The sequence below is a fragment of the Bombina bombina genome, chromosome 6 (genome assembly GCF_027579735.1).
Source record: "Bombina bombina isolate aBomBom1 chromosome 6, aBomBom1.pri, whole genome shotgun sequence".
NCBI classification, from domain to species: Eukaryota; Metazoa; Chordata; class Amphibia; order Anura; family Bombinatoridae; genus Bombina; species Bombina bombina.
This window is the reverse complement of record NC_069504.1, coordinates 1,129,187,893-1,129,259,981: the sequence shown is the minus strand read 5'-3', so window position 1 is coordinate 1,129,259,981 and position 72,089 is coordinate 1,129,187,893. Positions and strand designations below refer to the sequence as shown.

General features: G+C 31.8%; 1 protein-coding gene across 1 annotated transcript; it reads right to left on the bottom strand.

The window, feature by feature from the left end:
* Window positions 1-20,389: 20,389 nt before the first annotated feature.
* Window positions 20,390-55,875, bottom strand: LOC128664920 (sulfotransferase 6B1-like). Its single transcript, XM_053719711.1, has 6 exons — window positions 55,719-55,875; window positions 55,378-55,562; window positions 51,519-51,645; window positions 23,224-23,318; window positions 22,049-22,235; window positions 20,390-20,520 (listed from the first exon to the last, which is right to left on the bottom strand). The coding sequence occupies exons 1-6, from the start codon at window positions 55,873-55,875 to the stop codon at window positions 20,390-20,392; spliced, it is 882 nt and encodes a 293-aa protein (XP_053575686.1).
* Between the last annotated feature and the right edge of the window lie 16,214 nt (window positions 55,876-72,089).

The following is a 72,089-nucleotide window of genomic DNA, read 5'->3' as shown; positions in this document are numbered from 1 at the left end:
TTTCTTTACTCACTTTACTTGTTTGATAAACAGATTTCTGTCCTTTTATGTATATGTATTATTTCCTGTGACACTCACCAGAGTTTGACAGCTTAGATCACCCTTTACTATCTGTCCTGGCTATACCTCCTTGGTAATTTCTTGGGGGTCCAGGTCTCAGATGGGGTGTAGCTGGTCTCAGCTGTGTCTCACGAGTTTAAGTTATATATCCCTAGCTTTTTCACACTCTCTACTACCGATCCAAGTGTTGTCAGTGACCGGTCACTTGTTTCTTGAGTACATAATTTATGTTTTGTTATGATATTCTTTGTGTATTATGATTTATGCACAAATGTCTGCACTTTTTGTTTGAAAGTGGGTCTGTTACCCTTTTTTTAGGTGTTGCAGTGTTCTGACTCCACATGGTGTTAACCTAATACCAATACTCACCTTAATATAACATATTTTAAAAGAGTGCTGTAGTCCCTGTCTTTTTGTGATACGGGTAATTAAAATATTTGATATCAGCATTCCAAGACTCTCATGACTACAAAATGAATCAGTTGACACATGAAAGGCTGTTAATAGATTTACCTAACACAGTACATTTCTAAATCATAAAAAAACAAATCTTTTACATAATGGTGCCTAAGACTGATGATAAGCATTTATGGTGTAAAATTAATCAGTCTTAGGCACCACTATGTGATAGCTTTGTTTTTTTAAGATTAGAAATGTTCTGTGTTAGGTAAATTTATGAGTCGCCTTTCATGTGTCAAACGATTAGTTTTATAGTCATAGAATAATTATTTAAAATATTTAAAATATTGTATTATTTATTTGGTAAAAAAGTTCTAAGCTGAATCAAACAGCACTGGACACAGGGCTAGTAGCGAGATTCCTGTCTGCTGACGGTACGTGAGGACTGACTGAGTGTTTGTTTTATGCTAACCAAAGTTTTTATCCAGTGAGTGATTTTAACTGGTGTCTTAACTCATTAAATAATCTGCTACCTTGAATTGAGGTGCGCTTGTGCCCTGTTTTTAACATATTACATATGCAGTGTAAATTGTAATTTTAAGGGACATGACACCCAAATGTTGAAGCAATTGAAAGTAATGCAGTGTACCTGTAAAAAGCTGACAATAAAATATTACCTGAACATCTCTATGTAAATAAGGAAGATATTTACTTCAAAATTTTACACCCTATTGTAAAGAACTTTAAGCAACCAATCAGGATACTAGTCCCAGGACTTGCCAGGGAGTGTGCATCTAACACGTGCAAGTACAGTCATGTTATTTCTCTATTCAGTTTACTATAAGAACAAAGCAAAGTGTAGCATGACCTCAGCACTGCTTATGCTGATTGGACAGTAGCTGGAGTATAACTGTTACCAGAGCAATTACTATTGTGAGCTGAGGAAATTGTGAGGTAGACATGTGCAATTCGTTTCGGCCGAATATCATTTTTGGACGAATATTAGCCGATTTGGATGAATCTGAATTTCCGAATCTGCACCATAAAGAAAATTCCGAAAACGAATAAATCAGTTTCCGAATTTTCAGATTCATCCTTTATTCATATTCGGAATTTTTCATTGTACTAATCTAAACCGCCGTTCCCCGACATCGCTGACACTAACTAAAACACTAAATAAAGCTATTTACCTCTAAACCGCAGTTCCCCGACATCGCTGACACTAACTAAAACACTAAATAAAGCTATTAACCCTTAAACTGCAGTTCCCAAGCATCAGCAACACTAACTACACCTATTTACCCCTAAAACGCAGTTCACTGACACTAACTAAACCTATTAACCCCTAAACTGCCCCCCCCCCCACCTTCGCCGACACTAACTAAACATTACAGAAAAATTAAAACTACAGTTACAAAAAATAATAAACACTAAAATTACAAAAAAATAAAAAAATACCATTACAAAAAATAACAATTGAAATTATTTAAAATAATAAAAATCATTCCTATTCTAATACCCCGTTTAAAAAACAAAAAAACACCCCAAAATAAAAAAACCTAAACTACCAATAGCCCTTAAAAGGGCCTTTTGTAGGGCATTGTCCTAAAGGTAACAGCTATTTTGCAAAAAAATTAAAACAAACACCCCCTAACATTAGTGATGTCGTGAACCTAAAATTTTGCGTTCGCAAACCGCGAACACAAAGTTCCGCAAATGTTCGCGAACCGGCGAACCGGGCGAACCGCCATTGACTTTAATGGACAGGCGAATTTTAAAACCCACAGGGAATCTTTCTGGCCACAATATTGATGGAAAAGTTGTTTCAAGGGGACTAACACCTGGACTGTGACATGCTGGAGGGGGGTCCATGGCAAAACTCCCATGGAAAATTACATAGTTGAGTCTGGTTTTAAGCCATAAAGGGCATAAATCACCTAACATTCCTAAATTGTTTGGAATAACGTGCTTTAAAACATCAGCTATGATGTTGTATCGATCAGGTAGTGTAAGGGTTACGCCCGCTTCACAGTGACAGACCAAACTCCCCGTTTAACGCACCGCAAACAACCGCAAACAGTCCATTTGCACAACCACGAGATCGATAGATTTGATAGATACATAGATTACATAGATCAATAGATGCAATATACATTTGAGTGGTGGCACTGAGGATGGAAGTAGGCACAGTATATGCTGGGAGCCTGACACACAGGCTGGCACTAGTGGCAGGCTGGCCTGTCAACTACAATTAAATAACACTAGCAGACTGATGTAAAAAAAATTTTTTACAAAATTTACACTAATGTTACAACAGATATGAGTGGTGGCACTGAGGCTGGCAGTGGCAGGCTGGCCTGGCAACTGCAATTAGATTACACTAGCAGACTGATGTAAAAGTTTTTTTATAAAAAAATTTACACTAATGTTACACCAGATATGAGTGGTGGAAAACAGAGCAATTAATCACAGTATATGCTGTGGGTGAGCCTGGCACACAGGACTGATGAAAAATGAAATTAGATTACACTAGCAAACTGATGTAAAAGTTTTTTTTTTTTTAAATTTACACTAATGTTACACCAGATATGAGTGGTGGCACAGAGGCATTAATCACAGTATATGCTGTGAGCCTCACACACAGGCTGACAGGCAGGCAAATGCAATTAGATTTAAAAATAAAAATAAAAAAAATTAGATTACACTAGCAAACTGATGTAAAAAAAATTAAAAAATTTTTTACACTAATGTTACACCAGATATCAGTGGTGGCACAGAGCAATTAATCACAGTATATGATGTGGGCCTGACACACAGGCCTGATGAAAAATGAAATTAGATTACAGTAGCAGACTGATGTAAAAGTTTTTTATAAAAAATTTACACTAATGTTACACCAGATATGAGTGGTGGCACAGAGCAATTAATCACAGTATATGTGTCAGGACTGCTCTCCAAGTTCACATCTCTGCCACTCTTACACCTGTGCCTTTAAGAATTACCTGTTTCATTTAACTCCACCCTATTTATAGCACACCCAGGCCCTATCTACTTTGCTTAGTATTGATGCATTACAGTCTCTAGATACCTAGCCGTTAGCACTCTCTGAACGCTGTTCTCTACCTAGTGCTAAGTTTTGTTTTCCGGACTGAGTATCCTGTTTATTTCCTCCTTGCTACCTACACGTAGCTTTGTCTTCCTATCAACCAACTCCGCTCATCTCAGTGCCTTAGGATCTCCCTGTCTACCTCCACGCTTCTCACCTTTCAGCTTGAGCTGCAGCTTTTTCTCACACTGCAGCTGAGTTACACTGAAGCCGGGCGCCCCTCCGCCGGAGCGGTGACGTCATCCGCCTGCTGCTCACTCCTCCAGTACACAGCGCTGCAACTTAAAGGGCCACTAAACCCAAAATCTTTCTTTCATGATTCAGATAGAACATACAAATTTAAACAACATTACAATTTACTTCTATTATTTATTTTGCTTCATTTTTTAGATATCCTTATTTGAAGAAAAAGCAATGCACATGGGTGAGCCAATCACACGAGGCTTCTATGTGCAGCAACCAATCAGCAGCTACTGAGCACATCTAGATATGCTTTTCAGCAATGAATATCAAGTGAATAAAACATATTAGATAATAGAAGTAAATTAGAAAGATGTTTAAAAATGCATTCTCTTTCTAAATCATGAAAGAAAAAATGTGGGTATCATGGCCCTTTAACCCCTTAATGACCACAGCACTTTTCCATTTTCTGTCCGTTTCGGACCAAGGCTATTTTTACATTTTTGTGGTGTTTGTGTTTAGCTGTAATTTTCCTCTTACTCATTTACTGTACCCACACATATTATATACTGTTTTTCTCGCCATTAAATGGACTTTCAAAATATATCATTATTTTCATCATATCTTATAATTTACTATAAAAAATATTATAAAATATGAGGAAAAAATGGAAAAAAACACACTTTTTCTAACTTTGACCCCCAAAATCTGTTACACATCTACAACCACCAAAACACACCCATGCTAAATAGTTTCTAAATTTTGTCCTGAGTTTAGAAATACCCAATGTTTACATGTTTTTTGCTTTTTTTGCAAGTTATAGGGCCATAAATACAAGTAGCACTTTGCCATTTCCAAACCACTTTTTTTCAAAATTAGCGCTAGTTACATTGGGACACTAATATCTTTCAGGAATCTCTGAATATCCATTGACATGTATATATTTTTTTTTAGAAGACATCCCAAAGTATTGATCTAGGCCCATTTTGGTATATTTCATGCCACCATTTCACCGCCGAATGCGATCAAATAAAAAAATTATTTTACTTTTTCACAAATTTTTTCACAAACTTTAGGTTTCTCACTGAAATTATTTACAAACAACTCATGAAATTATGGAATAAATGGTTGTAAATGCTTCTCTGGGATCCCCTTTGTTCATAAATAGCAGACATATATGGCTTTGGCTTTGCTTTTTGGTAATTAGAAGGCTGCTAAATGCCACTGCGCACCAACGGTGTATTATGCCCAGCAGTGAATGGGTTAATTAGGGAGCATGTAGGGAGCTTCTAGGGTTAATTTTAGCTCTAGTGTAGTGTAGTAGACAACCCCAAGTATTGATCTAGGCCCATTTTGGTATATTTCATGCCACCATTTCACCGCCAAAAGCAATCAAATAAAAAAAAAATTGTTCACTTTTTTAAACTTTAGGTTTTTCACTAAAATTATTTACAAACAGCTTGTGCAATTATGGCACAAATGGTTTTAAATGCTTCTCTGGGATCCCCTTTGTTCATAAATAGCAGATATATATGGCTTTGGCGTTGCTTTTTGGTAATTATAAGGCCGCTAAATGCTGCTGTGCATCACATGTGTATTATGGCCAGCAGTGAAGGGGTTAATTAGGTAGTTTGTAGGGAGCTTGCAGGGTTAATTTTAGCTTTAGTGTAGAGATCAGACTCCCACCTGACACATCCCACCCCCTGATCCCTCCCAAACAGCACTCTTCCCTCCCCCACCCCACAATTGTCCCCGCCATCTTAAGTACTGGCAGAAAGTCTGCCAGTACTAAAATAAAAGGTATAAAAAAAAAAAAAAAAAAAAAATTTAATTAGGGAGCATGTAGGGAGCTTCTAGGGTTAATTTTAGCTCTAGTGTAGTGTAGTAGACAACCCCAAGTATTGATCTAGGCCCATTTTGGTATATTTCATGCCACCATTTCACCGCCAAAAGCAATCAAATAAAAAAAAAATTGTTCACTTTTTTAAACTTTAGGTTTTTCACTAAAATTATTTACAAACAGCTTGTGCAATTATGGCACAAATGGTTTTAAATGCTTCTCTGGGATCCCCTTTGTTCATAAATAGCAGACATATATGGCTTTGGCGTTGCTTTTTGGTAATTATAAGGCCGCTAAATGCTGCTGTGCATCACATGTGTATTATGGCCAGCAGTGAAGGGGTTAATTAGGTAGTTTGTAGGGAGCTTGCAGGGTTAATTTTAGCTTTAGTGTAGAGATCAGACTCCCACCTGACACATCCCACCCCCTGATCCCTCCCAAACAGCACTCTTCCCTCCCCCACCCCACAATTGTCCCCGCCATCTTAAGTACTGGCAGAAAGTCTGCCAGTACTAAAATAAAAGGTATAAAAAAAAAAAAAAAAAAAAATTTTTAAGCATATTTACATATGCTGCTATGTAGGGTCCCCCCTTAGCCCCCAACCTCCCTGATCCCCCCAAAATAGCTCCCTAACCCTCCCCCTCTGCCTTATTGGGGCCATATTGGGTACTGGCAGCTGTCTGCCAGTACCCAGTTTGCAAATAAAAATGTTTTTTTTTAATGTTTTACTATTTGTTTCTGTAGTGTAGCTTCCCCCCCACAGTCCAATACCCCACCAGCCAAACCGATCACCAAAATAAACATATTAACCCCTTTGATCCCCACTTCTAACAAAAACATTTTCTGTAGCGTAGTGGTTCCCACCCGCTCCCTCCCCGTGCACGCGCCCGCCCGGCCTCCCCGTGCACGCGCGCGCGTCCGTGCGCGTCCCCCCGGTCGTCCCCGCCCCCGATCCCGCCCCCCTCCGCATCACAAAGGCCATCGATGGCCGCCACCCACCTCCCACACCGGCTCCCACCCACCAACGAACGTAGCCGTTAATGTCCGGTGCAGAGAGGGCCACAGAGTGGCTCTCTCTGCACCGGATGGCTACAAATGGTTATTGCAGGATGCCTTGATATCGAGGCATCACTGCAATAACCGGAAAGCAGCTGGAAGCGAGCAGGATCGCTTCCAGCTGCTTTCCAAACCGAGGACGTGCAGGGTACGTTCTCAGGCATTAACTGCCTTTTTTTTGAGGACGTACCCTGCACGTCCTCGGTCATTAAGGGGTTAAGCCGGCTCCAGTCTCTCACACCGCATGTAAGTGCCAAACTACCAGACCTAAGCTACCCTGCATGAATCTTACCGCAGGTACTTTAACCAAGTTATAATTTTTGCTTTATTCTCACATGCAATTACGCTGACTCTCCCTAAATGCAAAAATCTCGAATATATTTAATACATTTTCATATCTCTGTACTTTAAGTTTGGCTATCAGTTTATCTCCTCAAGTGGTTTTACTTAGGTCTGAGCTTTCTTATGCTCATACTACTGTATTGGATCCAAATTGCACGTAAAGTTTATAATTTGTTATTTTTAACTTGCATATTCTGCACTGGGATTAACTGGCATTACTTTTCCCTCCTGCATATATTTGGTGCTCAAACAAAGCACAGGTGGCAGACATAGGGTTAAGTAGCCTTAAATCCTTCAACAGTAATTTACAGCTTGGTGATACACGGCTGCTGCTGCTTTCCCTGGTAGCACTGTGCAGTACTCAGTATCTTTTTGCTACACTCAAACATCTATTAGTTGATCTCAGCAAATTGTGGTCCTAACCCTGATTAGTTCTTGTCTATGTTTATAGATATCAGACTAAGGACTCTGACAGAATACTAAGCCCCTGAACCATGGACCCAGCAGAGATCAACGCAAATATGCAAGCTTTAAAGCAAAGGCTTGATTTAGTAACAGGTGGCCTTAATACCTTAAAATTAGAGAACGACACCCTCAAAGCTTATATTACGGATGTAGTGGATAAAAGGGTCCCCGTGGTAGAACCCCAGGTTAGCCCTCCCGAGAAGTTTTATGGTGACAGGTCAGTCTACAGGGAGTTTAAAAATGCATGCCTATTATTGTTTGCACTTAAACCACATACTTACCCCAATGATAGGGTCAGAGTTCTCACCACCATTTCCTATTTAAGGGGTGAACCCCGTAACTGGGCAAACTCATTTTTTGAGAACAATGATGATGTTTTGAATTCTTTAGAAAACTTCTTTGCAGCTATGGGTCAGCTCTATGAAGAACCATATAAACAGCTTACAGCTGAGAATGCAATGCGCAGTCTCAGACAAAGGAAAAGGGTTGTAGAGGACTACATTACCGAGTTCAAAAAATGGGCAAAAGACTCCCAATGGAACGACTTGTCCCTCAGGAATCAGTTCAGGTTAGGGCTCTCTGATGGGATTAAGGATGAGCTATCACGGTCAGATCTGCCTCCTACCCTAGAAGAGCTTATGACTTTGACCATTACCATAGATAGACGCCTTAGAGAAAGGCATCAGGAAAGATCCGCACTTGACCAATACCAAAAGAAACCTGTAACCACTACTCACAGTATTACTTCTTCAAAGGTTTCTATTGAACCCATGGATATTGGTTTTATAAAAGGCCCACTAACCCCTCAGGAAAAGCTCAGAAGACGCTCTAACAACCTGTGTCTCTACTGCGCATGTGAGGACCATACTGTGAAAGATTGTCCATCCCTTCTGAAGCAAAACAAGGGTAAGACCTTTTATAATTATTACTGCTGTACAACACAGGATACCAATGCCTTGTATCTAAAACTACCCCTTCTTTTACAGTGGGATCAATCACGTCTCCCCGCTTCCGCGATAATTGATTCCGGTGCTACCACTTCCTATATAGACATAGGTTTCACCGAAGTAAATAAAATACCCTTAATGCAAAAAAGGTCTCCTGTCTTTTTGAGAGGTATAGATGGCAAAACTATAAACACAGGACCAGTGAAATATCATACCATCCCTCTACTCGTAACAACACATGATCACCACAGGGAATACATCTCATTTGACGTTATTTCTTCACCTCTCTCTCCTGTAATACTTGGTGTTCAATGGTTACACACTCATAACCCACACATTAATTGGTTTACTTCCTCAGTCTTATTTAACTCTGATTACTGTGTCAAAACATGTTTTCCAACTCCCCTTTTACATACTTCTGAACTTCCTCCTGACTTTACCTTACCAGAAGTGTACCAAGACTTTGCAGACGTATTTAGTAAAAAAGAAGCAGACAGCCTACCTCCTCATAGGAAATATGACTGCCCCATTGAAATCTACCCAGGTTCCCAGGTTCCTTGTGGGCACATATTCCCCCTTTCTAATCCAGAACTCTCACACCTAAAGACTTATCTTGACGAAAACATCAAGAAGGGTTTTATTCGACCCTCAACTTCCCCAGCAGCGGCAGGTATATTTTTTGTTAAAAATAAAGACGGGTCTCTCAGACCTATAGTTGATTACCGTCAATTAAATAAGATCACTGTCAAGAATAGCTACCCACTACCCCTAATCCCTGAACTGATAGAGAGACTAGAGGGAGCTAAATACTTTACAAAACTTGACCTTAGGGGTGCATATAACCTCGTCCGAATTAGAGCTGGGGACGAATGGCTGACGGCGTTTTCGGACTCGCTATGGCTTGTTCGAGTACGTCGTCATGCCATTCGGGTTATGCAATGCCCCCGCAACTTTCCAGCACCTCATCAATGATATATTCCGAGACATCCTAGACATATTCATTGTTGTATACTTGGATGACATTTTGATTTATTCCAAAACCTTTGAACAACATGTCTCCCATGTTAGACAAGTTCTGGCTAGGCTCAGAAATAATTTCTTGTATGCCAAAGGAGAGAAGTGTATATTCAACTCTGAATCAATCTCATTTCTAGGATATGAAATATCCCCCTCAGGTATACGCATGGAGAACAACAAGATAAATGCTGTTCTAGATTGGCCTATTCCAAAAACACGACGTCAGGTACAGTCCTTCATGGGATTTGCTAACTTTTATAGAAAATTTATAAAAGACTTCTCTAAGTTAGCAATCCCATTGACCAGACTCACAAAAGCCAATATACCTTTTAAATGGACAGAAGAGGCACAGAAAGCATTCGATTTGTTCAAACAAAAATTCACTAGTGCACCCATATTGCGCTTTCCAGACCCAAAACTCCAATATGTCCTAGAAGTTGATGCTTCCAATTATGCAGTTGGTGCAGTACTATCCCAGAGACTTGATATAAAAAAACCTTTACACCCAGTAGCTTTCTTTTCACGAACCCTAAATCCGGCTCAGCAAAATTATCCCATCGGGGATAAGGAACTGCTCGCTATAAAACTTTCATTGGAACATTGGCGTCATCTCCTAGAAGGCACTACAATCCCCTTATTAGTTTATACTGATCATTGCAATCTTCAATACCTCAAATCTACTAGAACACTCTCTGCAAGACAGGTGAGATGGAACTTATTCTTTTCTCGTTTCAATTTTCTTATAGCCTATCGACCCTCTGGAAAAAAACACAAAGCTGATGCTCTTTCCCGCCTACCTCTGGACATTCCGTCACCACTCCATCATCAATCCCTGCTACCTTCAAGTAATTTCATCTGTTTCGCTTACGATTCTATTCCTCTTGTACGTGAAGAACAACAAAGAGACCAATCAAAACCTCTACATCTCCTACAACTCCAACCAGATGGATGTTATTATCACAACAACCGGCTCTACATTCCGCCTCTGCTACGACCATCTTTATTACATTCTGTCCATGACTCCTTGCTTGCTGGACACCCTGGTATTGCCAAAACACAGGAATTAACCAAGAGAAATTATTGGTGGTCAAATATGACCTCTGATATTGTAGAACATGTATCATCCTGTATCACATGTACCACATCCAAAAGGAAGAAACAACCTCCATATGGCTTGTTACTACCGTTACCAACTCCAAAAAAGCCTTGGACAGAAATAGCTCTAGATTTTATAGTGGACTTACCATTATCTTCAAAAAATAACACCATCCTAGTTGTTGTGGATCTATTCTCCAAGATGTGTCACTTCATCCCTTTCAGGAAATTACCTACTTCCCTGGAAACAGTTCACCTCTTGATTTCAAATGTTGTTAAACTTCATGGCCTACCCAAAACGATCCTTAGCGACAGGGGCACGCAATTTTCCAGTAAACTTTGGAACGAGTTCTGTAAACTATTCAACATAGACAGACGATTGACAACCGCTTATCATCCCCAGTCCAACGGACAAACTGAGCGTTGTAACCAGTGGCTCAAGCAATTCCTAAGATCTTTCTGCTCCTCTCAACAGCATCTTTGGGCTGACCATCTACCCTTCGCAGAATTCTGCTATAATAACACGATACATTCTACAACAAATCAAACTCCATTCTTTTCCAACTACGGATTCCATCCCAGTTTTCAGCTACTGCCTACTCAAGACTCCCTATCCCCCTCTATCTCTGAATTGTCTGATACAATCTCTTCCAACTTCAGAATTATCGAATCCTCTATCGAGAATGCTAAGAAGACGTATAAAAAGTATTACGACAGACACAGGACCCCTGCTCCGCCATACGCTGTCGGAGATTTGGTCTGGCTCTCTACAAAAAATCTCAGGATGAACACCCCTTCGAAAAAACTCTCTCCTTTGTACATAGGACCATTCCCGATTGAAACTGTTGTTAATGTGAACGCCATTCGGCTTAAATTACCGGACACCCTAAAAATCCATCCGACATTCCATGTCTCCCTGTTAAAGCCATACCGTGTTGTCAGACACTCCTCACCGCATCTTGTTCACCCGCCTGTCCTTATCGATCCTCAACTGGAATATGAGGTTCGAGACATTCTCGATTCCCGTGTGTTTCGTGGTGCCTTATAATATCTCGTGAGTTGGAAGGGCTACTCACCGGATGATGACTCTTGGGAGCCAGCTTCCAACATATCTGCCCCTAGATTGGTCACCCGTTTCCACCAGAGGAATCCCGATTCACCTGGTCCTTGATCACCGGAGGTGCTCCTTGAAGGGGGGATCCTGTCAGGACTGCTCTCCAAGTTCACATCTCTGCCACTCTTACACCTGTGCCTTTAAGAATTACCTGTTTCATTTAACTCCACCCTATTTATAGCACACCCAGGCCCTATCTACTTTGCTTAGTATTGATGCATTACAGTCTCTAGATACCTAGCCGTTAGCACTCTCTGAACGCTGTTCTCTACCTAGTGCTAAGTTTTGTTTTCCGGACTGAGTATCCTGTTTATTTCCTCCTTGCTACCTACACGTAGCTTTGTCTTCCTATCAACCAACTCCGCTCATCTCAGTGCCTTAGGATCTCCCTGTCTACCTCCACGCTTCTCACCTTTCAGCTTGAGCTGCAGCTTTTTCTCACACTGCAGCTGAGTTACACTGAAGCCGGGCGCCCCTCCGCCGGAGCGGTGACGTCATCCGCCTGCTGCTCACTCCTCCAGTACACAGCGCTGCAACTTAAGCCGGCTCCAGTCTCTCACACCGCATGTAAGTGCCAAACTACCAGACCTAAGCTACCCTGCATGAATCTTACCGCAGGTACTTTAACCAAGTTATAATTTTTGCTTTATTCTCACATGCAATTACGCTGACTCTCCCTAAATGCAAAAATCTCGAATATATTTAATACATTTTCATTTCTCTGTACTTTAAGTTTGGCTATCAGTTTATCTCCTCAAGTGGTTTTACTTAGGTCTGAGCTTTCTTATGCTCATACTACTGTATTGGATCCAAATTGCACGTAAAGTTTATAATTTGTTATTTTTAACTTGCATATTCTTCACTGGGATTAACTGGCATTACTTTTCCCTCCTGCATATATTTGGTGCTCAAACAAAGCACAGGTGGCAGACATAGGGTTAAGTAGCCTTAAATCCTTCAACAGTAATTTACAGCTTGGTGATACACGGCTGCTGCTGCTTTCCCTGGTAGCACTGTGCAGTACTCAGTATCTTTTTGCTACACTCAAACATCTATTAGTTGATCTCAGCAAATTGTGGTCCTAATCCTGATTAGTTCTTGTCTATGTTTATAGATATCAGACTAAGGACTCTGACAATATGCTGTGGGCCTGACACACAGGCCTGATTGAAAATGAAATTAGATTACACTAGCAAACTGATGTAAAAGTTTTTTTTAAAAATTTACACTAATGTTACACCAGATATGAGTGGTGGCACAGAGCAATTAATCACAGTATATGCTGTGAGCCTCACACACAGGCTGACAGGCAGGCAAATGCAATTAGATTTAAAAAAAAAAAAAAGACTGAAGTTCTAGCCCTAAAAAGGGCTTTTTGGGGTGCTGTCCTTACAGCAGAGATTAGATTAGTCCTTCAGGACTGTAGTGGACACTGAATACACTAGCCTAGCTATCAATTTCCCTATAAAATCACCAGCAGCAGCACTAACCCTCCTCTCACTAAGAATGCAGGATCGTAATGAATCTAAAATGGCTGCTGCCCAGGAGCTGGGAGGGTCTGGGAGGGAGTGTCTGCTGCTGATTGGCTGAAATGTGTCTGCAGACTGTGAGATACAGGGTCAAAGTTTCCTCAATGATGACGAATAGGGGGTGGATCGAACATCGCATATGTTCGACCGCCGCTGCGAACGCGAACAAGCTAAGATCGCCGGGAACTGTTCTCTGGCAAACTGTTCGCGACATCACTACCTAACATTACAAACCCCCCCCCCCCAAACCCACAAAATAAAAAAAGAAACCTAACTAAAAAAAATTATCTACTAGGGTTGCACTGATACTAGTATCGGTATCGGTGCCGATACCAAGTATTTGCACGAGTACTTGTACTCATGCAAATGCACCGATACTTATACCGATACCTCCACTTCCTACCCATACGCTATCTTGTGGAGTTTTTTCAAACTGCAAGTTCCCATTTAATTTTAAGCTGTAGTGGAGACTCAACTAAAAATTGTTCACTTCTGTTCGGCCAATACAAATTGCTGTTGTATTGTATTATTGTAAGAGAGATCACTGTACCTCGTTCAGACAAAGCCCTGAAGTACTGGGCAGATAATAAACTGAGATTTCCAGCTCTGGCTAAAATGGCCCAAAATTATCTTTTTGCCCCATGCAGTAGTGCTGAAAGTGAAAGGCTGTTCAGCTTAGCATCAAACAACATTACTGATAGCAGAAACAGACCTATAGCTGAACATATAGAGATGCTTCTGTTCCTTAAAAAGAACTTGCCACTAACTTTTGAAAAAATATTATAATTGCTAGATTGCCTGTTATACTGCTAGTTCTTATCTTGCACAATTATGCTCAAAACATACTGTACTCTGAGGAACATCCTTAGCGTATATAATTGCAGGAAGAGTGTTCATAGGAAAAATTAAGTTAATTCCTATGAACACACATCTTACAATAATAGGACTAGATTTAGATTACATTTGATATATAAGCTTTACCAATGCTCTGTTCACATTTCCAACTCAATAGACTTTAATGGAGTTGGACATGCAATGAGAGCATTGGTAAAGCTTACCAGTCAAATGTAAGCTAGCCCATAGTGTTCCCCATGTTTAAACAGTGCACTGGTATAATTTTTACTGTATTGCACTTTTGGTTGGTTGTGATATTACATTTGTTATTTATTGTTGTTATTATGAATATATTTTAATGTAATATTTTTATTTATAAACATGTTCTGTGAAATTTCTATGAGTTTTTACAACTTTGTGACAACAAGCAAATAAAACTGTTTTATTATTTCATAATGACTTTTGAGTTACAGTTCTTCATAATTATAAAGAGGCTATCTTAACTCATTAGTCGGTATTGTGCTTGGGACACTGTCACATGACTTAAAAAAGTATCGGTAATTGGTATCGGCGAGTATTTAAAAAAAAGTATCGGTACTTGTACTCAGTCTTAAAAAAATGGTATCGGTGCAACACTATTATCTACCCATTGCCCCGAAAAGGGTATTTGTATGGGTATTGCCCTTAAAAGGGAATTCAGCTCTTTTTAAGCCCATTAAAAATAAAAAAGCCCTAATCTAAAATAAAAAAACACCACCAAAAAAAACCTAACACTAACACCAAAATTGGTACTCGCAGTTGTTGAAGTTCGACGAAAGATCTTCATCCCAGCGGCAAAGCATCTTCATCCAGGCGGCTTCATCTATATCCATCGCGGGACCGGCATCTTCTATCTTCTTCTTCCCTGTGGAGGCGGAGGTCCATCGGTCCGATGTGGAGGTCCTCTTCATGCGATCGTCCGCCGCACACTGAGGTTTCAATGCAATGTACCCCTTTTATATTGGGGTACTGTTGCATTCCTATTTAAGCAGCTCTCATTCCTATTGGCTGATTTGAATCAGCCAATAGGAATGAGCGCAGCTTAAATCCTAATGGCTGATTTGAACAGCCAATAGGATTTAAGGAGCTCTCATTCCTATTGGCTGATTTGAATTTTTCAGCTAATAGGAATGCAACGGTACCCCAATATAAAAGGGGTACATTGCATTGAATCCTCAGTGTGTGGCTGTTGATCGCATGAAGAGGACCTCCACATCAGACAGATGGACCTCCACGCATCCACCGACTGATCCGCCTCCGCAGGGATGAAGAAGATAGAAGATGCCAGTCCCGGGATGGATGAAGATGGAGCCGCTGGGATGAAGATCTTTTGCCAGACTTCAGCAACTGTGAGTACTGATTTTGGGATTAGTGTTAGGGTTTGTTTTTTTTTTTGGGGGGGGTGGCTTTTTTATTTTTAATGGGCTGAAAAAGAGCTGAATGCCCTTTTAAGGGCAATGCCCAAACAAATGCCCTTTTCAGGGCAATGGGTAGATTAGGATTTTTTTATGTTAGTATTTTTTATTTTGAGGGTTTGTGGGGGTGGTTTGTATATTAGGGAGTGTTTTGTTTGTTTTTTTGGGGTTTTTTTTGCAAAAGAGCTGTTAACTTTAGGGCAATAGGATTAGAATAGGAATAATTTTTATTATTTTGGATAATTTCATTTGTTATTTTTTGTAATGGTAGTTTTTTTAAATTTTTTGTAATTGTGGTGTTTATTATTTTTTGTAATTGTAGTTTTAATTTTTATGTAATGTTAGGTTTTTTTATTTTTAGTAATGTTAGGTTTTTTTTCAGTTTAACCTTAGGTTTTATTTTTATTTCACAGGTAATTTTGTATTTATTTTTAAATAGGTAGTTAGTTAATAATTGTATCTTTACTTTAGGTGTATTTTAATTATGTTAAAGTTAGGGGGTGTTTGGTTTAGGGGTTAATATAGTTTAATTTAGGTAGTTGCGATGTGGGGGGGTGGCAGTTTAGGAGTTAATAGATTTATTTAGTGTTGGCGATGTGGGGGGGCGATGGTTTAGGGGTTAATAGATTTAGTTAGTGTTGGTGATGTGAGGGGGCAGCAGTTTAGGGGTTAATAGCTTTATTTAGTGTTGGGAAACGGTGGTTTAGAGGTTAATAGGTTTAGTTAGTGTTGGTGATGTGGGGGGGTGGTGGTTTAGGGGTTAATAGCTTTTTTTAGTATCTTCAATGTCAGGGAACGGCGGTTTAGAGGTTAATAGGTTTAGTTAGTGTTGGTGATGTGGGTGTGTGTGGCAGTTTAGGGGTTAATAGGTTTAGTTAGTGTTGGCGATGTTGGGGGGACGGCGGTTTAGGGGTTAACAGCTTTATTTAGTGTCGGCGATGTGGGTGACAGCGTTTTTTTTAAATAATTTTGTTTCAGGAATCGGCATATTCCTCTATGTTAAGTAAAATCGTTTTTCGGATCCATTCTTTATTCATATTCATTATTCTATTGTAAACTTCAGAATAGAATAATGAATATGAATAACGAACGGATCCGAAAAACAAACGGATCCGGAAAACGATTTAACTTAACAAAACTAATTTGCCAAAAGATTTTTTTTTAATTTAAACTCAACTTAATTAATTTCCGGAAACGAAATTATTTTAACTAATGAAAAAGAAACTAAACAAATTTCTACGCGTTGCACATTTGTGAGGTAAAATGTCTTCCTTTTTTACACAGAGATGTTTAGATCATAATTTCTTGTCAGCTTTTTACAGGATCACTTTCTAGTGATTTAGCATATGAGTATTATGACCCTTTAAGTAAACTGGATGTGCAAAAAACAAGTGTAATTGTTTTATCATACAATTGGCTTTCCATGGCGTATATGACATTTTCTCACTGTTTTTTTTCTCTCAAATAATAAAGTGGTGAGCCTTTGTCAAAAAACTCAAAATACTTATATCCCTAATAGAAAAACACATACATAAGAAAATATAGGTTACTAAGATGCTATACGCAGAAAGCAGCATAATGTGGTTTATATTGGCTGCAGGATTTCATTTTTAAAGAGCGCCCCCTGCACACTGCTAACTTCGCCATACACGGTAAAGTTTCCCTTTCCATTGAGCACCATTAACTTCAATAGGAGACGTCTCTACGCTCGCAGGGACTGCCCCCTTTTTAAGATAATTTCACCAAGGCAGCCCCTGCAAAGGGTCACTGAGAAAAACCACGTCTGATCTGTCAAGGAGTAGATAATCAACCCCTTAGTCCTCCTTTTCCTACCCATTTCATACAGCTCTCATATACACATTGGAACAAATGCACTTTATCTGTTCTCTTGAAGGGACAATCTAGTCAAAAATAAACTTTCATGATTCAGATAGGGCATGTCATTTTAAACAACTTTCCACTTTACTTTTATCATCAATTTTTCTTTGTTTTTTTGGTATTTTTAGTTGAAAACTAAACCTAAGTAGTAATATATGCTCATTTCTTAGGCCTTGAAGGCCGCCTCTTATCTAAATGCATCTTGACATTTTTCACCACTAGAGGGTGTTAGTTCATGTGTGCCATATAGATACCATTGTTCTTATGCCCGTGGAGTTACCAAGGAGTCAACACTGATTGGCGAAAATGCAAGTCTGTCAAAAGAACTGACATAAGTGAGCAGTCTGCAAAGGCTTAGAAACAAGGTAATCACAGAGGTAAAAAGTGTATTAATATAACTGTGTTGGTTATGCAAAACTGGGGAATGGGTAATAAAGGGATTATCTATCTTTTTAAACAATAGAAATTCTGGTCCCTTTAATCTTTAGTTAATCTTTAGAGGATTTTTGATGGCCCTCTCAACGGTTGCCATCTGCTACATCTGGTTAACCAACTGGACAATATATACTGGAGAAATATATTTTTTTTACTTACAGCTAAGAAGAAAAAAATGACTGCAATGTAACAATAGAACAGTTTATTTTAAATGGTTGTTTATAGTAAGCAATACATTTTATAAAAGTAGTTGTGAATACACCATACATTAGATACATGGGTTTTGAGAAAAACATTTGGATTTCAGTTTTTGAAAGGTGTTTATAAGGTGTCACCTGGTACACCCAGCGTACACCAGAACCTTTACACAAAGCAGCACTTTTATATATTACAATATTTAGCAAATGTAAAACCAACATTAGAATCAACCTCTTTATTCTTGTATTTACAGGATTTTTTTTTATTATAAGAGGTAATAGTTTTAGAAATGGCCCTACATATTTATATACAAGCTGACAGCTTGTTCCTCAGAGCTCATAGTCTTTATAGGGAGACAAAAAAAATCAAAGGAAAAAGGGGAAAAATGATCCAGTTTGCAGCTAAACTGCTGTATTAAGATAGCAACTTTGTATCATTGAGAAGTGTAAGCATCTAACTGGCGCAGAAGTTTTGTAAATATACATTGACCTTAGGAGTTTAGTGACAGGTTTCCATAAGGTGAGTATTGGTTTAGTGTTAGAATCTTGTTTTTCAGAGTCCCCCAGGACATAAGTAGCTCAGTTGAAGTCATGTGAGCTATGGGAGGGGTGACCACAGACGGGTGGAGCACAGGATATCACGTGAGCTATGGGAGAGTTGATCACAGGGGGGGGTGTAGCACTGTATAAGTTATGTGAGCTATGGGAGAGGTGACCATAGAAGTGCGGAGCTCATTATAAGTCATGTGAGCTATGGGAGGGGTGACCACTTAGGGGTGGAGCTTAGTATAAGTCATATGAGCTATGGGAGGGGCGACCACAGAGGGGTGCAGCTCAGTATAAGTCATATGCGCTATGGGAGGGACGACCACAGAGGGGTGGAGCTCAATATAAGTCATATGAGCTATGGGAGAGATGACCACAGAGGGGTTGAGCTCAGTATAGGTCATATGAGCTATCCAAGGGGTGACCACAGAGGTGTATAGCTCAGTATATCATGGGAGCTATAGGAAGGGGCAACCACAGAGGGGTGGAGCTCAGGATATCACGTGAGCTATGGGAGAGTTGACCACAGAGGGGTGTAGCTCTGTATAGGTCATGTGAGCTATGGGAGGGTAGATCACAGAGGGGTGGAGCTCAGGATATCATGTGAGCTATGGGAGGGGTTACCACAGAGGGGTGGAGCTCAGGATATCATGTGAGCTATGGGAGGGGTGACCACAGAGGGGTGTAGCTTAGTACAAGTCATGTGAGCTATGGGAGAGGAGACCACAGAGGGGTGTAGCTCAGGATATTATGTGAGGGGTGACCACAGAGGAGAGGAGCTCAGTATAAGTCATGTGAGGGGTGACCACAGAGGGGTGGAGCTCAGTATAGGTCATGTGAGCTATGGAAGGGGAGGCCAGAGAAGGTTGGAGCTGAGGATATTGTGTGAGCTATGGGAGGGGACACCACAGAGGGGTGGAGCTCAGTATAATTCATGTGAGCTATGGGAGAGGTGACCACAGAGGGGTGGAGCTAAGGATATCATGTGAGGGGTGACCACAGAGGGGTGGAGCTCAGTATAAGTCATGTGAGCTATGGGAGGGGTGACCACAGAGGGGTGGAGCTCAGTATAAGTCATGTGAGCTATGGGAGGGGTGACCACAGAGGGGTGGAGCTCAGTATAAGTCATGTGAGCTATGGGAGGGGAGACCACAGAGGGATGGAGCTGTACAATATTGGGTGAAGAGAGTTTGGGGGAATATTTTAATACATTCACATTAAGGCTTTTTATATTAGTAACAGGACTTTTAAAAATGAATCTAGAGTACATTATATGGGGAGCCAAAATAAATATTAATAGATATACTCCTGATTTATTTTCAAATCCTGGTTCCTGATCTTGCTCACTTATCTTTCCTTATCTGATGCCGGCATTTAATTTGTTTGAGTTTATATTTTGTCTCTAGTTAAAACAAAAACTACACAGAATTGATCTCAACAATTTCCTATGCCACTTTTGGAAAACAGAAACTACCTTAATAGAATATATATAGGTGTTTTTAATGTATATTTAGAGGTAAATACAATTTGTTATGTTGTTAAATTAATTAGAATTGTTGACTTTATATACACTTTGGCTACAGTCTCAACTTGTGTAACTTGTGAGTACAGTCTACTGTTAGTATGATGTATATTTGGGGAGAATGTACAAAGCTTATGAGCACCGTCAAATGCACAATTCCTGCTTACAGAGCGTTGGTATATGATTGGGCCCTGATACACCGCATGTGTCTCATACTGATGTATCAAGGGCTAAAGGTCACAGGAACATCCAGGATTTTTATTTTTATAAATAGTCATTTACCAAATCACATCTTCACAGGGCCACATGTAACATCTGTTTCTAACAAACATTTATATACGCTGATTTGTTCCACAACACATTTGGGAGAAGATTAAACCACATTTTCAGTCTCGTATTGTATTTGTTTCGCCAAATAGCTAGAATTCATCTTTGAGTTGTAGAGTTCATCAAACAGTCTATTCTGCTTTGGTGTGAAGTAGAACTTCCAGTCGCCCACTGTGCCTAAAATATAAAAATAAATTGTCCTCAATATAATGACATTTTTAAGCAGCCTTATAATGGGTAATATGGTGGGATATCTTTTTCTGTATACAGATCTATAGTACTAATTTACTAAAATCATGTGCAGATTTTCAGCTTCAAATGTTATGGTATTCGATTTAAAAAATACATTAAACTCAAAATGTATGTCTCAAAAATATTTAATTATATACATTTATTTATTTTGTTTGCTATTGAGCAATATCTGTGAAATGAATGCTAGCCTCGCACACCCTAGAGAGACTGAACTCAAACTCTGTAACCTAAGTATGCTTTATATTGCCTGCCCTACATACTACCCAGTGACTGCTTAGAACAATGCATACGCTTATATACGGCTAGCCCGTAGTGGCTACAATAAATAGAGATAACAGACATATTGACCAAGTTTTTTTAGTAATTTATTTTTCATTTGTAAAATCTGCTAACAAAGTGACCAATGCTTTAGAATAATGTATTTATTTTATTTTGCAAGCTGATACTTAATTTATATACTATGCATACAGTATATATATATCCTGTAAAGCACAGACCAGCACTTCCAACTTAGTATCAGCTCCCAGGGTGCTCTTTAACTTCCAACACACATTCATTTCCATAGAAAGTCACTCACTGGCGTTAGTGCAATACACTTCTTTATTCGTGACGTTTCGGGGAGTTTAACCCCATGATGAAGGTCTGATAAAGGGGTTAAACTCCCCGAAACATCACGAATAAAGAAGTGTATTGCATTAACGCCAGTGAGTGCCTTTCTATGGAAATTAATGTATATATTTGTTTGGGTTATGTCTAATAAGCATTTTTTCAAATAAAGTCATTAAAGTATTTATTTTAGATATGCATACGAAACTAATTTCTGCATTGCAAAATATCTGCAAACAGAATAAATATTTTAAAAGACAAAACTGTAATTTATTTTTAGCAACCCCTGAGTGTTGCTTAGTTTTTTAAGTACAGATAAAATTGAGTTCCTGAACTTCCTGCACATATTAAGCAATCACAGAGCAGTATGTAGAATGGTCAAGGTTCTGAATTCCATAGAATGGAAAACTTAATTAAATATTTTATGGAGCATTACATAATTAGTTTTTAGTCATTTTAAAAGGACAGGAAACCCAAGTTTATCTTTTATGATTCAGATAGTGTATAGTTTTAAAACATTTCTGTTATCAGATTTTTAGTTCTGTTGGTATTCTTTGTTGAAGAGCAGGTAGGTAGGCTCAGGAGTGAGAAATTTGTCTGAAGAATGAGTTTAACAATATAATACATTGTGCAAACACTGCTGTCTTCTAGTGCTTAATAGTAAATAAAATTTTTTTTACAAAACTGCTGCCATATAGTGTCCCATACATGCACACTACCTACCTAATTTTGTTAAATTGTTTGCTCTGTGTGAATCATGAAACTAAAATGTTGGATTGTGAATACCTGTTCTCAGCACTAGGTGAGCATGTCCTAGACACTGTAAGTGTTATCAGAGAGAACTTACCTTTCCTGAATATCAGCTTCTTGTTGGATGTCAGAGAACACACCGTGTGTTTGGGATCCGTGTTCTCTTTCTCCACGTTGGTTTTCATTTCGCTGAAAGACGTCTTATTACAGATCTCATTAATTTCATCGTCATTTACATTTATCCCCAGGAATGTACTTATTTTTCTTATTGATTTTGGCAAATCCTAAATAGAGAGATCATATTTAAATTAGTTTAAAAAAAAAAAAGTATGTCTTTTTTAAGTCGCCTTTATGATTAATCTATTTATTTTTAGCTAATATCATATTTCCTTCATTAATAACTTCAAAAATGACTACTGGTTATAATGTTAATAATAATAATAATACAATATACAATAATAATACAATATAACAATATAACTTCTAATAATTATAAAATTTAGCAATAGTATTACAATTAGTAATTTAGTAATGATTATAATAGCAATATTTATTTAATAATGAAATTGCATAACTTATAATAATAATAAATGATAGCAATAATCCTACAGGTAGTAATAAAGTAATTATAATAGCAATTTTTATTGAGTAAATTCCATAAATTATAATACAATATAGCAATAGTACCTCAAGTATCAATAATGTAATTGTTATAATAGCAGTATGTATTTAATTGGTAAATTCCATAATATATAATAAAAATATTATAGTAAAATAATAATAATAATTATTATTAATAATAACATAAAATTAGTAATAAAGAAATTATTATAATAGTAATATGTATTTCATTGGTAAATTCCATAACGTATAATAATATTAATATAATAATTATTATTATTAATAATAGTCCCTCAAGTATCAATAAAGTAATTGTTATAATAGCAGTATATATTTTATTGGTAAATTCCATAAAGTATAATAATAATATTACAGTAATATAATAATTATTAATAAAATAGCAATATTTACAGTTGTAGAAATAAAATCAAAACAGTAGTAACAAAATTAGAAAACATTACGGTATTAAAACTACAAATATTAGTAATGATTTAAATGTTAATATAATATATAATAAATTAATAAGAAATAGCTACAGTAATATTACTAATTATAACAATAAAATAAAAAATATTAGTAGTGACTATAATGACAACACAAGTGATATAAATGTAATTAATATTAGGAATATGAATATAAACACAACCTCACCTTCTTCATCGCCTCATAATAAAGGAAAAGGGTTGGCATTTCATTTCTGTGCTCCTCCCATCCCAAGATGTGATCAAACCAGGGTCCGCACACAACTGAAATGTCAGATAATTGTATTACAAATACTGCTAAACCTTAAGCACAATGTTATTAATCATGCAAATGACGTGAGAGAGCAAGGGGTAAATCTTTACATACAGCAACTTAACAACACTTTTTTCATGTGCACGCCTGAGACAGGGTACCTGCATACACCCCACAGAAATCCAATGTAAAGATGCACTTCCCACAGCACAATAATGTAAAGATGCACTTCCCACAGCACAATAATGTAAAGATGCACTTCCCACAGCACAATAATGTAAAGATGCACTTCCCACAGCACAATAATGTAAAGATGCACTTCCCACAGCACAATAATGTAAAGATGCACTTCCCACAGCACAATAATGTAAAGATGCACTTCCCACAGCATAATAATGTAAAGATGCACTTCCCACAGCACAATAATGTAAAGATGCACTTCCCACAGCACAATAATGTAAAGATGCACTTCCCACAGCACAATAATGTAAAGATGCACTTCCCACAGAACAATAATGTAAAGATGCACTTCCCACAGCACAATAATGCAAAGATGCACTTCCCACAGCACAATAATGTAAAGATGCACTTCCCACAGCATAATAATGTAAAGATGCACTTCCCACAGCACAATAATGTAAAGATGCACTTCCCACAGCACAATAATGTAAAGATGCACTTCCCACAGCACAATAATGTAAAGATGCACTTCCCACAGCATAATAATGTAAAGATGCACTTCCCACAGCACAATAATGTAAAGATGCACTTCCCACAGCACAATAATGTAAAGATGCACTTCCCACAGCACAATAATGCAAAGATGCACTTCCCACAGCACAATAATGTAAAGATGCACTTCCCACAGCACAATAATGTAAAGATGCACTTCCCACAGCACAATAATGTAAAGATGCACTTCCCACAGCACAATAATGCAAAGATGCACTTCCCACAGCACAATAATGTAAAGATGCACTTCCCACAGCACAATAATGTAAAGATGCACTTCCCACAGCACAATAATGCAAAGATGCACTTCCCACAGCACAATAATGTAAAGATGCACTTCCCACAGCACAATAATGTAAAGATGCACTTCCCACAGCATAATAATGTAAAGATGCACTTCCCACAGCACAATAATGTAAAGATGCACTTCCCACAGCATAATAATGTAAAGATGCACTTCCCACAGCATAATAATGTAAAGATGCACTTCCCACAGCACAATAATGTAAAGATGCACTTCCCACAGCACAATAATGTAAAGATGCACTTCCCACAGCATAATAATGTAAAGATGCACTTCCCACAGCATAATAATGTAAAGATGCACTTCCCACAGCATAATAATGTAAAGATGCACTTCCCACAGCACAATAATGTAAAGATGCACTTCCCACAGCACAATAATGTAAAGATGCACTTCCCACAGCATAATAATGTAAAGATGCACTTCCCACAGCACAATAATGTAAAGATGCACTTCCCACAGCATAATAATGTAAAGATGCACTTCCCACAGCACAATAATGTAAAGATGCACTTCCCACAGCATAATAATGTAAAGATGCACTTCCCACAGCATAATAATGTAAAGATGCACTTCCCACAGCACAATAATGTAAAGATGTACTTCCCACAGCACAATAATGTAAAGATGCACTTCCCACAGCACAATAATGTAAAGATGCACTTCCCACAGCACAATAATGTAAAGATGCACTTCCCACAGCATAATAATGTAAAGATGCACTTCCCACAGCACAATAATGTAAAGATGCACTTCCCACAACATAATAATGTAAAGATGCACTTCCCACAGCACAATAATGTAAAGATGCACTTCCCACAGCATAATAATGTAAAGATGTACTTCCCACAGCATAATAATGTAAAGATGCACTTCCCACAGCACAATAATGTAAAGATGTACTTCCCACAGCACAATAATGTAAAGATGCACTTCCCACAGCACAATAATGTAAAGATGCACTTCCCACAGCACAATAATGTAAAGATGCACTTCCCACAGCATAATAATGTAAAGATGCACTTCCCACAGCACAATAATGTAAAGATGCACTTCCCACAGCACAATAATGTAAAGATGCACTTCCCACAGCACAATAATGTAAAGATGCACTTCCCACAGCACAATAATGTAAAGATGCACTTCCCACAGCACAATAATGTAAAGATGCACTTCCCACAGCATAATAATGTAAAGATGCACTTCCCACAGCACAGTAATGTAAAGATGCACTTCCCACAGCATAATAATGTAAAGATGCACTTCCCACAGCACAATAATGTAAAGATCCACTTCCCACAGCACAATAATGTAAAGATGCACTTCCCACAGCATAATAATGTAAAGATGCACTTCCCACAGCATAATAATGTAAAGATGTACTTCCCACAGCACAATAATGTAAAGATCCACTTCCCACAGCACAATGACGTTTTCAAAGCTTTATTGGAACATACAGGTCAAGGCCATCACAGCTTTATGCCATGATTGGGTGATTGAACCTGAAATGTTGCCTGAGATAGACTAGACCTGTATGTTCCAATACAGCTTTGTGCTGTGGGAGTGAATCTTTATATTAAATCTTTGTTCTAGCCAGCTGGACATATTCATCTTTTTTCTCCTTTTTTATTAAATAAATATTCTTGCTTACTAAAATGTGAACAAGTGACATTTGACCATAAGTGCTTAGCCAAGGCTGATAATAAGCTGATGTCACAGAGGGTTGGTGATTTTATGGCTACACAATGGCTGATGTAATGATATAGATACTATTTATTTCTTAGCTTTCTACACTAACAGTCCTTGTGTGAAAGTAGTTGTACAACTGTAACAAATAAAATCATTAGATAGTGATGAACGCTGCCAGCAGACTGCAGTATCTCATACATCTGCAGCTACAAATGACAGCAATTAGCACTGGCTCAAAGCCTTAGTTATTCCATATTCTTTATCACAGTAGCCTTGCTTTAACTCTTTTACTGCAATATATTTATTCTAGCAGTCATGTTCACTTAGGTCCACATAATACTGAGATACTATAAACTGCTGATAGAAGGACACATATTTATTTATATACTCATATGCAGTGGCAACTCCAGGGGTGGTTAGAGGCTGCCTCCCTGTGTGCCCCCCAACCCAATCAATAAGCATTTCTCTCATTATAGTTATGTCTATATATTACACCTTTAAAGAGACAGACAGAGGTGACCATAGCTACTAAAGTATTATATGAGAGCAAAGGTAATCCCAGAAACCATGTATGCAGGGTCCACAGTCATAAACTTAGGTGGCACTTATAACTGCCAGTGCCAAATAACTATTAATGAAATAACAAATCACTGACCTCTATATGTATCTATTTCTATACACACAAATATTCTGTAAAGAGAGTTACCCACAAACAGGTAAATGATTTGTTATTTAATTGTTAGGTCTTTGGCAGCAACTATATAAGTAACCCCCTACTGTTGAATGTGCCCCTCTGCCCTATATATGGGTTCAGGATATACCTCTGTTCATATATAATACTCTAGTGTCTATACTCCCCCCTTATTTCACTTTAAAGGCAATGAGAGTCATGATGAAAGTCCAAGACTGCATTGCCATAGATTAGAATCAGTACAAGACCTTAAGACCTTTGGGCAGTATTATGTTCTAGTGTCCACTATCTGTTTACTTTATTTGCCATTAATATTTGTGTGACTGTAATTAACTAGATAACACATTGCACCTAGAACGCATCTTCTGAGAGTTTTTTTATCCGCCTTGCCAGACGTTCTGTTTCATTGTGATAACATATCTTTATTATTATTTTTATTATTAATAATATATTTTTAAAGTAAGAACATGATTAATTATTAACAATCTCTGTGCACCTTCTTCCTGCCAATAATTCGTTGCGAGGGGTAGGAACAAGAAGACATGTAGACTACTATATCTTTAGTTGTGTTAGTTTAGAATTATTTATATATACAGTATATAGATATAGATATATAGATAGATAGATAGATAGATAGATAGACATAAAGCATCATTTACATATAAACTGTAACATTACCTTCTGAAACGGACACAATTTATTGTTTGTTCTTGACAAACAGAAGTCTTTTAGAATATGAGAAAAAGCAAAACACGTTTGCGAAACTTAATTTTTGAATGGTTAAAGCTAATGTGAAAAACCATTTGCCCATTCCCTACCAATCCTGGATGGTGGTGACAATCTAAATTTTTTATATAATTTTAAAGGGACACGAAACCCATTTTTTTTCTTTCATGATTCAGAAAGAGCAGCAATTTAAACAACTTTATAATTTACTTCTATCTAATTTGCTTCATTCTCTTGATATCCTTTGTTTAAAAGCATATCTAAATAGGCCCAGGAGTTGCCGATTGGTGGATGCACATAGATTCCTTGTGTGACTGGCTCACCCATGTTCATTGCGTTTTTTTAAAAAAAGGATACCTAAAGAATAAAGCAAACTAGATAGTAGTAAATTGTTAGTGTTAAAAATTGTATTCTCTGAATCATGAAAGCAAAATTTTGGGGTTCATGTCCCTTTAAGATTTAAAATATTTCTTATAAAATTGTGTAATGATAATAAGCACCCTATTGCTAACAGAGTTATTTTTACACAAGCAAATCATTTTAATATCAGTTATGACTATACTTCTATAACAAATATAATTAATTTCCCTAATAAGAACAAGATATTTTGGAGTGGAGCATTATTTAACGCTCCTGTTTGAGCGTTAATAGCACTAGAAGTAAGCTTTTTGCACGTGTCGAGTTGTGCTCATATTTTGAGTTGAAAGTAAATAGTTTTCGCTCGTGCGCTAACCTGACAAGTGCAAAAAGCCAAACTTAAAATATTGGGTGCAATAACCTATTCCCCCATAGAACTCAATTGAGCAAAAAAAGTGGAAAAAACATCCAATACGCCTGCAAACCCGATCCCATAATCTCATGTGTGCTAACCCGACATGATATTTTAAATTCCAATGTACTTCACATAGCAGAATATGTTCTATTTATTCATAAGTACATATTTCTATATATATGTGATTTTTTTTGGTAATATATATATATGTATAAGACTTTATATAGGTATACATTTATACAGATATACCTCTATTTATTCATAAGTACATATTTCTATATATATGTGATTTTTTTTGGTAATATATATATATATATATATATATATATATATATGACTATATATAGGTATACATTTATACAGATATACCTCTATTTATTCATAAGTACATATTTCTATATATATCTGATTTGTTTTGGTACTATATATATATGTATAAGACTATATATAGGTATACATTTATACAGATATATATGTATATGACTATATATAGGTATACATATATACAGATATATTTATTTATAAATACATAAAACATATTCTGCTATGTGCAGAACACTGGGATGGTAAATATTTACAGTAAATACATAATTAAAACCTTTATAAAAAATGAATATTGCATAAATATGTTTGTAAATGTTTTCATGGTTTATGCAATTTGTTTTTTAATAATTTTCATCCGATTGTGTTTATATGATTGTAACTGTTGTAATGTATTTTATTTGTGTTTATATGATTGTAACTGTTGTTGTAATGTATTTTATTTGTGTTTATATGATTGTAACTGTTGTTCTAATGTATTTTATTTGTGTTTATATGATTGTAACTGTTGTAATGTATTTTATTTGTGTTTATATGATTGTAACTGTTGTAATGTATTTTATTTGTGTTTATATGATTGTAACTGTTGTTGTAATGTATTTTATTTGTGTTTATATGATTGTAACTGTTGTAATGTATTTTATTTGTGTTTATATGATTGTAACTGTTGTAATGTATTTTATTTGTGTTTATATGATTGTAACTGTTGTAATGTATTTTATTTGTGTTTATATGATTGTAACCGTTGTAATGTATTTTATTTGTGTTTATATGATTGTAACTGTTGTAATGTATTTTATTTGTGTTTATATGATTGTAACTGTTGTAATGTATTTTATTTGTGTTTATATGATTGTAACTGTTGTAATGTATTTTATTTGTGTTTATATGATTGTAACTGTTGTAATGTATTTTATTTGTGTTTATATGATTGTAACTGTTGTAATGTATTTTATTTGTGTTTATATGATTGTAACTGTTGTTGTAATGCATTTTATTTGTGTTTATATGATTGTAACTGTTGTTGTAATGTATTTTATTTGTGTTTATATGATTGTAACCGTTGTAATGTATTTTATTTGTGTTTATATGATTGTAACTGTTGTAATGTATTTTATTTGTGTTTATATGATTGTAACTGTTGTTGTAATGTATTTTATTTGTGTTTATATGATTGTAACTGTTGTTGTAATGTATTTTATTTGTGTTTATATGATTGTAACTGTTGTTGTAATGCATTTTATTTGTGTTTATATGATTGTAACTGTTGTAATGTATTTTATTTGTGTTTATATGATTGTAACTGTTGTAATGTATTTTATTTGTGTTTATATGATTGTAACTGTTGTAATGTATTTTATTTGTGTTTATATGATTGTAACTGTTGTTGTAATGTATTTTATTTGTGTTTATATGATTGTAACTGTTGTTGTAATGTATTTTATTTGTGTTTATATGATTGTAACTGTTGTTGTAATGTATTTTATTTGTGTTTATATGATTGTAACTGTTGTAATGTATTTTATTTGTGTTTATATGATTGTAACTGTTGTAATGTATTTTATTTGTGTTTATATGATTGTAACTGTTGTTGTAATGCATTTTATTTGTGTTTATATGATTGTAACTGTTGTAATGTATTTTATTTGTGTTTATATGATTGTAACTGTTGTAATGTATTTTATTTGTGTTTATATGATTGTAACTGTTGTAATGTATTTTATTTGTGTTTATATGATTGTAACTGTTGTAATGTATTTTATTTGTGTTTATATGATTGTAACCGTTGTAATGTATTTTATTTGTGTTTATATGATTGTAACTGTTGTAATGTATTTTATTTGTGTTTATATGATTGTAACTGTTGTAATGTATTTTATTTGTGTTTATATGATTGTAACTGTTGTAATGTATTTTATTTGTGTTTATATGATTGTAACTGTTGTAATGTATTTTATTTGTGTTTATATGATTGTAACCGTTGTAATGTATTTTATTTGTGTTTATATGATTGTAACTGTTGTAATGTATTTTATTTGTGTTTATATGATTGTAACTGTTGTAATGTATTTTATTTGTGTTTATATGATTGTAACTGTTGTTGTAATGTATTTCATTTGTGTTTATATGATTGTAACCGTTGTAATGTATTTTATTTGTGTTTATATGATTGTAACTGTTGTTGTAATGTATTTTATTTGTGTTTATATGATTGTAACTGTTGTTGTAATGTATTTTATTTGTGTTTATATGATTGTAACTGTTGTTGTAATGTATTTTATTTGTGTTTATATGATTGTAACCATTGTAATGTATTTTATTTGTGTTTATATGATTGTAACTGTTGTTGTAATGTATTTTATTTGTGTTTATATGATTGTAACTGTTGTAATGTATTTTATTTGTGTTTATATGATTGTAACTGTTGTAATGTATTTTATTTGTGTTTATATGATTGTAACTGTTGTAATGTATTTTATTTGTGTTTATATGATTGTAACTGTTGTAATGTATTTTATTTGTGTTTATATGATTGTAACTGTTGTTGTAATGTATTTTATTTGTGTTTATATGATTGTAACTGTTGTAATGTATTTTATTTGTGTTTATATGATTGTAACTGTTGTAATGTATTTTATTTGTGTTTATATGATTGTAACTGTTGTAATGTATTTTATTTGTGTTTATATGATTGTAACTGTTGTAATGTATTTTATTTGTGTTTATATGATTGTAACTGCTGTAATGTATTTTATTTGTGTTTATATGATTGTAACTGTTGTAATGTATTTTATTTGTGTTTATATGATTGTAACTGTTGTAATGTATTTTATTTGTGTTTATATGATTGTAACCGTTGTAATGTATTTTATTTGTGTTTATATGATTGTAACTGTTGTAATGTATTTTATTTGTGTTTATATGATTGTAACTGTTGTAATGTATTTTATTTGTGTTTATATGATTGTAACTGTTGTAATGTATTTTATTTGTGTTTATATGATTGTAACTGTTGTAATGTATTTTATTTGTGTTTATATGATTGTAACTGTTGTAATGTATTTTATTTGTGTTTATATGATTGTAACTGTTGTTGTAATGTATTTTATTTGTGTTTATATGATTGTAACTGTTGTTGTAATGTATTTTATTTGTGTTTATATGATTGTAACTGTTGATGTAATGTATTTTATTTGTGTTTATATGATTGTAACTGTTGTTGTAATGTATTTTATTTGTGTTTATATGATTGTAACTGTTGTTGTAATGTATTTTATTTGTGTTTATATGATTGTAACTGTTGTTGTAATGTATTTTATTTGTGTTTATATGATTGTAACTGTTGTAATGGATTTTATTTGTGTTTATATGATTGTAACTGTTGTAATGTATTTTATTTGTGTTTATATGATTGTAACCGTTGTAATGTATTTTATTTGTGTTTATATGATTGTAACTGTTGTAATGTATTTTATTTGTGTTTATATGATTGTAACTGTTGTTGTAATGCATTTTATTTGTGTTTATATGATTGTAACTGTTGTAATGTATTTTATTTGTGTTTATATGATTGTAACTGCTGTAATGTATTTTATTTGTGTTTATATGATTGTAACTGTTGTTGTAATGTATTTTATTTGTGTTTATATGATTGTAACTGTTGTAATGTATTTTATTTGTGTTTATATGATTGTAACTGTTGTAATGTATTTTATTTGTGTTTATATGATTGTAACTGTTGTTGTAATGTATTTTATTTGTGTTTATATGATTGTAACTGTTGTTGTAATGTATTTTATTTGTGTTTATATGATTGTAACTGTTGTAATGTATTTTATTTGTGTTTATATGATTGTAACTGTTGTTGTAATGTATTTTATTTGTGTTTATATGATTGTAACTGTTGTAATGTATTTTATTTGTGTTTATATGATTGTAACTGTTGTAATGTATTTTATTTGTGTTTATATGATTGTAACTGTTGTTGTAATGTATTTTATTTGTGTTTATATGATTGTAACTGTTGTAATGTATTTTATTTGTGTTTATATGATTGTAACTGTTGTAATGTATTTTATTTGTGTTTATATGATTGTAACTGTTGTAATGTATTTTATTTGTGTTTATATGATTGTAACTGTTGTAATGTATTTTATTTGTGTTTATATGATTGTAACTGTTGTTGTAATGTATTTTATTTGTGTTTATATGATTGTAACTGTTGTTGTAATGTATTTTATTTGTGTTTATATGATTGTAACCGTTGTAATGTATTTTATTTGTGTTTATATGATTGTAACTGTTGTTGTAATGTATTTTATTTGTGTTTATATGATTGTAACTGTTGTAATGGATTTTATTTGTGTTTATATGATTGTAACTGTTGTAATGTATTTTATTTGTGTTTATATGATTGTAACTGTTGTTGTAATGGATTTTATTTGTGTTTATATGATTGTAACTGTTGTAATGTATTTTATTTGTGTTTATATGATTGTAACCGTTGTAATGTATTTTATTTGTGTTTATATGATTGTAACTGTTGTAATGTATTTTATTTGTGTTTATATGATTGTAACTGTTGTAATGTATTTTATTTGTGTTTATATGATTGTAACTGTTGTAATGTATTTTATTTGTGTTTATATGATTGTAACTGTTGTAATGTATTTTATTTGTGTTTATATGATTGTAACTGCTGTAATGTATTTTATTTGTGTTTATATGATTGTAACTGTTGTTGTAATGTATTTTATTTGTGTTTATATGATTGTAACTGTTGTTGTAATGTATTTTATTTGTGTTTATATGATTGTAACCGTTGTAATGTATTTTATTTGTGTTTATATGATTGTAACTGTTGTAATGTATTTTATTTGTGTTTATATGATTGTAACTGTTGTTGTAATGTATTTTATTTGTGTTTATATGATTGTAACTGTTGTTGTAATGTATTTTATTTGTGTTTATATGATTGTAACTGTTGTTGTAATGTATTTTATTTGTGTTTATATGATTGTAACTGTTGTTGTAATGTATTTTATTTGTGTTTATATGATTGTAACTGTTGTAATGTATTTTATTTGTGTTTATATGATTGTAACTGTTGTAATGTATTTTATTTGTGTTTATATGATTGTAACTGTTGTAATGTATTTTATTTGTGTTTATATGATTGTAACTGTTGTAATGTATTTTATTTGTGTTTATATGATTGTAACTGTTGTAATGTATTTTATTTGTGTTTATATGATTGTAACTGTTGTAATGTATTTTATTTGTGTTTATATGATTGTAACTGTTGTAATGTATTTTATTTGTGTTTATATGATTGTAACTGTTGTTGTAATGTATTTTATTTGTGTTTATATGATTGTAACTGTTGTTGTAATGTATTTTATTTGTGTTTATATGATTGTAACTGTTGTTGTAATGGATTTTATTTGTGTTTATATGATTGTAACTGTTGTTGTAATGGATTTTATTTGTGTTTATATGATTGTAACTGTTGTAATGTATTTTATTTGTGTTTATATGATTGTAACTGTTGTAATGTATTTTATTTGTGTTTATATGATTGTAACTGTTGTAATGTATTTTATTTGTGTTTATATGATTGTAACTGTTGTAATGTATTTTATTTGTGTTTATATGATTGTAACTGTTGTAATGTATTTTATTTGTGTTTATATGATTGTAACTGTTGTAATGTATTTTATTTGTGTTTATATGATTGTAACCGTTGTAATGTATTTTATTTGTGTTTATATGATTGTAACTGTTGTTGTAATGTATTTTATTTGTGTTTATATGATTGTAACTGTTGTAATGTATTTTATTTGTGTTTATATGATTGTAACTGTTGTAATGTATTTTATTTGTGTTTATATGATTGTAACCGTTGTAATGTATTTTATTTGTGTTTATATGATTGTAACTGTTGTAATGTATTTTATTTGTGTTTATATGATTGTAACTGTTGTAATGTATTTTATTTGTGTTTATATGATTGTAACTGTTGTAATGTATTTTATTTGTGTTTATATGATTGTAACCGTTGTAATGTATTTTATTTGTGTTTATATGATTGTAACCGTTGTAATGTATTTTATTTGTGTTTATATGATTGTAACCGTTGTAATGTATTTTATTTGTGTTTATATGATTGTAACCGTTGTAATGTATTTTATTTGTGTTTATATGATTGTAACTGTTGTTGTAATGTATTTTATTTGTGTTTATATGATTGTAACCGTTGTAATGTATTTTATTTGTGTTTATATGATTGTAACTGCTGTAATGTATTTTATTTGTGTTTATATGATTGTAACTGTTGTTGTAATGTATTTTATTTGTGTTTATATGATTGTAACTGTTGTAATGTATTTTATTTGTGTTTATATGATTGTAACTGTTGTAATGTATTTTATTTGTGTTTATATGATTGTAACTGTTGTAATGTATTTTATTTGTGTTTATATGATTGTAACCGTTGTAATGTATTTTATTTGTGTTTATATGATTGTAACCGTTGTAATGTATTTTATTTGTGTTTATATGATTGTAACCGTTGTAATGTATTTTATTTGTGTTTATATGATTGTAACTGTTGTAATGTATTTTATTTGTGTTTATATGATTGTAACCGTTGTAATGTATTTTATTTGTGTTTATATGATTGTAACCGTTGTAATGTATTTTATTTGTGTTTATATGATTGTAACCGTTGTAATGTATTTTATTTGTGTTTATATGATTGTAACTGTTGTAATGTATTTTATTTGTGTTTATATGATTGTAACTGTTGTAATGTATTTTATTTGTGTTTATATGATTGTAACTGTTGTAATGTATTTTATTTGTGTTTATATGATTGTAACTGTTGTAATGTATTTTATTTGTGTTTATATGATTGTAACTGTTGTAATGTATTTTATTTGTGTTTATATGATTGTAACCATTGTAATGTATTTTATTTGTGTTTATATGATTGTAACTGTTGTAATGGATTTTATTTGTGTTTATATGATTGTAACCATTGTAATGGATTTTATTTGTGTTTATATGATTGTAACTGTTGTAATGGATTTTATTTGTGTTTATATGATTGTAACTGTTGTAATGTATTTTATTTGTGTTTATATGATTGTAACTGTTGTAATGTATTTTATTTGTGTTTATATGATTGTAACTGTTGTTGTAATGTATTTTATTTGTGTTTATATGATTGTAACTGTTGTAATGGATTTTATTTGTGTTTATATGATTGTAACCATTGTAATGTATTTTATTTGTGTTTATATGATTGTAACTGTTGTAATGTATTTTATTTGTGTTTATATGATTTTAACTGTTGTAATGTATTTTATTTGTGTTTATATGATTGTAACCGTTGTAATGTATTTTATTTGTGTTTATATTATTGTAACTGTTGTTGTAATGTATTTTATTTGTGTTTATATGATTGTAACTGTTGTTGTAATGTATTTTATTTGTGTTTATATGATTGTAACCATTGTAATGTATTTTATTTGTGTTTATATGATTGTAACTGTTGTAATGTATTTTATTTGTGTTTATATGATTGTAACTGTTGTAATGTATTTTATTTGTGTTTATATGATTGTAACTGTTGTAATGTATTTTATTTGTGTTTATATGATTGTAACTGTTGTTGTAATGGATTTTATTTGTGTTTATATGATTGTAACTGTTGTAATGGATTTTATTTGTGTTTATATGATTGTAACTGTTGTAATGTATTTTATTTGTGTTTATATGATTGTAACCGTTGTAATGTATTTTATTTGTGTTTATATGATTGTAACCGTTGTAATGTATTTTATTTGTGTTTATATGATTGTAACCGTTGTAATGTATTTTATTTGTGTTTATATGATTGTAACCGTTGTAATGTATTTTATTTGTGTTTATATGATTGTAACTGTTGTTGTAATGTATTTTATTTGTGTTTATATGATTGTAACTGTTGTTGTAATGTATTTTATTTGTGTTTATATGATTGTAACCGTTGTAATGTATTTTATTTGTGTTTATATGATTGTAACTGCTGTAATGTATTTTATTTGTGTTTATATGATTGTAACTGTTGTTGTAATGTATTTTATTTGTGTTTATATGATTGTAACTGTTGTAATGTATTTTATTTGTGTTTATATGATTGTAACTGTTATAATTATTTGTGTTTATATGATTGTAACTGTTGTAATGTATTTTATTTGTGTTTATATGATTGTAACCGTTGTAATGTATTTTATTTGTGTTTATATGATTGTAACTGTTGTAATGTATTTTATTTGTGTTTATATGATTGTAACCGTTGTAATGTATTTTATTTGTGTTTATATGATTGTAACTGTTGTAATGTATTTTATTTGTGTTTATATGATTGTAACCGTTGTAATGTATTTTATTTGTGTTTATATGATTGTAACCGTTGTAATGTATTTTATTTGTGTTTATATGATTGTAACCGTTGTAATGTATTTTATTTGTGTTTATATGATTGTAACTGTTGTAATGTATTTTATTTGTGTTTATATGATTGTAACTGTTGTAATGTATTTTATTTGTGTTTATATGATTGTAACTGTTGTAATGTATTTTATTTGTGTTTATATGATTGTAACTGTTGTAATGTATTTTATTTGTGTTTATATGATTGTAACTGTTGTAATGTATTTTATTTGTGTTTATATGATTGTAACCGTTGTAATGTATTTTATTTGTGTTTATATGATTGTAACCATTGTAATGTATTTTATTTGTGTTTATATGATTGTAACTGTTGTAATGGATTTTATTTGTGTTTATATGATTGTAACCATTGTAATGTATTTTATTTGTGTTTATATGATTGTAACTGTTGTAATGGATTTTATTTGTGTTTATATGATTGTAACTGTTGTAATGTATTTTATTTGTGTTTATATGATTGTAACTGTTGTAATGTATTTTATTTGTGTTTATATGATTGTAACTGTTGTTGTAATGTATTTTATTTGTGTTTATATGATTGTAACTGTTGTAATGTATTTTATTTGTGTTTATATGATTGTAACCATTGTAATGTATTTTATTTGTGTTTATATGATTGTAACTGTTGTAATGTATTTTATTTGTGTTTATATGATTTTAACTGTTGTAATGTATTTTATTTGTGTTTATATGATTGTAACCGTTGTAATGTATTTTATTTGTGTTTATATGATTGTAACTGTTGTTGTAATGTATTTTATTTGTGTTTATATGATTGTAACTGTTGTTGTAATGTATTTTATTTGTGTTTATATGATTGTAACCATTGTAATGTATTTTATTTGTGTTTATATGATTGTAACTGTTGTAATGTATTTTATTTGTGTTTATATGATTGTAACTGTTGTAATGTATTTTATTTGTGTTTATATGATTGTAACTGTTGTAATGTATTTTATTTGTGTTTATATGATTGTAACTGTTGTTGTAATGGATTTTATTTGTGTTTATATGATTGTAACTGTTGTAATGGATTTTATTTGTGTTTATATGATTGTAACTGTTGTAATGTATTTTATTTGTGTTTATATGATTGTAACTGTTGTTGTAATGTATTTTATTTGTGTTTATATGATTGTAACTGTTGTAATGTATTTTATTTGTGTTTATATGATTGTAACCGTTGTAATGTATTTTATTTGTGTTTATATGATTGTAACTGTTGTAATGTATTTCATTTGTGTTTATATGATTGTAACTGTTGTTGTAATGTATTTTATTTGTGTTTATATGATTGTAACTGTTGTTGTAATGTATTTTATTTGTGTTTATATGATTGTAACTGTTGTTGTAATGTATTTTATTTGTGTTTATATGATTGTAACTGTTGTTGTAATGTATTTTATTTGTGTTTATATGATTGTAACTGTTGTTGTAATGTATTTTATTTGTGTTTATATGATTGTAACTGTTGTAATGTATTTTATTTGTGTTTATATGATTGTAACTGTTGTTGTAATGTATTTTATTTGTGTTTATATGATTGTAACTGTTGTAATGTATTTTATTTGTGTTTATATGATTGTAACTGTTGTAATGTATTTCATTTGTGTTTATATGATTGTAACTGTTGTAATGTATTTTATTTGTGTTTATATGATTGTAACTGTTGTAATGTATTTTATTTGTGTTTATATGATTGTAACTGTTGTTGTAATGTATTTTATTTGTGTTTATATGATTGTAACTGTTGTTGTAATGTATTTTATTTGTGTTTATATGATTGTAACTGTTGTAATGTATTTTATTTGTGTTTATATGATTGTAACTGTTGTTGTAATGTATTTTATTTGTGTTTATATGATTGTAACTGTTGTAATGTATTTTATTTGTGTTTATATGATTGTAACCGTTGTAATGTATTTTATTTGTGTTTATATGATTGTAACTGTTGTAATGTATTTCATTTGTGTTTATATGATTGTAACTGTTGTAATGTATTTTATTTGTGTTTATATGATTGTAACTGTTGTAATGTATTTTATTTGTGTTTATATGATTGTAACTGTTGTTGTAATGTATTTTATTTGTGTTTATATGATTGTAACTGTTGTAATGTATTTTATTTGTGTTTATATGATTGTAACTGTTGTAATGTATTTCATTTGTGTTTATATGATTGTAACTGTTGTAATGTATTTTATTTGTGTTTATATGATTGTAACTGTTGTAATGTATTTTATTTGTGTTTATATGATTGTAACTGTTGTTGTAATGTATTTTATTTGTGTTTATATGATTGTAACCGTTGTAATGTATTTTATTTGTGTTTATATGATTGTAACTGTTGTTGTAATGTATTTTATTTGTGTTTATATGATTGTAACTGTTGTTGTAATGTATTTTATTTGTGTTTATATGATTGTAACCATTGTAATGTATTTTATTTGTGTTTATATGATTGTAACTGTTGTTGTAATGTATTTTATTTGTGTTTATATGATTGTAACTGTTGTAATGTATTTTATTTGTGTTTATATGATTGTAACTGTTGTTGTAATGTATTTTATTTGTGTTTATATGATTGTAACTGTTGTTGTAATGTATTTTATTTGTGTTTATATGATTGTAACTGTTGTAATGTATTTTATTTGTGTTTATATGATTGTAACTGTTGTTGTAATGTATTTTATTTGTGTTTATATGATTGTAACTGTTGTAATGTATTTTATTTGTGTTTATATGATTGTAACTGTTGTAATGTATTTTATTTGTGTTTATATGATTGTAACTGTTGTAATGTATTTTATTTGTGTTTATATGATTGTAACTGTTGTAATGTATTTTATTTGTGTTTATATGATTGTAACTGTTGTAATGTATTTTATTTGTGTTTATATGATTGTAACTGTTGTTGTAATGTATTTTATTTGTGTTTATATGATTGTAACTGTTGTAATGTATTTTATTTGTGTTTATATGATTGTAACTGTTGTTGTAATGGATTTTATTTGTGTTTATATGATTGTAACTGTTGTTGTAATGTATTTTATTTGTGTTTATATGATTGTAACTGTTGTAATGTATTTTATTTGTGTTTATATGATTGTAACTGTTGTTGTAATGGATTTTATTTGTGTTTATATGATTGTAACTGTTGTTGTAATGTATTTTATTTGTGTTTATATGATTGTAACCGTTGTAATGTATTTTATTTGTGTTTATATGATTGTAACTGTTGTAATGTATTTTATTTGTGTTTATATGATTGTAACTGTTGTTGTAATGTATTTTATTTGTGTTTATATGATTGTAACTGTTGTAATGTATTTTATTTGTGTTTATATGATTGTAACTGTTGTAATGTATTTTATTTGTGTTTATATGATTGTAACTGTTGTAATGTATTTTATTTGTGTTTATATGATTGTAACTGTTGTAATGTATTTTATTTGTGTTTATATGATTGTAACTGTTGTAATGTATTTTATTTGTGTTTATATGATTGTAACTGTTGTAATGTATTTTATTTGTGTTTATATGATTGTAACTGTTGTTGTAATGGATTTTATTTGTGTTTATATGATTGTAACTGTTGTTGTAATGTATTTTATTTGTGTTTATATGATTGTAACTGTTGTAATGTATTTTATTTGTGTTTATATGATTGTAACTGTTGTTGTAATGTATTTTATTTGTGTTTATATGATTGTAACTGTTGTAATGTATTTTATTTGTGTTTATATGATTGTAACTGTTGTAATGTATTTTATTTGTGTTTATATGATTGTAACTGTTGTTGTAATGTATTTTATTTGTGTTTATATGATTGTAACTGTTGTAATGTATTTTATTTGTGTTTATATGATTGTAACTGTTGTTGTAATGTATTTTATTTGTGTTTATATGATTGTAACTGTTGTAATGTATTTTATTTGTGTTTATATGATTGCAACTGTTGTAATGTATTTTATTTGTGTTTATATGATTGTAACTGTTGTAATGTATTTTATTTGTGTTTATATGATTGTAACTGTTGTTGTAATGTATTTTATTTGTGTTTATATGATTGTAACTGTTGTAATGGATTTTATTTGTGTTTATATGATTGTAACTGTTGTAATGTATTTTATTTGTGTTTATATGATTGTAACTGTTGTTGTAATGGATTTTATTTGTGTTTATATGATTGTAACTGTTGTAATGTATTTTATTTGTGTTTATATGATTGTAACCGTTGTAATGTATTTTATTTGTGTTTATATGATTGTAACTGTTGTAATGTATTTTATTTGTGTTTATATGATTGTAACTGTTGTAATGTATTTTATTTGTGTTTATATGATTGTAACTGTTGTAATGTATTTTATTTGTGTTTATATGATTGTAACTGTTGTAATGTATTTTATTTGTGTTTATATGATTGTAACTGCTGTAATGTATTTTATTTGTGTTTATATGATTGTAACTGTTGTTGTAATGTATTTTATTTGTGTTTATATGATTGTAACTGTTGTTGTAATGTATTTTATTTGTGTTTATATGATTGTAACCGTTGTAATGTATTTTATTTGTGTTTATATGATTGTAACTGTTGTAATGTATTTTATTTGTGTTTATATGATTGTAACTGTTGTTGTAATGTATTTTATTTGTGTTTATATGATTGTAACTGTTGTTGTAATGTATTTTATTTGTGTTTATATGATTGTAACTGTTGTTGTAATGTATTTTATTTGTGTTTATATGATTGTAACTGTTGTTGTAATGTATTTTATTTGTGTTTATATGATTGTAACTGTTGTAATGTATTTTATTTGTGTTTATATGATTGTAACTGTTGTAATGTATTTTATTTGTGTTTATATGATTGTAACTGTTGTAATGTATTTTATTTGTGTTTATATGATTGTAACTGTTGTAATGTATTTTATTTGTGTTTATATGATTGTAACTGTTGTAATGTATTTTATTTGTGTTTATATGATTGTAACTGTTGTAATGTATTTTATTTGTGTTTATATGATTGTAACTGTTGTAATGTATTTTATTTGTGTTTATATGATTGTAACTGTTGTTGTAATGTATTTTATTTGTGTTTATATGATTGTAACTGTTGTTGTAATGTATTTTATTTGTGTTTATATGATTGTAACTGTTGTTGTAATGGATTTTATTTGTGTTTATATGATTGTAACTGTTGTTGTAATGGATTTTATTTGTGTTTATATGATTGTAACTGTTGTAATGTATTTTATTTGTGTTTATATGATTGTAACTGTTGTAATGTATTTTATTTGTGTTTATATGATTGTAACTGTTGTAATGTATTTTATTTGTGTTTATATGATTGTAACTGCTGTAATGTATTTTATTTGTGTTTATATGATTGTAACTGTTGTAATGTATTTTATTTGTGTTTATATGATTGTAACTGTTGTAATGTATTTTATTTGTGTTTATATGATTGTAACCGTTGTAATGTATTTTATTTGTGTTTATATGATTGTAACTGTTGTTGTAATGTATTTTATTTGTGTTTATATGATTGTAACTGTTGTAATGTATTTTATTTGTGTTTATATGATTGTAACTGTTGTAATGTATTTTATTTGTGTTTATATGATTGTAACCGTTGTAATGTATTTTATTTGTGTTTATATGATTGTAACTGTTGTAATGTATTTTATTTGTGTTTATATGATTGTAACTGTTGTAATGTATTTTATTTGTGTTTATATGATTGTAACTGTTGTAATGTATTTTATTTGTGTTTATATGATTGTAACCGTTGTAATGTATTTTATTTGTGTTTATATGATTGTAACCGTTGTAATGTATTTTATTTGTGTTTATATGATTGTAACCGTTGTAATGTATTTTATTTGTGTTTATATGATTGTAACCGTTGTAATGTATTTTATTTGTGTTTATATGATTGTAACTGTTGTTGTAATGTATTTTATTTGTGTTTATATGATTGTAACCGTTGTAATGTATTTTATTTGTGTTTATATGATTGTAACTGCTGTAATGTATTTTATTTGTGTTTATATGATTGTAACTGTTGTTGTAATGTATTTTATTTGTGTTTATATGATTGTAACTGTTGTAATGTATTTTATTTGTGTTTATATGATTGTAACTGTTGTAATGTATTTTATTTGTGTTTATATGATTGTAACTGTTGTAATGTATTTTATTTGTGTTTATATGATTGTAACCATTGTAATGTATTTTATTTGTGTTTATATGATTGTAACTGTTGTAATGTATTTTATTTGTGTTTATATGATTGTAACCGTTGTAATGTATTTTATTTGTGTTTATATGATTGTAACTGTTGTAATGTATTTTATTTGTGTTTATATGATTGTAACCGTTGTAATGTATTTTATTTGTGTTTATATGATTGTAACCGTTGTAATGTATTTTATTTGTGTTTATATGATTGTAACCGTTGTAATGTATTTTATTTGTGTTTATATGATTGTAACTGTTGTAATGTATTTTATTTGTGTTTATATGATTGTAACTGTTGTAATGTATTTTATTTGTGTTTATATGATTGTAACTGTTGTAATGTATTTTATTTGTGTTTATATGATTGTAACTGTTGTAATGTATTTTATTTGTGTTTATATGATTGTAACCGTTGTAATGTATTTTATTTGTGTTTATATGATTGTAACCGTTGTAATGTATTTTATTTGTGTTTATATGATTGTAACTGTTGTAATGGATTTTATTTGTGTTTATATGATTGTAACCATTGTAATGGATTTTATTTGTGTTTATATGATTGTAACTGTTGTAATGGATTTTATTTGTGTTTATATGATTGTAACTGTTGTAATGTATTTTATTTGTGTTTATATGATTGTAACTGTTGTAATGTATTTTATTTGTGTTTATATGATTGTAACTGTTGTTGTAATGTATTTTATTTGTGTTTATATGATTGTAACTGTTGTAATGGATTTTATTTGTGTTTATATGATTGTAACCATTGTAATGTATTTTATTTGTGTTTATATGATTGTAACTGTTGTAATGTATTTTATTTGTGTTTATATGATTTTAACTGTTGTAATGTATTTTATTTGTGTTTATATGATTGTAACCGTTGTAATGTATTTTATTTGTGTTTATATTATTGTAACTGTTGTTGTAATGTATTTTATTTGTGTTTATATGATTGTAACTGTTGTTGTAATGTATTTTATTTGTGTTTATATGATTGTAACCATTGTAATGTATTTTATTTGTGTTTATATGATTGTAACTGTTGTAATGTATTTTATTTGTGTTTATATGATTGTAACTGTTGTAATGTATTTTATTTGTGTTTATATGATTGTAACTGTTGTAATGTATTTTATTTGTGTTTATATGATTGTAACTGTTGTTGTAATGGATTTTATTTGTGTTTATATGATTGTAACTGTTGTAATGGATTTTATTTGTGTTTATATGATTGTAACTGTTGTAATGTATTTTATTTGTGTTTATATGATTGTAACCGTTGTAATGTATTTTATTTGTGTTTATATGATTGTAACCGTTGTAATGTATTTTATTTGTGTTTATATGATTGTAACCGTTGTAATGTATTTTATTTGTGTTTATATGATTGTAACCGTTGTAATGTATTTTATTTGTGTTTATATGATTGTAACTGTTGTTGTAATGTATTTTATTTGTGTTTATATGATTGTAACTGTTGTTGTAATGTATTTTATTTGTGTTTATATGATTGTAACCGTTGTAATGTATTTTATTTGTGTTTATATGATTGTAACTGCTGTAATGTATTTTATTTGTGTTTATATGATTGTAACTGTTGTTGTAATGTATTTTATTTGTGTTTATATGATTGTAACTGTTGTAATGTATTTTATTTGTGTTTATATGATTGTAACTGTTGTAATGTATTTTATTTGTGTTTATATGATTGTAACTGTTGTAATGTATTTTATTTGTGTTTATATGATTGTAACCGTTGTAATGTATTTTATTTGTGTTTATATGATTGTAACTGTTGTAATGTATTTTATTTGTGTTTATATGATTGTAACCGTTGTAATGTATTTTATTTGTGTTTATATGATTGTAACTGTTGTAATGTATTTTATTTGTGTTTATATGATTGTAACCGTTGTAATGTATTTTATTTGTGTTTATATGATTGTAACCGTTGTAATGTATTTTATTTGTGTTTATATGATTGTAACCGTTGTAATGTATTTTATTTGTGTTTATATGATTGTAACTGTTGTAATGTATTTTATTTGTGTTTATATGATTGTAACTGTTGTAATGTATTTTATTTGTGTTTATATGATTGTAACTGTTGTAATGTATTTTATTTGTGTTTATATGATTGTAACTGTTGTAATGTATTTTATTTGTGTTTATATGATTGTAACTGTTGTAATGTATTTTATTTGTGTTTATATGATTGTAACCGTTGTAATGTATTTTATTTGTGTTTATATGATTGTAACCATTGTAATGTATTTTATTTGTGTTTATATGATTGTAACTGTTGTAATGGATTTTATTTGTGTTTATATGATTGTAACCATTGTAATGTATTTTATTTGTGTTTATATGATTGTAACTGTTGTAATGGATTTTATTTGTGTTTATATGATTGTAACTGTTGTAATGTATTTTATTTGTGTTTATATGATTGTAACTGTTGTAATGTATTTTATTTGTGTTTATATGATTGTAACTGTTGTTGTAATGTATTTTATTTGTGTTTATATGATTGTAACTGTTGTAATGGATTTTATTTGTGTTTATATGATTGTAACCATTGTAATGTATTTTATTTGTGTTTATATGATTGTAACTGTTGTAATGTATTTTATTTGTGTTTATATGATTTTAACTGTTGTAATGTATTTTATTTGTGTTTATATGATTGTAACCGTTGTAATGTATTTTATTTGTGTTTATATGATTGTAACTGTTGTTGTAATGTATTTTATTTGTGTTTATATGATTGTAACTGTTGTTGTAATGTATTTTATTTGTGTTTATATGATTGTAACCATTGTAATGTATTTTATTTGTGTTTATATGATTGTAACTGTTGTAATGTATTTTATTTGTGTTTATATGATTGTAACTGTTGTAATGTATTTTATTTGTGTTTATATGATTGTAACTGTTGTAATGTATTTTATTTGTGTTTATATGATTGTAACTGTTGTTGTAATGGATTTTATTTGTGTTTATATGATTGTAACTGTTGTAATGGATTTTATTTGTGTTTATATGATTGTAACTGTTGTAATGTATTTTATTTGTGTTTATATGATTGTAACTGTTGTTGTAATGTATTTTATTTGTGTTTATATGATTGTAACTGTTGTAATGTATTTTATTTGTGTTTATATGATTGTAACCGTTGTAATGTATTTTATTTGTGTTTATATGATTGTAACTGTTGTAATGTATTTCATTTGTGTTTATATGATTGTAACTGTTGTTGTAATGTATTTTATTTGTGTTTATATGATTGTAACTGTTGTAATGTATTTTATTTGTGTTTATATGATTGTAACTGTTGTTGTAATGTATTTTATTTGTGTTTATATGATTGTAACTGTTGTAATGTATTTCATTTGTGTTTATATGATTGTAACTGTTGTAATGTATTTTATTTGTGTTTATATGATTGTAACTGTTGTAATGTATTTTATTTGTGTTTATATGATTGTAACTGTTGTTGTAATGTATTTTATTTGTGTTTATATGATTGTAACTGTTGTAATGTATTTTATTTGTGTTTATATGATTGTAACTGTTGTAATGTATTTCATTTGTGTTTATATGATTGTAACTGTTGTAATGTATTTTATTTGTGTTTATATGATTGTAACTGTTGTAATGTATTTTATTTGTGTTTATATGATTGTAACTGTTGTTGTAATGTATTTTATTTGTGTTTATATGATTGTAACTGTTGTAATGTATTTTATTTGTGTTTATATGATTGTAACTGTTGTTGTAATGTATTTTATTTGTGTTTATATGATTGTAACTGTTGTTGTAATGTATTTTATTTGTGTTTATATGATTGTAACCATTGTAATGTATTTTATTTGTGTTTATATGATTGTAACTGTTGTTGTAATGTATTTTATTTGTGTTTATATGATTGTAACTGTTGTAATGTATTTTATTTGTGTTTATATGATTGTAACTGTTGTTGTAATGTATTTTATTTGTGTTTATATGATTGTAACTGTTGTTGTAATGTATTTTATTTGTGTTTATATGATTGTAACTGTTGTAATGTATTTTATTTGTGTTTATATGATTGTAACTGTTGTTGTAATGGATTTTATTTGTGTTTATATGATTGTAACTGTTGTAATGTATTTTATTTGTGTTTATATGATTGTAACTGTTGTAATGTATTTTATTTGTGTTTATATGATTGTAACTGTTGTAATGTATTTTATTTGTGTTTATATGATTGTAACTGTTGTAATGTATTTTATTTGTGTTTATATGATTGTAACTGTTGTAATGTATTTTATTTGTGTTTATATGATTGTAACTGTTGTTGTAATGTATTTTATTTGTGTTTATATGATTGTAACTGTTGTAATGTATTTTATTTGTGTTTATATGATTGTAACTGTTGTTGTAATGGATTTTATTTGTGTTTATATGATTGTAACTGTTGTTGTAATGTATTTTATTTGTGTTTATATGATTGTAACTGTTGTAATGTATTTTATTTGTGTTTATATGATTGTAACTGTTGTTGTAATGGATTTTATTTGTGTTTATATGATTGTAACTGTTGTTGTAATGTATTTTATTTGTGTTTATATGATTGTAACCGTTGTAATGTATTTTATTTGTGTTTATATGATTGTAACTGTTGTAATGTATTTTATTTGTGTTTATATGATTGTAACTGTTGTTGTAATGTATTTTATTTGTGTTTATATGATTGTAACTGTTGTAATGTATTTTATTTGTGTTTATATGATTGTAACTGTTGTAATGTATTTTATTTGTGTTTATATGATTGTAACTGTTGTAATGTATTTTATTTGTGTTTATATGATTGTAACTGTTGTAATGTATTTTATTTGTGTTTATATGATTGTAACTGTTGTAATGTATTTTATTTGTGTTTATATGATTGTAACTGTTGTAATGTATTTTATTTGTGTTTATATGATTGTAACTGCTGTAATGTATTTTATTTGTGTTTATATGATTGTAACCGTTGTAATGTATTTTATTTGTGTTTATATGATTGTAACTGTTGTAATGTATTTTATTTGTGTTTATATGATTGTAACTGTTGTTGTAATGTATTTTATTTGTGTTTATATGATTGTAACTGTTGTAATGTATTTTATTTGTGTTTATATGATTGTAACTGTTGTAATGTATTTTATTTGTGTTTATATGATTGTAACTGTTGTTGTAATGTATTTTATTTGTGTTTATATGATTGTAACTGTTGTAATGTATTTTATTTGTGTTTATATGATTGTAACTGTTGTTGTAATGTATTTTATTTGTGTTTATATGATTGTAACTGTTGTAATGTATTTTATTTGTGTTTATATGATTGTAACTGTTGTAATGTATTTTATTTGTGTTTATATGATTGTAACTGTTGTAATGTATTTTATTTGTGTTTATATGATTGTAACTGTTGTTGTAATGTATTTTATTTGTGTTTATATGATTGTAACTGTTGTTGTAATGTATTTTATTTGTGTTTATATGATTGTAACTGTTGTAATGTATTTTATTTGTGTTTATATGATTGTAACTGTTGTAATGTATTTTATTTGTGTTTATATGATTGTAACTGTTGTAATGTATTTTATTTGTGTTTATATGATTGTAACTGTTGTAATGTATTTTATTTGTGTTTATATGATTGTAACTGTTGTTGTAATGTATTTTATTTGTGTTTATATGATTGTAACTGTTGTAATGTATTTTATTTGTGTTTATATGATTGTAACTGTTGTAATGTATTTTATTTGTGTTTATATGATTGTAACTGTTGTAATGTATTTTATTTGTGTTTATATGATTGTAACTGCTGTAATGTATTTTATTTGTGTTTATATGATTGTAACCGTTGTAATGTATTTTATTTGTGTTTATATGATTGTAACTGTTGTAATGTATTTTATTTGTGTTTATATGATTGTAACTGTTGTAATGTATTTTATTTGTGTTTATATGATTGTAACTGTTGTAATGTATTTTATTTGTGTTTATATGATTGTAACCATTGTAATGTATTTTATTTGTGTTTATATGATTGTAACTGTTGTTGTAATGTATTTTATTTGTGTTTATATGATTGTAACTGTTGTTGTAATGTATTTTATTTGTGTTTATATGATTGTAACTGTTGTAATGTATTTTATTTGTGTTTATATGATTGTAACTGTTGTAATGTATTTTATTTGTGTTTATATGATTGTAACCGTTGTAATGTATTTTATTTGTGTTTATATGATTGTAACTGTTGTAATGTATTTTATTTGTGTTTATATGATTGTAACTGTTGTAATGTATTTTATTTGTGTTTATATGATTGTAACTGTTGTAATGTATTTTATTTGTGTTTATATGATTGTAACTGTTGTAATGTATTTTATTTGTGTTTATATGATTGTAACTGTTGTAATGTATTTTATTTGTGTTTATATGATTGTAACTGTTGTAATGTATTTTATTTGTGTTTATATGATTGTAACTGTTGTAATGTATTTTATTTGTGTTTATATGATTGTAACCATTGTAATGTATTTTATTTGTGTTTATATGATTGTAACTGTTGTAATGTATTTTATTTGTGTTTATATGATTGTAACTGTTGTTGTAATGTATTTTATTTGTGTTTATATGATTGTAACTGTTGTTGTAATGTATTTTATTTGTGTTTATATGATTGTAACTGTTGTTGTAATGTATTTTATTTGTGTTTATATGATTGTAACTGTTGTTGTAATGTATTTTATTTGTGTTTATATGATTGTAACTGTTGTTGTAATGTATTTTATTTGTGTTTATATGATTGTAACTGTTGTTGTAATGTATTTTATTTGTGTTTATATGATTGTAACTGTTGTTGTAATGTATTTTATTTGTGTTTATATGATTGTAACTGTTGTTGTAATGTATTTTATTTGTGTTTATATGATTGTAACTGTTGTTGTAATGTATTTTATTGCTGTTGTAATGTATTTTATTTGTGTTTATATGATTGTAACTGTTGTTGTAATGTATTTTATTTGTGTTTATATGATTGTAACTGTTGTTGTAATGTATTTTATTTGTGTTTATATGATTGTAACTGTTGTTGTAATGTATTTTATTTGTGTTTATATGATTGTAACTGTTGTTGTAATGTATTTTATTTGTGTTTATATGATTGTAACTGTTGTTGTAATGTATTTTATTTGTGTTTATATGATTGTAACTGTTGTTGTAATGTATTTTATTTGTGTTTATATGATTGTAACCGTCGTAATGTATTTCATTTGTGTTTGTGACAATTTTTTCTTTCACAAAACAGTTAACCAGAGCTCTGAGGACACGGAAATAATTCTAGTGAAAATCGCGATTGCGCTTAAGCTATTGCATTTACCTTCAACTTATAACACAAGTGGAAAACCTGACGCGCACAAATACCCATGATATACCCTTTATCGCTTGCGTGTAACTGTTAGCACTCCACTAGTAATCTGGGGAGCACTGCATTGACCAGTAAAGAACTGACTTTCTCTGGCAGCAAATGATTTAAACCATAAAGTCCATATTACACGATATAAATCTGCTTGCTCCATAGGCATTTATCTTTTAACTCAGCACCACTTGCCCTGTTATAGCTGCTAAGGATGAATGTAACATTTATTACTGCTTCAGAGCTGGCCCTTAAAGTGACACTAAACACCTTGTAATCAGCCAAGTCTAAATGTTTTTATAACAAACTGACATCCTTTTTTACTGCAATTATGTTTATAGTCAAACTCACCCCCCATTTTCCTTATTTGGAGGAGCCAATATGAGCTTTAGCCTACAGATAATTAAGCTAACCACTTTCATAAAGTTAGTATAAAGTACATTGTTTTGCAGTTGTTATCTGATAAAAATGAATTAGTGACAGATATGTAGCAGATTTAGGTTTAAGAAGCAGCAGGTGCAATTTAAGTTTTCAATTTTCAGAGTTAAATTACATGAAAAAGGGGCAAAATAATTAAAATATATATCAAAGTTGTTTAATTATACTTAGCTAAACATTTTATAGACATATCTCAAGGTGTTTACGGTCCCTTTAAGTGACTAAGCTTCAGGGAAATATCTCTAAAACACATTTACATGTTGCCTTTTTATGATAAATGAATATTTTTCCTTCTGGTCTTCTCTGTGGGTGAATACATTGTTATTTATTTACAGTTACTTACCCTGTCCTTGTAAGAACATCTCAAAGTACATTTGCCAGGTCTCAATGGTGGGAAGGTTTGGGTTGTCCTTGTAGTAATGAAACAAGGACACTGCAGTATCTTTGGGGTTTCTAATAATGTAGATGGCCTGTAGGAGAGAAGTGTTGTTCAGTTATTTATGCAGCTGTAATAAAGTAACATCAGCTAAGATCAGACCCTTATAGATCAGCACCACGGAGAACACTTATTACACAGATCTGCTGCACCAAATGCACATGGGCTCAGCCAGTGCCAGGGGTTGTTTGCTCTCAACCTTTATTTATTACACAGATCTGCTGCACCAAATGCACATGGGCTCAGCCAGTGCCAGGGGTTGTTTGCTCTCAACCTTTATTTATTTATTACACAGATCTGCTGCACCAAATGCACATGGGCTCAGCCAGTGCCAGGGGTTGTTTTCTCTCAACCTTTATTTATTTATTACACAGATCTGCTGCACCAAATGCACATGTGCTCAGCCAGTGCCAGGGGTTGTTTGCTCTCAACCTGTATTTATTACACAGATCTGCTGCACCAAATGCACATGGGCTCAGCCAGTGCCAGGGGTTGTTTGCTCTCAACCTTTATTTATTACACAGATCTGCTGCACCAAATGCACATGGGCTCAGCCAGTGCCAGGGGTTGTTTGCTCTCAACCTGTATTTATTACACAGATAGTAAATAGTTTTTATATATTCAGCACAAATGAATCACTATATTGCAAAATATATAAATTAAGTAAAATGTAAAACTGTCTTTTGTGAGCTTATAAACTGTTGTTTTGCATCCAAGGACACACCCCTTGAAAAGCCTGTCAACTATGTTAATGTATCTTCTTTACAGCGGTCATTAAGGGACAGATACAACTGAGTTCCTAATCATGAAACAATCACTGTGCAGCATGTAGTAGAATCAGGGGTGTGCATTAACTAAACATGTTCCAGCCTCTATTGGGGACAGTGCAAATTAAATTACATTAAAAAACAGTCACAATAAATAAGTGCACAATGAAATGTGTTATGGGGAGTACAACTGAATGTTGTTTTTATGAAGCAGCAAGTTTAATGGAAGCTGTTGGTGAGATATTAGTGGTCTGTGGGTCACTAGACAGGAGCTATTTACATCTGTTAATGACTTCCTACAATGCATCTGTAATTCTTTATGTTACTGAATTCCCTTCTGTGCACTTCTCTTCCTCTTCTGTAGGTCACCTTGTGTCTGCCGGGTGATGCAGCAGCAGAAGATAAAGTACAGTGTTACAGTAAGACACTAATACTAGTACATCAGCATGTTTATTAATCTCATAAAGAGTAGACATGTGCGTTTCGATTCTTTCCGAATTGAAATTCCGCCAAATTTGTTAAATTGGGAGATTCAGATCGATTCGAATTTCCAAATTACGGTAGTACTGAATCTACCGAATAAATCCGAATTAGTTCAGATTTATTCGGTAGATTCGGATGGCCATGGATTACACTAGTATTGTACAGTATATTAGGTTATATCACTCTGCTATGGGTTACACCTAATATACAGTACATAATACTAGTCTAATACACAGCACATCCCACCTAACACATACCGAAATTCCGAATTACCGAATCGAACCAAATCCAGCCAAATTTATTTGAATCCAAAACAAATCCGAAACAAATTAAATTCGAATTGATCCGAACCGAAACAAAACAAATTTTTCGACCATGCACAAGTCTAATAAAGAGCATATAGACCACTAGTCAGTCAGCCCTGATTTACTTTATCAATATGTTTACCTGCTTTTGGGTTGTACCACTAATTCATAAAGACTTGTACTTTTGTGTATAACTGAGAGACAGCGTAAAAATAAAGTGCTCTGATTAAAAAGAGCCTGTCATTTCTAAACAAACGCTCCTGTTTCATTATCTGTTCACCCTTCAAGTGGGTTAAATACATAGGTAAAGTTGCACACCTGGAGCTGCCTTGTGATCTGAGCGGTCATTGTTTGATATGTACATAGACTCACTAGCTCAGGAGCACTCAGGAGCAGCAACACATCATACCAGGGTACTTTAATTATGACACTTGATTAAATAAAATATGCTTTAATAATTTTATGGTAACATTATAATGCCCTGTTAAAGGAACACAAAAAAAACAAAAAATGAATGCTCCATTAGAGCAGTTTTGTCACTAGTGTCCCCTGAGTTGTACAGTTTACTTTCTGTGAGTGGCACAGGGTCACTAAATTACCTATACATGTAACAGTTATTATGTTTAGCTTGCCCCTTTAAAACTAGAAACCTTTTACATTACTGGAATCAGTGGCTTTACAGAACTGTTTATTTTATGATGTTTTTATAGTTTCCTTTAATAAATGTGTGTAGTTTACTTATTATGGGCTAGATTACAAGTGGAGCACTCATTTATCTAAATGGACAAATTTGCCTGTTTACAGGCACACGATAATTAACCAGCCATTACAAGTGGCTGGTTATTGCTACCGCAAACTCGAGGGAGCAATTTGAACTCCGAAAATTATCCAGAGATCAGATCTCTGGTTAAATTAAAAAATGTCCTCCAATTGCCCCCTAAATAAAGAATATTCTTCCTATTTATTATTAAAATGTTGTAGTTTTTTCAATATAACTGCCGGAAGCAGTTATAAGGGATTAAAGTGTGCCGATGTGGGGTGTAAGAAAAAAAAATGGCACTGTACATTGCAGTCTATTAGGACTATGTTATTCCTGTAAATATATATGTATATGCTTATATACATATATATTTATGTGTATATGTATATATTCATATATATTTATGTGTTAATATGTGTATATGCTTATATACATATATATTTATGTGTTACTATGTGTATATACATATATATTTATGTGTTATTATGTGTATATACATATATATTTATGTGTTACTGTGTGTATATACATATATATTTATGTGTTACTGTGTGTATATATACATATATATTTATGTGTTACTATGTGTATATACATATATATTTATGTGTTACTATGTGTATATACATATATATTTATGTGTTACTATGTGTATATACATATATATTTATGTGTTACTATGTGTATATACATATATATTTATGTGTTACTATGTGTATATACATATATATTTATGTGTTACTATGTGTATATACATATATATTTATGTGTTACTATGTGTATATACATATATATTTATGTGTTACTATGTGTATATACATATATATTTATGTGTTACTATGTGTATATACATATATATTTATGTGTTACTATGTATATACATATATATTTATGTGTTACTATGTGTATATACATATATATTTATGTGTTATTATGTGTATATACATATATATTTATGTGTTACTATGTGTATATACATATATATTTATGTGTTACTATGTGTATATACATATATATTTATGTGTTATTATGTGTATATACATATATATTTATGTGTTATTATGTGTATATACATATATATTTATGTGTTACTATGTGTATATACATATATATTTATGTGTTACTATGTGTATATTCATATATATTTAAAATTTGCTGCACATTGCTGCATGACTAAGCCCCTTCCCTGTGCTAGGTTCTCGGCCGTGTCTATCGGCATCAGAACGAGGCTCCCATTGGAGCCTATGAAAGCACGCTATCATGAACACAAAGATTCACTGCAATGCAAACACATGCGTTGGTATTATGAGTGGAGCACAAATATCGAGCTTGCGAAAGCACAATTTTGTGCTCCACTCGTAATCTGGACCTATATATGTTATAAACTATATTTGTGATAAACAGTTTTATTTAAAAGCCAGACGCTACTTCCAACAATACCCTTGACTTACCTTGCTTTTCTTAACTTTAAAATCGGTTGGTATCATCTCATAGTTTAAATGTGTTGGGATAATTCTCTTGGATGTGATATTTTTTAATTCTTCAAGTTTTGCTGTGTCTCCAAACTCAATAGGCGAAGTCAGAGCTACTTTACAGGGGTATAAATGCTTCATGATTTCTGCAAGCCAGTGCGTTCCTGGTGAGACATACAGAGTGTTACAGCCATACAGAAGCCAACAAATAACTACATTCTAATACAGACTATCATTTATCACTTATATAGCTTATAAGAGAGAACATATGATACATTTTGTTACATTCTTTAGTAACAAAGCAGTGAAAGGCAATTTACCAGACTTTGGATAAGACACCAGAAGTAAATCATCTTCTCGAGCCTGAAAAGTGTTTAAAGAATTTAAAAGATCCGAAGATGATCTTGTTGTGAAAGGAATTCCATTATAAATATGAATGAGGGCAGAGTGGGCAGGGTGGGCAGAATGGGCAGACATTGTTAGACTTGTGCAGATGGTCCTGACGGATGCTTTGTTGAGATGCAGCAGCACTTGGGATGGAACGGGCCTGAATTTATAGGAAGCCCAGTGCTTATCTTGCTATGACGTTGCACAAATGTAACAAACCTAATCAACATCTTTATGGAGTTTTATGACTCAGCTGATTACAAATATTATTGATTGCTCAATGCAACACAACCTGCTAATTTCTATTGTTATTTTGTGTATTGTTGCAAGTGATAAAATGCTTTAGTTACATAACGTAAATACATTAGAAACTCACTGAACCACAAATATCCTTCATATCTTGCACATGTAATATCACTAATTGCTTATCAGAATTCTAAGAATTTCACTTTCAGTTGAACTAGTCTGATAATGAGGGAAGAAATCATTAGAATCGGTGTAAAATAAGGAACCTGACTTTATACATTAGGTATTAAATCATATTTTGCTGCATCATGCTTAACTTTGTACTTCTATATCCAAAGCTTTACTTTTTTGCTTTTATTTTAACCATTTAATGTCTGAGCTACAAAGGCCATGTTTATACATGTAAATATAATATCACACACATGTCAGAGGTCCATAATTACCATAAGATACCCCCATATTTTGTACATAGTGCTCAGTTAAAACAATTTATAATGAATACCATAATGAATGTATCATTAACCTGTTCCTATGGGCACTGAAGTGTATCTCTGACCCTCGCTACACATAACTCACTACTTGTAATATGACTGATGTCAGCACACACACACACAGCACTAACATTCTCTGATTATCTTTATCCACTGACTTGTAATATCAGATTGTGCGCTATTCTCAATAGTTCTCCGCTTGTAATATAGGTCATATTTAGATACATATATATTTATGTGTTAATATGTGTATATACACATAGATATTTAGTAACTCTTCCATGTGTGCCCCAAGATTAGGGGAGAGAGGAATATAGATTCCGTTATTCACACTTATTCACTATATTGTACACTGTATTGCTAGTAGTGAAATAACTAGCATCAAATTATTTAAACAGGTCACATGGATTATTTGCAATTACAAAATATGTCAATAAGCATAGATGATATTGTAATGATTTGGTTTATATGATTTATTACAAACGTTTTCTTTTTTACAGAAATGAATACAAAAATAATTAAATTGGAATTAGCAGATTCCAATGTTTATCTAAATATTTAAATTGATTAAACTTTTCACACCGGTATAATTTATAATAATAATAATAATAATAATAATAATAATAATAATAATTGTTACACCCGTGCCCAGATTTGATCCTGGATCTCCTAGTTCTGCTGTCTTGTGGTTTTCCCTTCTAAACCACTAGAGGGCTCTGTTTCTTGACTTACCTTGTGAAACTGTAGTCAGTGCTGAATTGCTCTCTGGCTCCACCTGTCTGCTAGTTGCAAGCAGTTTTTTAATCAGCCTGGTACGGTTTACGGCTGCTTCACAGGCTCCTCCTTGCCATGACATTGTTGTTTATTCCTTTGTTTGTGTCTCTGTTTAGTTATCCGCTCTCTATTGTTATTGGTTTTCCTTGCTCCTGAACCTGGCATCACCTTTGATTGGCCTTACAGTTTACCCCTATGTACTACAACGATTGGATTGATACCTGCTTTCACCTGGACTTCACTTTGAGATTTTGTTTAATTACTTTTGCCTGACCTGACCTTGGCCTGTCTGACCTCTTTACTGCCTGTGAATTTCACTGACCATCTCTACTGGTGCTCACCTGCCTAGGCACATAACCTGTTCCAGTGTACACTCAACTGCAAAGGCACAGACCCTGTTCCAGTGTACACTCACCTGCCAAGGCACAGACTGACCTGGTTCCATTGAAAGCTCACCTGACAAGGCTCAGACCCTGTTCCGTCGTATGCTCCCCTGCCAAGGCACAGAACCTATTCCAGTGTATGCTCCCCTGCCAATGCACAGAACATATTCCAGTGTATGCTCCCCTGCCAATGCACAGAACATATTCCAGTGTATGCTCCACTGCCAAGGCACAGAACCTGTTCCAGTGTATGCTCACCTGCCGAGGCACAGACCCTGTTCCAGTGTACGCTTCCCTGCTAAGGCACACACCCTATTGCAGTGTACACTCTCCTTCCTAGTCACAGACCCTGTTCCAGTGTATGCTCCACTGCCAAGGCAAAGAACCTGTTCCAGTGTACGCCCACCTGCCAAGGCACAAACCCTGTTCCAGAGTATGCTCACCTGCCAAGGCACAGACCCTGTTCCAGTGCATGCTCTCCTTCCAAGGCACAAACCCTGTTCCAGTGCACGCTCTCCTTCCAAGGCACAGACCCTGTTCCAGTGCACGCTCTCCTTTCAAGGCACAGACCCTGTTCCAGTGCACGCTCTCCTTTCAAGGCACAGACCCTGTTCCAGTGCACGCTCTCCTTTCAAGGCACAGACCCTATTCCAGTGCACGCTCTCCTTTCAAGGCACAGACCCTGTTCCAGTGCACACTCTCCTTTCAAGGCACAGACCCTGTTCCAGTGTACGCTCTCCTGCCTAGGCACAGACTTTGTTCCAGTGTACACTCACCTGTCAAAGCACAGACCCTGTTCCAGAGTATGCTCACCTGCCAAGGCACAGACACTTTTCCAGTATGCACTCTCCTTCCATGAGGAAGAGTTACTAAAAATGATTAAAAGTTGCAACCGTTTTGTATTCCAGTGTACGGTCTCCTGCAAAGGCACAGACCCTGTCCCAGTGGGCATTCCTTCTGTCCAAGGCACCCAAATTGGGCATTCCTTCTGTTCAAGTCCCTGGTGTGGGCCTCCTTCCTAGTGTCCAAGGCCCCTGTGTGGGCATTCCTTCTGACAAGGCACCACTTTGAGTCCTGTGTACAGCTTCACAGCATCCAAGGCCTTTGTACATCTTCACAGAATCCAAGTTCTGTGTCCAGCTCCACAGATTCCAGGTCATTCTTGTGCAATAAACTTGTTTTCCTTGGTTTTACCGTTATGCCTAAAAGGGGAATTAGCTCTTTGAAACACATCCAATTGGCCCCTTTTAAATCACACTGGATAATTAAACCAGACACCTCTACCTCAAACCCCAAACCCTGCTCCTCCAAGCATGAGGATAATGTTTTATTCACACAATTAGTAGCCACCTTCAGAGATAGAAAAATGTCAAATGTTAGGAATCTAAAATATTGTAGGAGTGAGATTATATTCTACAATCATCAGTTTTCAAAAGTTTGTAGAAGGGTTATGATTCAGCTAAAACTAGCAATAATTTCTTAAGGTAAACATGAATACATTGCTAGATTTTAAAGAAACTATGAATATTATATATTTGTTCAGATTAAAATAACAATAGATATCTAATCATTATAATAAATTAATGCATTGTGTACAGATACTAAATAACTTCAGTGTTGCTTAAATAAAATAAAAAAATTATAAAATCTAGGAACTTGAAAAGCATTTTATCGACTTCATATCAAACAAGAAAGAAAACAAAATATGAGGCTAATCATCTTGAAGGAAAAAAAATCTTCTTTTCCTGCTGTATGTGTAAAACTTGTAGAAGGCTACATCTTTTAACTCAAATGTCAAAGGGAACATTCATCCAGTAAAGCAATATTTCTCAACTCCAGTATTTAGGACACTTAACAGCCCAGATATTCCTTATATCTTAATTAGAGCAATCAGCTGATCAGTAACCATGGTTACTAACCTGCTCTCATCCTTCAGATGATTATTCCACCTGTGCTCTAGTTAAGATATAATGAAAACCAGGACTGTTAAGGGTCCTGAGGGCTGGAGTTGAGAAACACTGCAGTAAAGGATATAATGCATATGCAGTAATATACTTGAGTGCAAATGTAGAAAACAATATGTAGGTGAGACTTTGAGGCAAGTTAAGAATTGGAGGTCACATTTTATTAATTGCTGGGATAAAAATCATCTGTGCAGTATAGTTTTGTTTAGCTGCAATGGAGGGAATACTAGCTGTTTTAAATATACAGGGCTAGATTACAAGTGATGAGCTAATGTTATATTGAAAAAATCAGGGCATGTTAATTTGCATGCATATTATAAGTTGAAAGTAAACACGTTTGCTCGAGCACAATCAAATTTAATGTGCGTCGGGTTAGTGCGACTGAAGACCTCATATAAAGGGTTAGGGATAAAATAAAAGTTGCACCAAACACAACATAAATACATTAAAATAAACAGTTACACTCATATAAACACTATCTGATAAAAAATGATTCATATGAATATTAATAAAAAAATATAAGGGTTCAAAGATATATGTTATATGGCCATAATACATATGTGTCTAAATAATGATTCAATAATAATATTTGATAATATGTTTTACTGTGTATTTACTGTAAATATTTAACATTTCAATGTTCTTCACATACAGGAAAATTTTATTTTTATTTTAAATGTGAAGAAAATTGGAATGTAACATGTGTAACGTACATCGGGTTGCACGCTTTATCTAATGTGGTGTTGGGTTAGTGCACATAAAGAATTAGCTATCTTAATGTGTTTTATGTAAATATTAAACATAAAATATTGTAAAAAATAATTATTCAAAACTATATTTACTGTAATATATATATATATATATATATATATATATATATATATATATATATATAGGCATACTTAATTTTATTGCGCTTCGCAGATATTGCTCTTTTTACAAATTGAAGGTTTGTGACAACCCTGTATCGAGCAAGTCTATTGGTTCCATTTTCCAACACATATACACATATAAACACATAAATACACATGGATACACATATATACACACCTATATATATATATATATATATATATATATATATATATATATATATATATATATATATATATATATATACATACACACACACACACACCACCAGCAAAAAGATTATTATTATTATTTATTTTTTGGCAACAAAGTATTTTTTAATTAAGATATGTACATTGTTTTTTAGACATAATGCTATTGCACACGTAATAGACTACAGTATAGTACAAATATAACTTTTATTTGCCCTGGGAAACAAAAATATTTGTGTGCCTCCCTTTATTGCTATATTCACTTTATTGCACTGGTCTGGAACTGAACTAGCAATATCTCAGAGGTGTGCCTATATATATTTTTGGAAAGAGAGTAAGGGGAGGAATGCACAGGACCAGAGTCTCCTAGTGTAGTATATTACATACACAAACAAAAAACGTGCAAAATAATAAATACCCAGTCACATGATTTAACCTCACTTGTATGAGGTATCTTCTAAGCATCTATCAAAAAAAACATCACAGGAACAGGGGGAGGTAGCTGGGAATGGAGAGCCAAAACCCCCCCGGGATGTATACAGATAAAAGTTTTGTTTAATGATATAAAAACTATGACTCACCAGTCCAAAGTTAAAAACAATACTAAAATAAAAACTAACAAATAATAAATGTATTAAGAAGTAGCCGCTTACAAATACTTAAAGCTGGTCTGCTACAAATGTGAACAAATTCACAAAGAGTGGGGGTGTGGCCTAATGCATTTCACGATCCTATTGGCCGCTTCATCAGAGGTAGGGTATACCCCCATAGTCTCTTATTTATATGCACACATCGGCATGGATGTTTTCTATAAAGCCAATTTTTTTTAAAAGGGCATGTCCCCACTAAGACAAAGTTACCATTACCCTTACTTATTATAGAATGGCAACATATTTTTTCCTCTCTATGAAGGCTACGTTTTCAAAAGCACATATTTAATGCAACATTAAAGCAAGACTTCTGCATATCATAAAAAGCCGCTATTATGCTCTCACTCCTTTCATTATGACATAATCTAATTAGAACCAGACTGTAGCACAAATATGTATGTATCTCATGTATGTATGTATCTCATGTATGTATGTGTCTCATGTATGTATGTATCTCATGTATGTATGTGTCTCATGTATGTATGTATCTCATGTATGTATGAATCTATCTCATGTATGTATGTGTCTCATGTATGTATGTATGTATCTCATGTATGTATGTATCTCATGTATGTATGTGTCTCATGTATGTATGTATCTCATGTATGTATGTGTCTCATGTATGTATGTGTCTCATGTATGTATGTATCTCATGTATGTATGTATCTATCTCATGTATGTATGTGTCTCATGTATGTATGTGTCTCATGTATGTATGTGTCTCATGTATGTATGTATCTCATGTATGTATGTATCTATCTCATGTATGTATGTGTCTCATGTATGTATGTGTCTCATGTATGTATGTATCTCATGTATGTATATGTCTCATGTATGTATGTATCTCATGTATGTATGTATCTCATGTATGTATGTGTCTCATGTATGTATGTGTCTCATGTATGTATGTATCTCATGTATGTATGTGTCTCATGTATGTATGTATCTCATGTATGTATGTGTCTCATGTATGTATGTGTCTCATGTATGTATGTGTCTCATGTATGTATGTATCTCATGTATGTATGTATCTCATGTATGTATGTGTCTCATGTATGTATGTATCTCATGTATGTATGTGTCTCATGTATGTATGTGTCTCATGTATGTATGTGTCTCATGTATGTATGTATCTCATGTATGTATGTATCTCATGTATGTATGTGTCTCATGTGTGTATGTATCTCATGTATGTATGTATCTCATGTATGTATGTGTCTCATGTATGTATGTGTCTCATGTATGTATGTATGTGTCTCATGTATGTATGTATGTATCTCATGTATGTATGTATCTCATGTATGTATGTGTCTCATGTATGTATGTGTCTCATGTATGTATGTATCTCATGTATGTATGTATCTCATGTATGCATGTGTCTCATGTATGTATGTGTCTCATGTATGTATGTATCTCATGTATGTATGTATCTCATGTATGTATGTGTCTCATGTATGTATGTGTCTCATGTATGTCTGTATCTCATGTATGTATGTATCTCATGTATGTATGTATCTCATGTATGTATGTGTCTCATGTATGTATGTGCCTCATGTATGTATGTGCCTCATGTATGTCTGTATCTCATGTATGTCTGTATCTCATGTATGTATGTATCTCATGTATGTATGTGTCGTATGTATGTGTCTCATGTATGTATGTGTCTCATGTATGTATGTGTCTCATGTATGTATGTATCTCATGTATGTATGTGTCTCATGTATGTATGTGTCTCATGTATGTATGTGTCTCATGTATGCATGTATCTCATGTATGCATGTGTCTCATGTATGCATGTGTCTCATGTATGCATGTGTCTCATGTATGCATGTGTCTCATGTATGCATGTATCTCATGTATGTATCTCATGTATGTATGTGTCTCATGTATGTATGTGTCTCATGTATGTATGTGTCTCATGTATGTATGTATCTCATGTATGTATGTGTCTCATGTATGTATGTGTCTCATGTATGTATGTGTCTCATGTATGTCTGTATCTCATGTATGTCTGTATCTCATGTATGTATGTATCTCATGTATGTATGTGTCTCATGTATGTATGTGTCTCATGTATGTATGTATCTCGTGTATGTATGTATCTCATGTATGTATGTGTCTCATGTATGTATGTGTCTCATGTATGTATGTGTCTCATGTATGTATGTATCTCATGTATGTATGTATCTCATGTATGTATGTGTCTCATGTATGTATGTGTCTCATGTATGTATGTGTCTCATGTATGTGTCTCATGTATGTATGTATCTCATGTATGTATGTATCTCATGTATGTATGTATCTCATGTATGTATGTGTCTCATGTATGTATGTATCTCATGTATGTATGTATCTCATGTATGTATGTGTCTCATGTATGTATGTGTCTCATGTATGTATGTGTCTCATGTATGTATGTATCTCATGTATGCATGTGTCTCATGTATGTATGTGTCTCATGTATGTATGTGTCTCATGTATGTATGTATCTCGTGTATGTATGTATCTCATGTATGTATGTGTCTCATGTATGTATGTGTCTCATGTATGTATGTGTCTCATGTATGTATGTATCTCATGTATGTATGTATCTCATGTATGTATGTGTCTCATGTATGTATGTGTCTCATGTATGTATGTGTCTCATGTATGTGTCTCATGTATGTATGTATCTCATGTATGTATGTATCTCATGTATGTATGTATCTCATGTATGTATGTGTCTCATGTATGTATGTATCTCATGTATGTATGTATCTCATGTATGTATGTGTCTCATGTATGTATGTGTCTCATGTATGTATGTGTCTCATGTATGTATGTGTCTCATGTATGTATGTATCTCATGTATGCATGTGTCTCATGTATGTATGTGTCTCATGTATGTATGTGTCTCATGTATGTATGTATCTCATGTATGTATGTATGTGTCTCATGTATGTATGTGTCTCATGTATGTATGTGTCTCATGTATGTATGTATCTCATGTATGTATGTATCTCATGTATGTATGTGTCTCATGTATGTATGTATCTCATGTATGTCTGTATCTCATGTATGTATGTATCTCATGTATGTATGTATCTCATGTATGTATGTGTCTCATGTGTGTATGTATGTGTCTCATGTATGTATGTGTCTCATGTATGTATGTATGTATCTCATGTATGTATGTGTCTCATGTATGTATGTATCTCATGTATGTATGTATCTCATGTATGTATGTGTCTCATGTATGTATGTATCTCATGTATGTATGTATCTCATGTATGTATGTATCTCATGTATGTATGTGTCTCATGTGTGTATGTATGTGTCTCATGTATGTATGTGTCTCATGTATGTATGTATGTATGTATCTCATGTATGTATGTGTCTCATGTATGTATGTATCTCATGTATGTATGCATCTCATGTATGTATGTGTCTCATGTATGTATGTATCTCATGTATGTATGTATCTCATGTATGTATGTATCTCATGTATGTATGTGTCTCATGTATGTATGTATCTCATGTATGTATGTGTCTTATGTATGTATGTGTCTCATGTATGTATGTATCTCATGTATGTATGTATCTCATGTATGTATGTGTCTCTTGTATGTATGTGTCTCATGTATGTATGTATCTCATGTATGTATGTATCTCATGTATGTATGTGTCTCATGTATGTATGTATATCATGTATGTATGTATCTCATGTATGTATGTATCTCATGTATGTATGCATGTATATCATGTATGTATGTATCTCATGTATGTATGTATAACATGTATGTATGTATCTCATGTATGTATGTATATCATGTATGTATGTATCTCATGTATGTATGTATCTCATGTATGTATGTGTCTCATGTATGTATGTATCTCATGTATGTATGTATCTCATGTATGTATGTGTCTCATGTATGTATGTGTCTCATGTATGTATGTATCTCATGTATGTATGTGTCTCATGTATGTATCTCATGTATGTATGTATCTCATGTATGTATGTTTCTCATGTATGTATGTGTCTCATGTATGTATGTGTCTCATGTATGTATGTATCTCATGTATGTATGTATGTATCTCATGCATGTATGTGTCTCATGTATGTATGTGTCTCATGTATGTATGTATCTCATGTATGTATGTATCTCATGTATGTATGTGTCTCATGTATGTATGTATCTATCTCATGTATGTATGTGTCTCATGTATGTATGTGTCTCATGTATGTATGTGTCTCATGTATGTATGTGTCTCATGTATGTCTGTATCTCATGTATGTATGTATCTCATGTATGTCTGTATCTCATGTATGTCTGTATCTCATGTATGTATGTATCTCATGTATGTCTGTATCTCATGTATGTATGTATCTCATGTATGTATGTATCTCATGTATGTCTGTATCTCATGTATGTATGTATCTCATGTATGTATGTATCTCATGTATGTCTGTATCTCATGTATGTATGTATCTCATGTTTGTATGTATCTCATGTATGTATGTATCTCATGTATGTATGTGTCTCATGTATGTATGTATCTCATGTATGTATGTGTCTTATGTATGTATGTGTCTCATGTATGTATGTATCTCATGTATGTATGTGTCTCTTGTATGTATGTGTCTCATGTATGTATGTGTCTCATGTATGTATGTGTCTCATGTATGTATGTATCTCATGTATGTATGTATCTCATGTATGTATGTATCTATCTCATGTATGTATGTGTCTCATGTATGTATGTATATCATGTATGTATGTATCTCATGTATGTATGTATATCATGTATGTATGTATCTATCTCATGTATGTATGTATATCATGTATGTATGTATCTCATGTATGTATGTATATCATGTATGTATGTATCTCATGTATGTATGTATATCATGTATGTATGTATCTCATGTATGTATGTGTCTCATGTATGTATGTATCTCATGTATGTATGTGTCTCATGTATGTATGTATCTCATGTATGTATGTATGTATCTCATGTATGTATGTGTCTCATGTATGTATGTGTCTCATGTATGTATGTATCTCATGTATGTATGTGTCTCATGTATGTATGTATCTCATGTATGTATGTATCTCATGTAACATAGTAACATAGTAACATAGTAACATAGTAGATAAGGTTGAAAAAAGACTGAAGTCCATCGAGTTCAACCTATACAAATCTAAAATACTTACAAAAAGCTCCAGTTAAGCTTAAATAACCCCATTAAAATGTGACCCATTTAATACTAGCAATCATATCCATGAATTTTGTTTATATACAGAAATTTATCCAGACTATTTTTAAATGTATCTATGGTATTGGCATTCACTACCTCCTTTGGTAATAAGTTCCACAATTTTATTGCTCTTACAGTGAAAAAACGTTTCCGTTGCAGGAGATTAAATCTCCTTTCCTCCAACCTTAAATTATGACCTCTTGTCAGAACCAATTTTCTTGGAATAAAAAGAGCTTCTGCCATCTCTGTATATGGGCCTTGAATATATTTATATAAAGTAATCATGTCACCTCTCAAGCGCCTTTTTTCTAAAGAGAACAGACCCAGTTTGGCTAGCCTCTCCTCATAGGTTAATTTCTCCAATCCCCTTATTAGCTTTGTGGCCCTTCTCTGAACTTTTTCTAGTTCTGCAATATCTTTTTTAGCAATCGGTCCCCAGAACTGCACTCCAAACTCAAGGTGAGGTCTTACCAGGGCTTTATATAATGACAGAATTATGCTTTCCTCCCTTGAATCAATGCCTCTTTTAATACATGCTAGTATCTTATTAGCCTTTGAAGCCGCTGCCCTGCATTGTGCACTCATTTTTAGCTTGTTATCTATTACTACTCCCAAATCCCTTTCCTCCTGTGTTTGGCTAAGTCTTGTCCCATTTAAAAAATACATAGCCTGCTTATTTTTACTTCCAAAATGTAGAACCTTACATTTTTCCGTATTAAATCTCATTTTCCATTCACTTGCCCATAGTTCTAATTTTCGCAAATCCCTTTGCAAAGAGAGTTCATCCTGCTCTGACCTAATGACCTTACTTAACTTAGTATCATCTGCAAAAATAGAGATGTCGCTATTTAATCCTTGCTCCAAGTCATTTATAAAAATATTAAAAAGAACAGGGCCCAGTACTGATCCCTGGGGGACGCCACTGATTACCTTTGTCCAATCTGAGTATGATCCATTTACTGCTACTCGTTGCTCCCTATCTTTTATCCAGTTATTTATCCATGAGCTAACATTTTCAGCTATTCCCAGTCCCTTAATTTTGTGCATTAATCTCTCATGTGGCACTGTATCGAATGCCTTTGCAAAATCTAAGTATATCACATCAACTGATTCCCCTTTATCTATATTTTTACTTACTTCCTCGTAGAATCTAATTAGATTAGTTTGACATGATCTATTTCTCCTAAAGCCATGCTGATTAGAACTCATAATCTTGTTTACACGAATATGCTCATCAATATAATCCCTTATAATCCCTTCAAATATCTTCCCCACTATTGATGTCAGACTAACTGGTCTATAGCTTCCTGGATCATCCCTGCTTCCCTTTTTGAAGAGTGGCACCACATCAGCTTTACGCCAATCCTGGGGTACCATGCCTGAGGATAATGAGTCTTGAAAAATTAAGAGTAAAGGTTTGTCTATAACAGTGCTAAGTTCACTTAACACCCTTGGGTGTATTCCATCTGGGCCTGGAGTTTTATTTACCTTAATATTTTTTAGTTTTTTCCTGATATCCTCTAAACAAAACCCAGTTAGTGGTATGGACTGGCATGTTCTATTCTGTTCCAAAGTATCATTCAATGGTTCCTCTCTTGTGTATACTGAAGAAAAAAACTGGTTTAGTACCTCAGCCTTTTCCCTGTCATTATTTATCATGCTACCCTCCACACATTTTAATGTACCAATATTATCCTTCTTAGATTTTTTTGCTATTTATGTACTTAAAGAACCTTTTAGGGTTAGACTTAGAATCCTTGGCAATTAATTTTTCATTTTCAATTTTGGCTAATTTGATTGCATTTTTGCATGCTTTGTTACATTCCTTATAAATATTGTATGCTGAGTCTGTACTATTTTCTTTTAATAATTTAAATGCCCTACGTTTTTTCCTAATTTCTTTTAACACATTTTTATTTAGCCATAACGGCTTATTTTTTTTATTTTTATTTTTATAACCATATGGTATGTATTGATATGTATATTTATTTAACAAATTTTTAAATATTATCCATTTATCCTCTGTATTTTTATTAGAAAATACATTGTCCCAATTTATATTATTTAATGATTTCCTTAAATCGTTGAATTTTGCTTTCTTGAAATTAAAAGTCTTAGTTAAGCCTTTAAAACACTGCATATGAAAAGAGATTTCAAATGTGACCATGTTATGATCACTGTTACCCAAATGTTCTTTAACTTCTATGTTTGATATTATATCTGTATTGTTTGATAGCACTAAATCCAATATAGCTTTACTCCTAGTTGGCTCCTCTATTAATTGTGACAAGAAGTTATCCCTGAGAACATTTAAAAATCTATCCCCCTTAGCTGAATTACTAGTTTCATTGGCCCAGTTTATATCAGGGTAGTTAAAATCTCCCATAATTATAGCACTGTTATTAGCAGCCTTACCTATTTGGATAAGTAGTTGAGTTTCCTCTGGGTCACTAATGTTGGGAGGCTTGTAGCATGTTCCTAGTAATATTTTTTTAGGATTTTTCCCCCCACTCTTTATTTCAACCCACAGGGTCTCTACATTGTCACTTGTATCATAAATATCTTCCCTTATTGTAGGTTTAAGGTCAGGTTTAATATACATGCAGATTCCTCCACCCCTTTTATTATTCCAGTCCCTCCTAAATAATGTATACCCCTCTAAGTTAACTGCCCAGTCATGTGAATCATCCCACCAAGTTTCAGTTATACTGATAACATCATAGTCCTCTTCTGCAACTAAGAGCGTCAGCTCCCCCATTTTACCTGTCATGCTTCTTGCATTTGTTGTCATACATTTAATTTTCATGTGCTTTCTGCTGCTACTTGGTGTACTTTCCTCTATACTTTCTAATGTGACATTTCTTAAGTCATCCCTTCCTTGAGATATTAATGGAGTGACATATTCAGACACTGATCTCTCTGTTCTATTTTGTTCAAATTGACCCTCCCCCCCTTTGCCTAGTTTAAAAAGTTCTCTAAACGTGCTACCATCCTTTCCCCCAACACACCTGCACCCATGTCATTCAGGTGCAATCCATCCTTACTGTACAATTTGTACCCTAGTGAAAAATCAGCCCAGTGTTCTAAAAAGTCAAACCCCTCATTTTTACACCATGTTTTTAGCCATGAATTAACAGACCTTAGCTCCTTCTGCCTTACTGAGTTAACACACGGCACTGGTAATATCTCAGAAAATATTACTTTGGATGTCCTTGCTTTAAGCTTGCTACCTAACTCCCTGAAGTCATTTTTTAGGACTCTCCATCTCCCACTGATTTCTTCATTAGTACCAATATGCACCATGACTGCAGGATCAGACCCGCATCCCTCTAACAATCTATCAATACGCTCCACAATATGCCTAACACGAGCCCCTGGAAGACAGCAAACTGTTCTATGTAAAGGGTCTGGATGACAAATTACCCTATCAACCTTCCTTATAATAGAGTCTCCTACCACCAACATCTGCCTCATGTATGTCTGTATCTCATGTATGTATGTATCTCATGTATGTATGTGTCTCATGTATGTATGTATATCATGTATGTATGTTTCTCATGTATGTATGTGTCTCATGTATGTATGTATCTCATGTATGTATGTGTCTCATGTATGTATGTATCTCATGTATGTATGTATCTCATGTATGTATGTGTCTCATGTATGTATGTGTCTCATGTATGTATGTATCTCATGCATGTATGTGTCTCATGTATGTATGTGTCTCATGTATGTATGTATCTCATGTATGTATGTATCTCATGTATGTATGTGTCTCATGTATGTATGTGTCTCATGTATGTATGTATCTCATGTATGTATGTGTCTCATGTATGTATGTATCTCATGTATGTATGTATCTATCTCATGTATGTATGTGTCTCATGTATGTATGTGTCTCATGTATGTATGTATCTCATATATGTATGTATCTCATGTATGTCTGTATCTCATGTATGTATGTATCTCATGTATGTCTGTATCTCATGTATGTATGTATCTCATGTATGTCTGTATCTCATGTATGTATGTATCTCATGTATGTCTGTATCTCATGTATGTATGTATCTCATGTATGTCTGTATCTCATGTATGTATGTATCTCATGTATGTCTGTATCTCATGTATGTATGTATCTCATGTATGTCTGTATCTCATGTATGTATGTATCTCATGTATGTATGTATCTCATGTATGTATGTGTCTCATGTATGTATGTATATCATGTATGTATGTATCTCATGTATGTCTGTATCTCATGTATGTATGTATCTCATGTATGTATGTATGTGTCTCATGTATGTATGTGTCTCATGTATGTTTGTATCTCATGTATGTATGTGTATCATGTATGTATATGTCTCATGTATGTATGTATCTCATGTATGTATGTGTCTCATGTATGTATGTATCTCATGTATGTATGTATCTCATGTATGTATGTGTCTCATGTATGTATGTATCTCATGTATGTATCTCATGTATCTATGTGTCTCATGTATGTATGTATCTCATGTATGTATGTGTCTCATGTATGTATGTATCTCATGTATGTATGTGTCTCATGTATGTATGTGTCTCATTTATGTATGTGTCTCATGTATGTATGTGTCTCATGTATGTATGTGTCTCATGTATGTATGTATCTATCTCATGTATGTATGTGTCTCATGTATGTATGTGTCTCATGTATGTATGTATCTCATGTATGTATGTATCTCATGTATGTCTGTATCTCATGTATGTATGTATCTTATGTATGTATGTATCTCATGTATGTCTGTATCTCATGTATGTATGTATCTCATGTATGTCTGTATCTCATGTATGTATGTATCTCATGTATGTCTGTATCTCATGTATGTATGTATCTCATGTATGTATGTATCTCATGTATCTATGTATCTCATGTATGTCTGTATCTCATGTATGTATGTATCTCATGTATGTATGTGTCTCATGTATGTATGTATGTATATCATGTATGTATGTATCTCATGTATGTCTGTATCTCATGTATGTATGTGTCTCATGTATGTATGTATCTCATGTATGTATGTGTCTCATGTATGTATGTGTCTCATGTATGTATGTATCTCATGTATGTATGTGTCTCATGTATGTATGTATCTCATGTATGTATGTGTCTCATGTATGTATGTATCTCATGTATGTATGTATCTCATGTATGTATCTCATGTATCTATGTGTCTCATGTATGTATGTATCTCATGTATGTATGTGTCTCATGTATGTATGTATCTCATGTATGTATGTGTCTCATGTATGTATGTGTCTCATGTATGTATGTATCTCATGTATGTATGTGTCTCATGTATGTATGTATCTCATGTATGTATGTGTCTCATGTATGTATGTGTCTCATGTATGTATGTGTCTCATGTATGTATGTATCTCATGTATGTATGTGTCTCATGTATGTATGTGTCTCATGTATGTATGTGTCTCATGTATATATGTATCTATCTC

Bases quoted from the DNA above. Each gene is read 5' to 3' on its own strand.
- LOC128664920 (XM_053719711.1), bottom strand. From the start codon at position 55,875: ATGTCTGCCCATTCTGCCCACCCTGCCCACTCTGCCCTCATTCATATT. The intron at 23,319-51,518 runs GTAAGTAACTGT...CTGACATTTCAG, and splicing joins GATGTTCTTACAAGGACAGG to TTGTGTGCGGACCCTGGTTT. The intron at 20,521-22,048 runs GTAAGTTCTCTC...TTTATATTTTAG, and splicing joins GAAGCTGATATTCAGGAAAG to GCACAGTGGGCGACTGGAAG.